This window comes from Quercus suber, unplaced genomic scaffold (assembly GCF_002906115.3).
Source record: "Quercus suber isolate HL8 unplaced genomic scaffold, Cork oak 2.0 scaffold_555, whole genome shotgun sequence".
NCBI classification, from domain to species: Eukaryota; Viridiplantae; Streptophyta; class Magnoliopsida; order Fagales; family Fagaceae; genus Quercus; species Quercus suber.
Window position 1 is genome coordinate 1 of NW_027070003.1, and position 56,650 is coordinate 56,650.

At 37.5% G+C, this 56,650-nt stretch overlaps 5 protein-coding genes across 11 annotated transcripts; 3 read left to right on the forward strand and 2 right to left on the reverse strand.

Annotated features, from left to right (window-relative positions):
- Positions 1–3,205: 3,205 nt before the first annotated feature.
- Positions 3,206–18,858, reverse strand: LOC111987382 (E3 ubiquitin-protein ligase BRE1-like 2). 3 transcript variants are annotated; one of them, XM_024019096.2, is made up of 19 exons: positions 18,688–18,858; positions 16,483–16,644; positions 12,637–12,724; positions 12,282–12,512; positions 11,944–12,111; positions 11,517–11,710; positions 11,313–11,396; positions 11,073–11,192; positions 10,805–10,991; positions 10,559–10,719; positions 9,359–9,430; positions 8,564–8,640; positions 6,690–6,884; positions 5,354–5,426; positions 5,123–5,209; positions 4,858–4,995; positions 4,583–4,785; positions 3,782–3,944; positions 3,206–3,589 (listed from the first exon to the last, which is right to left on the reverse strand). In XM_024019096.2, exons 1-19 carry the CDS (start codon positions 18,808–18,810, stop codon positions 3,458–3,460), a joined length of 2,658 nt encoding a protein of 885 aa, XP_023874864.2. In that variant the 5' UTR covers positions 18,811–18,858; the 3' UTR covers positions 3,206–3,457. The 3 variants fall into 3 exon arrangements, with proteins under 3 accessions (XP_023874864.2, XP_023874866.2, XP_065620457.1); XM_024019098.2 differs by lacking the exons at positions 12,637–12,724; positions 16,483–16,644; positions 18,688–18,858 and having other exon boundaries at positions 12,264–12,370; XM_065764385.1 differs by lacking the exons at positions 12,282–12,512; positions 12,637–12,724; positions 16,483–16,644; positions 18,688–18,858 and adding an exon at positions 12,259–12,277.
- A 347-nt stretch (positions 18,859–19,205) lies between these two features.
- On the forward strand, positions 19,206–21,484 carry LOC111987380 (uncharacterized). Its single transcript, XM_024019093.2, has 2 exons — positions 19,206–20,609; positions 20,836–21,484. Exons 1-2 carry the CDS (start codon positions 19,206–19,208, stop codon positions 21,334–21,336), a joined length of 1,905 nt encoding a protein of 634 aa, XP_023874861.1. The 3' UTR covers positions 21,337–21,484.
- Positions 21,485–35,033: 13,549 nt separating this feature from the next.
- On the forward strand, positions 35,034–42,808 carry LOC111987398 (glucosidase 2 subunit beta). 3 transcript variants are annotated; one of them, XM_065764387.1, is made up of 18 exons: positions 35,034–35,337; positions 35,421–35,540; positions 36,438–36,533; positions 37,045–37,284; positions 37,807–38,039; positions 38,498–38,590; positions 38,755–38,820; positions 39,772–40,096; positions 40,223–40,327; positions 40,418–40,519; positions 40,631–40,688; positions 40,814–40,882; positions 41,211–41,465; positions 41,578–41,665; positions 41,900–41,961; positions 42,054–42,105; positions 42,203–42,300; positions 42,394–42,808. In XM_065764387.1, the coding sequence occupies exons 1-17, from the start codon at positions 35,220–35,222 to the stop codon at positions 42,263–42,265; spliced, it is 2,145 nt and encodes a 714-aa protein (XP_065620459.1). In that variant the 5' UTR covers positions 35,034–35,219; the 3' UTR covers positions 42,266–42,300; positions 42,394–42,808. The 3 variants fall into 3 exon arrangements, with proteins under 3 accessions (XP_065620459.1, XP_065620458.1, XP_065620460.1); XM_065764386.1 differs by having other exon boundaries at positions 42,203–42,808; XM_065764388.1 differs by lacking the exon at positions 41,211–41,465 and having other exon boundaries at positions 35,038–35,337; positions 42,203–42,808.
- A 3,120-nt stretch (positions 42,809–45,928) lies between these two features.
- LOC111987387 (pyruvate kinase, cytosolic isozyme) lies at positions 45,929–49,968 on the forward strand. The gene is made up of 3 exons (XM_024019106.2): positions 45,929–46,386; positions 48,097–48,558; positions 48,872–49,968. Exons 1-3 carry the CDS (start codon positions 46,168–46,170, stop codon positions 49,682–49,684), a joined length of 1,494 nt encoding a protein of 497 aa, XP_023874874.1. The 5' UTR covers positions 45,929–46,167; the 3' UTR covers positions 49,685–49,968.
- Positions 49,969–52,768: 2,800 nt separating this feature from the next.
- Positions 52,769–55,438, reverse strand: LOC112015357 (E3 ubiquitin-protein ligase SIRP1). 3 transcript variants are annotated; one of them, XM_065764389.1, is made up of 2 exons: positions 55,146–55,438; positions 52,769–54,180 (listed from the first exon to the last, which is right to left on the reverse strand). In XM_065764389.1, the coding sequence occupies exon 2, from the start codon at positions 54,132–54,134 to the stop codon at positions 52,983–52,985; it is 1,152 nt and encodes a 383-aa protein (XP_065620461.1). In that variant the 5' UTR covers positions 54,135–54,180; positions 55,146–55,438; the 3' UTR covers positions 52,769–52,982. The 3 variants fall into 3 exon arrangements, with proteins under 3 accessions (XP_065620461.1, XP_023903523.1, XP_023903524.1); XM_024047755.2 differs by having other exon boundaries at positions 55,136–55,438; XM_024047756.2 differs by lacking the exon at positions 55,146–55,438 and adding an exon at positions 54,654–54,860.
- Positions 55,439–56,650: the final 1,212 nt, after the last annotated feature.

Here is a 56,650-nt window from a genome sequence, read left to right on the forward strand (position 1 = left end):
TGCTGTTCGCATACTAATGAAGTTTGGGAATCATTTAAGTGATGGTTCTTTGGATTTATTGAAATGTAATTATTCTAAAGTTGCCATTATTTCTGAGATGCTCCACTCTCGAAAAAGGCTACATTCAGGTAATGGATTGCTACCTCATTTGGATAATCATAATAGCAGTTCAACTTTCGTATTGACTCCCAAACAGTGTTGCTTAGCAATATTTTTTCTTTTCTTCACCCTGTAATTTGGTTTACTTAAAATCTTGATTTTTTATACTTTTCCTATCACCTTGAGCCACTGATGCTTAACAGCCAACATTACCAGATGAAAACTAGCTGTTACAGAAACAATTTAATGACTAGCTTTTCAAATTTCTCAGGGAAATCCTTATGAACTTTAAAATATTTTTGCCAAAATTAGGCATAGGCTGACAGGAATCACAGGACAAAATTTGTTAAAATCTTACAGGATAACATGTTTTTATAATATTTATGTATTACCATTGTAATCCATGCCTAAAATTTCAGAAATAGAGAATTAACAATTAATTCATCTAGGTATTTCTTCTCATTAGTCTGGCTGTTAACTAGAGGTTGGGCCTTGGTATGATAGCAAGAGCCTTCCACCAAAAGCGAGTTTGGGAATCAGCCTCTCAAAAAACAAAAAGGGGAGTAAGGTTACCTACCATGATCTCTCCCAAACCTCACAAAAGTGGGAGCATTGTGCACCGGGTACAACCTTTTTAGTCTTGATTTTAATTGTTTAATAAAAAGCTTTAAAATGCAGGAACTTCACCTTCAATATATCATCATCTGGGCCCTGAAAGCAAAAGCTTCCACTCTGCTATGCCTAATTGGCTAAGTTGGGGCAATATATTTCAACTTTTTTTCCTTGGGAATATTGAAACAAATTCAAATATGAATTATAATTTTATATTTTCTCTTCCCAGATTTCTCAGCAACCAAACACAGTGTAAGGAAGATGTTTAACTTTCATTCATTTGGGTAACATACGTATTAACCATCAAAGGAAAGCAAGTATAGTCAAATCCACAAACCTGGTTTCCCTTGTATGTTCTCCAGCCACTGAGAGAACCCAAAATCACCAGATTCACCAGCTCCACCATCACCATTTTCCAATTCTAAATGAAACGACAACACAATAAAATAAAATAAATTAAAAAGCTTTACATGGAAAGACAACATCTTTACATTGAAAAACCCAGAAAAAGAAGCAAATAAGTGAACCCCATTATCAAGCAATAGTGTATATTTATATTAGAAGTAAACCTGAGACAAGTGGGTTAGATTGAGATCCAGCCAAGCCAGCCTTCAAGAGGGCATAGAAGATGCATAGCCTACCAGCCCACAAAACAGGAGCTTCAAGCAGAGAAGCATGAGTAGTGAGAGTGAAAGCTCTCTTACTGTGTGATCTTCTTTTACTACTCAAACAAAGTAACCTTTTGAAGACATTTGTGGGTACTTGAGTTTGAAAGTCTGGAAAGAAGGAGTTGGGCAACAGCAAAGTCGTGGGATTGAGATTGCTGGTATAGTTTTTGGATTCAAAAGGTGATGTGAAGCTGCTGCTGTGTACAAGAGAGAGAAGCATTTCTTTCTTTCTTTCTTTTTTTCTTATTGCCTTGACACTCAAAAAGTCAGGAAATGATCTCTTGAGAGTGAGAGAGAAATATGAGAAGGTGTCGGTTTGGGCACAATGATTTTATCTTCCAAAGTGAGAAACGGCGTCGTGCTGACTTGTGATCATAATAATCATGTTAATAAATCATATTAAAAAAAGTTTTAACAAAATTATTATGAAAAATATAAAATGAAAAAATTTTATTTTCTTTATTATTTTCTCATAAAATATTTTTGAAAATAGTTTATAAACTAATGATTTTGTTTACATTTTCCATATTATGTATATAGTTATATACTATATTTTGATAATACACAGGCAAATGATGAAATTTAATTGTTTGTCAGGTTTATCCAATCTCATTTCTTTGAATATATTTCGGACCAAAAAAATTTAAGGAAAAAAATCCCTCAAATCTTTAATTTTCAATAAAAATTTATTAAATTAAGAATATTCTTGGAATCTGCTTATTTTACTAAAATTGAAAATTTTTTGCTAAAAATATTGTAGATAAATATAAAAATTAGGTGAAACAATACAGTTGGACCAATAAATAATATCAAAAAGTACAGTAAAACTTATAAATAATAGCAAAAATAAACTGAATAGAAAAATAAGTTAGTAAAAATAATCTTCGAACACTTAAGTGTGCGTTTTTTTAGCAACACGTCTGCATTGAAGTTGGCGTCTGCATTTTTTGGCTAGTCCCATGACACTATTCATGGATCAGTCAAAACACAAAAACGCGTGAACAATAGCAAGTGAACAATATTTTATCTTTTAAAAAATATTTTATTACAGTGTTTTCAATAATTAGTTTTCAAATTTTAAACAAATAAACGATATCTAAACATACCCTAACTATAACTTCCTTAAATTTCTAATTTCGATCCTCAATTCTATATTTGGATGGAGGAGTATTTGAGAGGGCTTAAAAAATGCAATAATAGAAGCAGAAAATAAATAAATAGATATATGAATTGGATTGGAAAGGAATTCAAAGCTTGGCTGCTAGCTGCTTATAATATTGGTTTAGATTGCAGACGAATGGGATGGTGATGGAGACTGAAGGAGCATGGGCCCTACAATCAAGTATAAAATATCTTTATCCAGTAATAACAAAAGAACAAAGCCAGGCCACGTGGATGTGGATGATTTTCATGTCACTGTCACCTTATCCATAAAGATGGCCAACAGGAATTAAATTCTCCTTCTCCGCTTACTGTTGTAGCATCTGCGCGTTGAGACTAGTCTGAGTATCTAATTATTTTCATAGGTATATGCAATCTTCCGTATCACTAGCACCAAATTATTACAAGAAAAAATCTTATAGGAGTTGCCCCTATATTCTAGCTAAAGATTTCAAATTCAAAATTTCATAAATATCATGAAGCTCAGGAACTACTAAACCAAACTCATAGGGTTAATGTATACTAATTTTCCATTCAATGAATTCCATGTAGAGTTTAAAGAGAGAGATTAATAGCTTAAAATTCAATTCGAAGCTTTCCATTTTTTTTGGGTTGTGTAGGTAATTATTTAATATGAAATAAAAATAAATAAATAAAAGTCCATGTAGAAAAAGGATGAGCACTTATATGATTGAAAATTGAAATCCAGCTATCAGGTTCAAGTCTCCTAAGTGCCAATGCACATGGGACATGGCATTCGGGTGGGCAGGGAGGCATGTATATTTTCCTGTCTATTTTTATTTTGATTTAAATTTAAAATCCCTTTCTATTACGAAAGAACCAACAGCTACAAAGGGGTTGGGGCTTCGTAGATGCTAAGTTGCTAACTACAACTACAGAATTACGTTGAAGCTCTTCTATATCTTTACAAACCGAACGTCATTTTGACCAAATGCATTTCCACATGCGGGACACTTCCGATGGCGAATCTCTAGGTTTTTTTGGATGCATGGATTGCAGAAAAGATGATAGCACTTCACGATTACAACCTGTCAGGATATAAATCACACCCACATCCATCAGTGTAACAGAATATACACACACTGAAACAAAATAATAATAATAATAAACTAATTTAAAGGATTTCACAAGGTCAATGAACTTAAATCTTGTAAACATATAGCTAGAAATGAAAAGACAGATCGCAGGGGTGTAAGCTTGCATGCAATGAGCACACTTACCTCCTTTGGCCGATCAGAACACACGCTGCACTTTAGAATAGACTTGCAACTCTTGATTTCATCTTGGAGTTTCTGTATTGCAGCCTCTCCAGTTTCAGAACTCATCTCGGCAACCTTGATATTCAATTCCCTAAGGTCGTCCTCAAGCTTCTTCCTTGAGCTTCTGCTCAACACAATTCCATCTAATTAGATGCAAATTTAGCTTGAAACATAAACAATTTATAGGTGCTTAAATAGCTATGATCCATTTCTGTAATAACCAAAGAGCTACTAACTCTACATAAAGAAATCCCCCAACTTCGATAATCTGATTATGAAATAGCATCAAATTGTAACAACGGATTTGTAGCTTAGTATGACATGCTTTCTTGACAAGCATATACTATATCTGCATCTGCCTACCCCCTACACAAGCCCAAAAAAAAAAGTGATAGCCCTTCACCCATAGATCCACATGCCAAAAGTCAATTTCAAAGAAGCTTCACAGCCATCAATTAACAGATTGAAGTAAAATGGTTCCAATATCACATTCACTTCAGTGAAATACTAGATCGGTATTGCCATGTTATATCAATGGAAAACCAACCTTCTGAATTAGAAGCAGGTCAGAAATGGCATCATGCACACACACACACACACAAAAAACACTGTACCAAGTGACAAATTACCTACTCCTTCTATGTTCTAAACTATAAATTTGTGGTAGAGGTAGTTGTGTGATGCATACACAAAATCAGAAGTTCCTCAATAGACTATTATAATTTAAATGAACTCAACTCCCGAACGAGGAAAAAAAAACACCTTTCATTCTCTAAATCCATTTGGATATCATCCATATCCTGCTGGATTTGCTCATATTCCTTCTCAGAGGAAGCAGTAGCAGATTTAAGCCACTTCAACTCCTTCTCAGCATCAGTCAATTCCCACTTGGCTGTTTCCAGGTTGACTGCAAGATGTCTTTCTTCGTGAGTACATTTAATGGCTTCTGTCAGACAAGGCTCCATCTGCATTATTTAACTTTGGGTTGATAAAGGACCTAAGTAGCAAACTTCCTTTTGAGTACGGGGAATCCTTACCTGCTCTTCACTGTGAGAAATCCTCATTTTTAAGGATTCTATTGATGCATTAATTTGCTGAAGTTGCTTTTCCAATGCATGCTTCTCAGAGAGTAAAGCGCTCTGTGCCTGCTTTGTCTTCACACTCTCGGAAACAAGCTGCATTGAGGATCTCATGAAAAAATTAGGAATGACCAGCCCATGCATTGGACTGCAGAACTGCCGGAAAACAAAGAAGGCAGAGCATAACAAAACTAGCATCAATGCAGATAATAACAAGACAAACCTTGAGATTATAATCGTCCCTCTCAGTCACCTGCTGCAACAGATGTTGGTTCTGTGTCTGCATATCTTCATATGCTTGACCAATGGTCTGCAGGAAAATAATAAATCAATCGACAAGAAAACAATAAGGCAGAAAAAAGGGGAGATGTAGTGCAAGATATTAAGGAACCAAATTTGAAGCTGATTGTGAGACTCAAAATCAAAAAGAAAAATTTTAAAAACCCTGGGGTACCTCAATTTCTGCTATGTATGCCTCTGCTTCTGCGTCTTTATTTCTAATAGCCTCGGTAAGCTCCAAAACATCCCTGTACAAAAATTGAAAGCATAGACCACAAAGGTTTTAATTGTCAAATTTTTTCTCTAGTTGCAAGCTTGAAGAACAATCCGCAGTATCAATGATAAATATCTTCGTAGCAAGCAAAGCAAGAAGAGTGTATATATACATCTATTTGCAATAGAATAAAATTCCAAAACTCCCAACTAAAAAGTAGAGAGATTATTGATCTTTAAAAAATAATACTAAAAAGATAAAGACAGATCGAATCTGCAAAATCGTAAAACCAGCAAAACTTACGCATACAGCATAATTCCACGATACTTATTCTCCTAGTTGAGCCCTGTTTACAGCCAACTCCACTTCATTCTAAAAGCCATATATTGGAACTGCCATCCCTCTCATTCAGAACCTCACATGGCATGAATATGCGTTCCAACTGAGAACCAAACTGAGTTTCCAGACACACGGTGTCATCAAAATGCCCCAACTCAACGAATTCTTTAGAAGTATATCCTTTATGATAAACCCATATCATTTATACTTTCATACATGATTCAACCAACAGAACTAAGTATCTATTTCAACACCTTACATCCTCTCCTAGAAAGAAGAGGACACTACAGAGAATTAAAGAAATCAACCACGTCTACTGCATCATGACCAAAATAAAAAATTAAAACCATTTCTACATATCACTTGTTATTTTAAAAAATAAAAAAAGTAATACCCTGTGCGCAGAAGTAATACACAAGATAGCATAATAACTACAAGCAAATGAAAGGTCCTAAGGAAAGATGTCTTCTGTTGCATCTCCAAAGCTTCCACATCTTCAAAAGAGTGATAATTACACTCCATTTACCATATCCACATCAAGCATAAGGGGGGCTAAATTCTAAACAGTGGAAGAGTGTTTACCAAACCAACTCCTTTGACCAGCCAGTAGGTCAATCACTCTATTTGGCATCACCCACTGAACACCCCCACCCCTCTCTCTCAAAAAAAAAAAGACACAAACACATTAAAAAAAAAAAACTACATAAAGCATATGCAAGATCACAATGAAGAATACGAAAAAGAAAAAGCAAAACATCACTCTCATCCTTTAACCTTCCCCCATGCCCCTTAAGAAAAAGGAAAAAAAAAAAACATTTCCTTAAGTTTGTCATAGGAAGAAATCCAATTGAAACACGCACACACACATATTGTCATCCAACTACAGATTTTCAAAACCAAAAAACCCCTTCAATGTGGATACAATTTTAGATGAAGAAAAAAAAAAAAGAGAAGCAACCTCTCAGAAGCATCCAATTTAACCCTTAAATCGGCTATTTCAGCTTCAGCAGCAGAAAGCCTTTGTTGGCAAGCAGCCTCAGCTTCATTGGCAGCTTTCACTCTCAACTCTAGACTATGTTCATCTAAAGCATTTCTCAAGACTTCAGCTTGTGAGTGAGCTCTGCGTTCTGATTCTTTGATTTCCATCAAATCTCTGCAATTCAAAATTAAAGGGTTAAATGTATGAATATGAGATGCATTTACCACCCATTAAGAAGGAGGGAAAGCAGTGTGAAATAAGGGGCAAAATTTGTAAATTAGCCAGTGTCATTAAAAGTGCACTTAGGTGCGCTTAAAGCCCCAAGGTCTGAGCGCTTCACTTGGCCAAAAAAGAGCTCATTTAATAAAGCGCACTTTAGGCACGCTTTTTTGAAGCTTCTTGAAGAAGAAGCACAAAGTAGGTCAAGGCACGCTTTTTTATTTTATCGTTAAAAAAAAAATATATGAATCATCAAAATTAATTGCTTGATCTTGAAAGAAATGACATGGACCAATGATTTACTATACAACCACTATTCTTAAGGTGTTGTATTACACAATTTTTTTTATTTACATGTCAAAAGATACGAACAATAATTTACTATTCTTGTGCTTTTTGGTCTCTGATTTCTAGATGTATGTTGATTGAACCATATACATCATTCGATCATAACTATCATGGTTATGTATTTTTATAAAGCACAAGAGAAAAAAATTTTATGTTTAAACTTTCTACTTATGATATTGTCCATTGATAATTGTTTTCAATTAAGTATATATAAATTTTAAGAATTGAAATAACTTAAGCAAAGTTTAAATACAAACATTATACAATTGCACTTTACCTAATTAGTAAAATATACAAATTTTGAGTTTATATATATATATATATATTTATATGTTACGAATATTTCTATTAAAGGTTATTAGATATTATATTTGAAAAATGTGCGTTTTACTTCAATGAGGCACACACTTGTGCTTTGCTCCTAGGCTCCAAGAGGCCTATGTGCACTTTGACACTTTTACCAACACTGAAATTAGCATATATACCAAAATGTTTACCTAGAGAGCTAAATCTGTCATTATATCCTAACAAGTTGTATACCAAAATCATTTAAATCACATACGCATCTGATTCTCATCCTTCTATCTATGCAGAGACAAAAAAAACTCTTCTAAAACAAAATGCATAGTACTTATGAGTTGTTACCCTTGAACATAATGGAATATCCATTGAACCGCTGTCATAACTGAAAGAAGTGGCAAGAGTACTATGTCTGTTCAAAGATACAACCATTCTGCTGATTGATACTCAATCCATCATTTGGACAGATATCTCTCACGCATAAAAGGATTTTATAGATTCAGACTTGTGACTTTCTTTTATATTAGCACAACTACAATGATTACCACCTTTACTCATAGCTAATCTTCCTCTCAAACATAATAGTTACATATACATCCCAAGCATGAGTAATGAAATGTTGAAAAAGGAAAGAAAACATTAAGAGTGACATTTACAGAAGGAGATGCTGAAAATTCTTGATATGTCCTCTTACTATTCATTTTTTATATAGGAATCAATGGTTCCAATAAGATAAGAAATATTTGTGAATGGGACAGCTGGTAGGGACACATCAGCACTAGAAAATTCCAAACCCTTCTAGAAAGGTACTACCCATACAACATGAGTACAACCCAAAATATCATTATTTTTCTATTTCTCAAAAAGAAACAATTACAACAAATAATACCAAGATATCAGCTTTTACTTTTTAAGTATGAAACATATTGATACCATCACTTTCATATTTAACAACATAAACCATTAGATAAGGATCCTCAATTTACCTATTGTCATGACTTTCCTGTCCATACAAGTCCAAAAAGATTTGCAGTTCCAGTTTTTCCTTCTGCAACTTATCAATCTGCAATATGTTTGTCCTTATCATTTTCTATATAAGCTCAGTTATAGAACAGTCCGGAAAATCTTAAAAATCATAATTCATATACTTCAAAAGAAATGATCACTTAATCCAAAGCTTAAGCACATATATCTCCATGTGCTTTTTTTTTTTTTGGTGTGTTTCATTCTCTTCTTTTCCTTGTTCTTGTCTAGGCAACAACTTCAAATATTTTCATCTCATATATTCATGATTCGTACCAAATTTCACTGGAAAACATTTTCCAACATTCTATTTGACTGAAAACCATCATCAGAATGTAATCCTGTTTCCATAATCATGCAAGTCAGTTGTGACCTATAACCACAAAATGCAGATATAGCACATGATAAACCAAATTCACGAATTTTTCAATAGGGAAATCAGAAACGAAACTGGGGGAAAAAATGCATTTAATATCTAATTTGACTGAGCAGGAAATATTCTAGAGGGACAGATATGACGAGGATGCTTCAGTAAAATTGATTCTTTAAAAATAAAATGGGGGGTATCAGACAGCAAGGACAGAAATTCAAAGAATCTGTGTAATATAGGGTTGCATGAAAAATCAATACATAAGAAAAATATAATAACATCAATGCCAAAAGGATCCCACCAAATAGTTGAGGAAAAATCATACAACTAAGAACTAACAAGAAGTAGTGTTGAAGCATGTGATCATAACTAGAATTGAGAATCTTACCAGTTCCTTAAGAGACTTGATCTCCATCATCTGTTCAGCACATTTGTCTGCTAAGCTCTGCATTTCATTACTCTACACAAAAAACACAGGAAAAGGTAAATTTCAGAAAAGAGTCTTCTCATAAGAGAAAATGATGACAACATAGATATAGTATGAATAAAAGGAAAATCTTTAAGATGGAAAATTTAATAGTTTCAATTAGGGAGCAGATATTTGAGCCCTGAACATTTCCATTAGAAACACAAGGTGGTGCCCATAGAGCTAAAAGGCTCTTAGCCAAAGCTTAAAGAAATCTATGGATAGTATTTACTTATTCAATTTTTTTCATTTTTTGGTTTGGGGTAGTGGTGAGGGGAGTACAACTCTCCCTATATTGTGGTCACTTTCCTATCTCTACAATCACATTCTTGAAAGATCAATCTCAAAAATAGGTAGCCAAATATGATGTGGGTAGTAAAATAACAAACCTTTTGTATTTGTTTGGGGGTCAAGGGAGGGTACTCAACAATTCTGCCTATTTTGTGCCCAGTGCCCTTAGTCCACCCTACACCCCAACAGCATTACGTTGTCGCAGATTAATTGCCAACAAATATTTTCAATCTCAATTTTTAAAGGTGTATTCCAAAAAGAGAAATAGCCATAACATGGCTAGAGGCAATGAGAAAGGACATGATTGCTATTTTTTTAATGGTAATTACAAGAACCCAGAGGGTATGGAACCCACCACCTCACCATCCGTCTTGTTCTTACAAGGAGAGGAGATGAAATTTGAGCTAAAGCACATTGGCACCTAATTACTAAAATTTGTGGAGAATATGGCTCTAGGCATGGCTACAAATTACTAAGGAATTATCAAAAGTTGAGATCACTTTTTTTTTTTTGGTTGAAAAGTAAGAAATTTTTTAGATGGTGCTTTAAAAAACATCACAGCCAGGTACACGCAAATAGTACTTGAGTTACTACAAGACATGATCTAAAGTTACAAAAGTCCAGAAAGTCCAGCAAATCAGAAAAAGAAAGAACACTTAATGCAGCAATCCAATCATACATAGAGCTTGAGAATTTCATTTTTAACTCCAATGGCGAGTGATCATTCCCTTCAAATTTGAGGGTGTTCTGTTCACTCCAAATAGTCCACATGATGCATAAGAATAATTTGACTAACAAGAGAAGAAACAAAATAGGTAAATGAGACAAAACCTTCCTATCTAGTTGAGCTTTTAGAGACTGGGCTTCCTCACTTAAGGACAGTGCTTCATGGGCTGCCTCCTTCCATCGCTTCAATTGAGTTTCCATCATTCCCATTTCTTTAGACAAAGCCGAAGCCATTACACGAAACTCTGATTTAATATCCTTTCTCCCTGCAGTAAGTAACACCCTTAAAAACCAGAAGCTCCAGAAAATTGCCCCCATAAAAATAAATTAAAATCAAATGTGTAATTTGACCTGCATCCTGCACAGCTTCTTCCATCTTAATCTCCAGCTCATTTTTTTCATCGATACGTTTCTGTAGCTGAAGCTCCAGCTCTCCAATCCTAGATTCAGCATTATCAATGGCATTCCTCAAAGCATCTGCTGATTCTAGTTTTACACTCACCTCCTTCTCCCTTCTCATGATAAGAGGCCTTTCAGCCTGAAATTATAATTTTAAAAAAGACCCATATAGAACAAGCAAAAAAAGCAAGTGCCAACACGTAAGACAAGACAGTTCAACCTGCAGAGACTCTGTCAATACTTTGTACTGCTCCACTTCAGCATTCCAATGTTGGAGTTGATCATTTCGCAAAGAGTACAATCGGGATAAGCGAATATATTTTTCATCCTTCAGTTCATTCTGTACGAGTACAATATCAAAAGTGAGATTCATGCATATAATTAAAGTGAATATAAAATGAGGCCCTGAGATAAAAGGAATATCAACTATTGAAGATGAAAAGAATTCAATCTCAGAGACCTGAAGATCTTGCAATTGTTTTGACAAGCTTAGATTTTCTCCCTGTGCATCTTGAACCTCAGAAAGACGATCTTCTGCCAGTATCTACATTATTTGTTTAAACACATGCCTGGTTAGAGAGGGATTTTTTTTTGGGGGGGGGAGGGGGGGGGGGTGGGGGTGGGGTGGGGCGTTGTGGTAAGCAACTCATTTATATTGTGATACCTTTGATTCCTCAATAGAGTCCTTCAATTCCCGCAAACCCATTGTCCTATCTACAGGCTTTTCCGGTGACAAGTCTCCATTGGCTGTACCATGAGTGGGGGTATGCATCCCAGATGCTACATCCTTTTGCATTTTCAGATTGACTAGTTTTCTTCTACTCTCTTCAAGTTCAGCAACACACTCGTCCAGCTCACCTTTCAACAAAAACAGAAGATATACACATCAATATACAATCTAGAGGTCTCGTGTGATGGATACACAACTAGTAAATTGTGGTACTGTAGAATTATCTGCCTGCACGCTTCTTGAATCTGGGATGCATACCCCCACTCATGGTAATCTTGATACTTATACATTTACAAGTAAGAGAATAAATTTGTGCCGCAATAATGTAAATTATATGTTCAGAAAGAACTATCTTAGAGACCTGCAAGGCGCTTAATCTCAGATTCATGAATTGAATGGCTGCTAATGTAAGTTTGAATCTTCTCAATGTATTCTTTATGCTTCAAATGGAGAATATCAATCACTTTACCCAGCTTGATAGCCTCCTCTTTCATAATATCATCAATCTTTGACAATTGGATGATGGCATCTGAGAACCCCAAAAGTGTTATAATGACATAATCAATACAAATCTCATGAAAAAGACACTACTGCAAAGATTAACCAAAAAAAAAAAAAAACAGACCAACCTAAACATAAAAAACAGATATGAAGAATGATGAATTAACAATTGGACCTCACATCAAGATTTCTTCTGACCTTCTGAAGATAGTTTTCCATGCAAAGCACGGGCAATGCTCTCAGTCCTCACCCTTTGATCATCAATTGAATCTTGCAGGATTTTCAACAACTCCCTAGTAGATGAATGACGCAAAGCAAGGGCATCTTCAACATATCTAATGATCTCATCACTACCATTGGCTTCAATAGAATCCCTTTGTAGCAGTCTACAAAGAAATATTTCCTCAGCAGGACATGATGGGATTGAACCTAGAATGTATCTCAAGTCAATCAACCTTATATGACATGAAAAATCTTGGAAGTCCAATTAAGCTGTCATGGGAAATACAACAGAGTACATATGTTTATTGAAAAAATTAGAGAAAAAAAATACCTCGAGAGTGATGAGCAAGGTCCAGAAATTCCAAAGCAACCTGGCCTGCCCCAGCTCGCACCCCAAGAAGGATTAAGTCATCAACCAACTATACAGCAAAACAATGAAATTTTTTATTGGGAACTTCAGTCATTATGGACTAGAAAATGTAAGCATGAACAGAAAGTGCATATCTATACTGTCTAAAAAAACGGTCACTTTAGAATTTAATTCCACCCTTCTGCCATTGTGCCACGTAGGATCCCACCGCTCACTTTTTCTATTATTTTTTCTTCTTCTTCTTCAATAAGTCTTAATTATTAATGCTTAAACAATTTTCAGTTTTCCTCTTTAACCCTCCTCCATTTGGCTCTTCCTCTTTCCATCAAACACCTCCAATTGCCCATGACATTAATCTCTTTCCTTATTTACCTGCTCCCTTGTTATTCACATTTAATTAATTTTTTTCCCATCTTCCCCACTCTTGTTATTTCTTATTTAATAGTGATTAATTGATGCTTGATATGCTTTCACAATTTTTGACTTCCTTCTTTAACATCTCCTATTAATTCTTCTCCCCAATTTAGCTCTTCCTCTCCATCAAACCCCTTTGTTGCCCCATGACATATTTCTTTTCCTTGTGGACAGAATTTACCTCCAAATCAGTTTAAAGGAAAATTTCTCCAATCCACTACGTGGCAATTGAAATGACCATCAACATGCACTTATAGACATTGACCTATTTAATGAGTAATGTGATTTAATAGACCTGGATGATTTTAATGAACCACCACATAACAGGTTGGAAGAAATTACTTGAAATTGATTTGGAGGAAAACTTTATCTTTTACTTTTTATCTGCTCCTTCATTGTTCACACTTTTTTTTTCCTACTTTTTTTCATAAGAAAAGAATTTGTAGAAAGGCTAAAAACAAATTAATTAAAATTGTTAAAATAAAATAAGACTATATTAAAATCCCCTGCTTTTTTATTGTTTCTTCTTTTCTCTCCAATAATCTCTTAGTTGCCCCATGACGTTAATTTATTTCCCTTAAGGATAGAGTTTACCTCCAAATTGATTATACCATTTTGGAGGAAAATCCCTCCATCCCACTACACTGTGATTGAAACAAACACTCGAATGTACTATTAGTCAAGGACCTATTTAATGAAAGACAAAATTTAGCTACAAAATTGGTTGTAGCCTTAAGTTACAATCTTTCTTAATATCTTTTTATTACAGATGAATTTTGACAAATCCACCATTGGATTACATATTCTTCTTATATCCTCTACGCTTGCAAAAATTTAATTTCTAGAAAATTAAAAATCAATAACTAAGTTATCAATAAATTATTTAAATTGCAAGTTTTTATAACTCAAAATTATGCATAAAATATAAGTTTATAGATTATATGATAAATAGTATCTAATTGACACAAAATTTGATATGTGTATTAAGAGCGTAAAAAACATACAATTTAACGGTTAGATTTACAAAATATGTGGTAATGTTCATTTTATTGAGTAAGATTATAACCTTAGGCTACAACCAATTTTATAGCTAAACTTTGTCTTTTAATAAATCTTGTGACTTATTTAAAAATTTAAAATGTAATTTGATTTAATACACGTTGATGGTTTTATGATTATGAATCTCCACATGATGGATTGGCAAAGATTCCTTCAAACCATTTTGTAGAAAAACTCTGTCCTTTCATTATTTACTGGCTCCTTCATTATTCACATTTAATTATTTTTTATTTTTTATTTTTCCTACTTCCTTGCCCTTTAATTATTTCTTATTTTCTCCACAAATCTCTCATTTCTCTTTATTTTCCTCTTAAGTCCCTTTGATTTTACTAATTTACCATTCTTATTATTGTTTTTTATGACAAGGAACCTCTTCAAGGCAAGGCAACTTTGTGTACCCACCCTTGTCAAGTAAACCTTGGATACACGACCCCGTCTATATGATACACATGCAAGAACCGTGTACCGGGTAATTTAAGGACTTGAATCAGAGACCTCATGGGGGGTTCCCATGAGGCCAACCAATTGAGCTAACCCATGCGGCCCCAATTTACCATTAAATTGATGCTTTATTTGTTTCAAAACTCTTTCCTAATCTAATGGTTGAATGCCTCCACAAATTTTTGCTTCCCTATTACGCCTTCAACTCTCCTTCCCACAACCCAACCCAACCCCTTCAACTCTTCCTCCCTCCATCAAACCCAATAAACTTTTCAAACCCCTCTAGTTGCCCAAGAAATTAATTTTTTTCTTAAATTATTACATTTACTCCTTCAGCCCCTTATATTCTAGCATTTAAAGTTCATTCCTCTCTTTCTCCTTCTTCACCCTAGATTCCCCATAAACAAAAATATGATAGTAATGGGTTTCAAAACATTTCCAATGTGAATTTTTTTTTCAATACTATATTTTTAGATTTGCATATGCTCTCTCTCTCTCTCTCTCTAACCTTATTTATTTTCATGCTTTTTTGTTCACAGATTTCTTTCTTATTTTTTATTGACTGAGGATAGACTATAGAGGTTCACAGAATGGGGCGATGGTATTTCCTTGCCAAAGGAGGAAAACAAAGGACCTAAAACAGAGAAATTAGACAATAAGTATAGATTTTCTGATCAACAACAAGAAGAAAGCCTTAGCCCCAAAATTTGGGGTTAGCTATAGATCCTCAACAGATTAGATTGGGTTAGTCACATGAATAACTGGGTTAAATACTTTGTTAACAAATACGTTATGGAGTTTTACATGCTTAAGTTTTGTTAGTAACTTCACCTTCTAGTCTGTTACTACTCTTTATAATTCATGCTAACCCACTAGCGATCTTCCAAAATTGCCAACATTTTATCCTTTTTGGGCCTTGCTAATTGGTTTGTATTAAATTTAGTGCTAAGGTTCCCTTTCTCATAACTCATAGCACAAGGTGTATTGTTGCAATGACTAAAGCTCTTCCATTTGGATACTAATATGTTGTTTTTGTGGTTATTTTATTGGAAGATTGATTAAGGGATACATTGTGATCACAACATTTGATATAATACAGTATTTTTAGACTTAAATTAAATTTGGAAATTTCTTTGTGTTTTGCTTCATGCATTGTTTTTTTTTTTTTTTTTTTTTGTAATTACAGTATCTTCCCATTAAAAAATTGTTTTTTTTAAATAAATAAATGATCGTATTCTGAAAGAACTACCCCATGAACAGTACAAAGCATAAGATAGTCCCAGAAATTGTATCCAAAGAATTACAATTAAAGGATATTGAATTAGCAAACTCGGTGATAGTACCACTGTCCCTTAAACCCAAGACAGTTAGACCATTCACTAAGTAACCAAAGAAAGAAAGCCTCAACTGCACTTCTGACACTTCCACACCTTCAAAAGTACAGGAATTCCACACTTGCCACAGCACATACAAAGGAGCTAAATTCCACGCAGCGGACAAGCAATTGTTGAACCAATTCAACCAACCAACCAATGCATCAACTATTATGCATAGCATCACCCAAACAACTCCAAGGAGACTAAATGCATAGGCAAACTCACAATGAAGTAACAAATGCACAGTATTTACCTAGCCAATTCCTCTTAAAACATTATATGATTTGATTATTCACATTTTTACAAAATTTGTCACCATTCATGAATCTGGCCATATATTCCAAAAAAATTTGAATTAGGTAAGATTTTATGTGATGCTTTCTCCATTTAGCTATAGTGTTTGAATGGTGAGTCTTGAGAAAATTTTGGATTACATGCAATAATAGATGACTATACCATTGTTTTGAATGAATCCCATGCATCACACGGGCTTGTGACTATTAAACATAAGACTCACCTGATTCCAGAGTTGGTTCACTACAATTAATATATCATCATACGAACTTTGCTTGTCTTTTAATTCTTTAATCCTCGCCTCAATATCATGCAACTCTTGTTTTTGTATGTCTATCTGCTGAAGAAGTTTCTGATTCTGGTACTGGAGCACTGTAGCATCAACCTGCACAAATATGTATAACCATTTAGCAAAACATTTCTATCAATATGCCAGAACCATTCTCTGCAATATCTGTAAGATCATGCATAACAAGTCACACACAATGGGAAATACATAAACAAAGAAATTTCACTCTGAAACTACTTATTTTTATAAGGAAGGAAATAGATATAGTAAAAGCAACTAAAATGTTGTACAATCTGATGTCCAACCAATAAATATAATGGGCTAAGAACTCAGCAGTCTAAATGCTTCACTTTGAATTGAAAGATAGTTAATAAGAAGGATTGCTTGTGCTTGAGCAACACATGTAATTGTTTATATGATTAATCAAGAAATGTTCCAAACATTAATAGTGAGGATTGTTGTACAGTATGCTCTACAACGTGCAACTAATCTAAGTGAAGTTCTCCTACATCATCAAAAAAAAAAAAAAAATGTTCCAAAGATAAAGTCCATGTAGATGTAGGGGGCTCTAATGCCTAGATTGGATGCATAATTTTGTAGGGTAAAGAGATATATCTTTAGGCTTTGTTGATTTTTTCACAAAATGATCCCCTTCTTCTTTTTTTTCTATTTTTTTTTCTATTGGTAATTACACACACACCTGTTGGGTCTCGAACCCACGGCCTCACCCTTCACTTGCTCTTACAATGAGAAAATAATTATGTATTTCGCTCAAGAGTAGTCTGTAAATATACATCGTTCAACACTTGTGCTCTGTTCCATGTAACATAACAATCTTAATGCTCTCTTTGCTTACCCAGAAAATTAAGATTATATCACACCCAATAAAAAAATTAAAAAATTGAGATCGGTTTTCTCTTTTGATTTCCAATAATACATGTCACCCCAGCTGACTTTAAATTTGTACATCGCACATTTGAGGACCAGTCTTTATTTTCTCAAGACCCCAAACAGCGAATTCTTGGTTTTGTTTGGTTACGAGGATTTGATGAAAAATGCTGCGGCTTGATATGTATTTAATCGGACTAAGTGATCTGAGCTTTGTGGATTTTTCTCAAACAAAAACGCTTATAATGTTATTGATTTGAAATGACACTTTACATCTACCTGATTTCAAATCTACATATTAATAAACCTCAAATCCATCCATACATTTCATCAACAGGGAGGAAAAATGCCCTGTCATACTTTATTCAAGTCATTTAAACTAAAAATTCAAATCAAACCCCTCCTAAAAACTTCTATCAAAATGAACCATTTGTATTCATATTTTTTCAAGTTTCTTCGGTCTTACGTTTTTTTAGCAACCAGACTCAACTTAAGCTCAAAGGCAACCAACAAAATTCCTTATAAGCATATTTTTGGTTCCAACTTGATTGAGGATACATCCACTTCAGCTCAATTGCACCCAAACACTTCTTAGCCTATTAAACACGATATATAAAAATCTTTCTCAGCAACCAAACAGAAACAGCACTACAACTTCACCTGAATTGCACCTAATAGCTCTGATTTGACAATCAAGTCCAACTGAAATTAATACACTTCTTTTTTCTCATGAATTATGCTAAGGACACAAATTTTGGTACAATTTTGTGCCACAACTCGCCATATGGCGAGTTGTGATTGGTAAGGGTATGTCAGTGGGCCATGTGTCCCTAGCATAATTCTTTTCTCATTCCTCAACTCAAACAGTTATTTTAGACTAAAAATTAAAAAAATTCAAACTAGTTTCTTAAAGAAGCATAATTCATGGTCCCACTTCAATGAGGAGTGAAACAAATTCAACTTGATTCCACTAAATTTGACATAGTTTCTGCTCCCCCAGCCTCATATACTTGAAAACCCTAAAGAATTAACAATTTCAACCCTATAATTTCACAGAAATCAAAATAACAACAACTCTATGCCTAATTTGACAACGATCGCACACAAAAGCTGCAAGTAACGTCACATGCAAAATTGAATTCACACATTATTTTCATTCTACCGCTTCTACTATATCAGGAAAAAAAAAAAATTAAAGCTAATTTACCGGGGAACCAAACAGAAAGATTACAAGAGAGAGGATTTGCTTACGGTTTTGTTGGTTGATGGGGAAGTGGCGGCGGCGGTGGCGGAATTGCGAGGCGAGGCGGAGGAGACAGGGCTAAGGTGAGGACGCTTCGTCTCGGGCTCATCGTAGTCTGCTTCGTTCTCCATATTTTTTTTTTTTTTGGATTCACGCTTTTCTGCTTCTGACTCTGGAAACCGCCACACCAATACACTACCGTTACTACTTTTGGTTTTATATAACTGTGTGTTAACTTAACCTCTGGTTAAACCACATTTATTTGCTGTTTTGGTTTTTAAGTAAAAAAAATTAAATTAAATGAGGTGGCACTTTTTAGACCGTAGATATTTTTTTTAAACAGATCCTAACCCTTAACTGAAAAATTGGGTCTCATATCATATCTATTACAAAACGTCGTCGGATTAGATAAAGTCACCTAGTTGGTTAGTGCAAACATTATATATACATACACATAACCAAAACCCTATCTTTTAACCAAAACCCTATCTTTCTCTCTCAGTTTCTCTAGCTAGGTTTTGTTTCCATGGATGAAGAATACGAACAACGCATAGAGTCTGCAGTTGAAATAGCTCGCCGCGAGCGCGACGAAAGACGCAAAAGATTGAAAAGAGAGCAAAACCCAGATGATCACAGACCAGTTGTTGCATATAATGATAAAACCAGAACTATTACTATTCCGTCCGGTTGGTTGGAATGCCCTGCAGTTGGTGAAGAAATATGCGGTTTCATAGTTCCTTCCAAGGTTCCGCTTTGCGAATCCTTCGAAGTTCCTCCAGGAAAAAGATACTCGTTGAAGCAACTGATTCATCAGCAGAGAGTTTTGGGAAGAAAGATTGGTTTGGTAATTGATTTGACGAATACTGCTCGGTACTATGCGGTGTCGGATTTGAAGAACGAGGGCATCAAGCATGTTAAGATTCAGTGTAAGGGTCGGGATGCTGTACCCGATAATGTATCTGTGAACAAGTTTGTTCACGAGGTCTCGCAATTCATCTCTCGTCAGAAAAGTATCAAGTATCACGTTCTTGTTCATTGTACTCATGGCCATAATCGCACCGGGTTTATGATTGTTCATTATATTATGCGCTCGCTTTTTCCTGCTTCTGTCAGTGTCACCCAGGCGATCAACGTGTTTGCCGAAGCTCGGCCTCCGGGAATTTACAAACCGGAATATATTGATGCGTTGTACGCATTTTATCATGAAAAGAAGCCTCGGGATGTTGTTGTTTGCCCTCCAACTCCGGAGTGGAAAAGATGTTCTGATGATTATGGAGGCGGCTCGGCTGCTGATCCATTGCATGAGACTCGTGATGAGGAGAGAGATGTAGTGATAATGAGCAATGATGATGTGTTAGGAGATGAGATACCTTGGGACCAGCAAGATGCAATGCGTAGTTTCTGCTATCAAACACTTAGGCTGAGTGTTGGGGCAAGAGGGAACACACAGTTTCCAGGGTCACACCCAGTTTCCCTTAACAAGGACAATCTTCAGCTGTTGAGGCAACACTATTATTATACCACGTGGAAAGCCGATGGAACGCGATATATGATGCTGATAACCGTGGATGGATGTTACTTGATTGATCGGAATTTCAATTTTCGACGAGTCCAGATGAGGTTTCCTTGTAGAGACCTGCAGACTCATCACTATACGTTACTTGATGGGGAGATGGTAATTGATTCTATTAAGAAAACAGATAAGAAAGAGAGAAGATATCTTATCTATGATATGATGGCAATTAATCAAGTTTCTGTAATAGAGTTGCCTTTCTATGAACGCTGGAAGATGCTTGAGAAAGAAGTGATTGAACCTCGGAATTATGAACGGGCAAATGTTCTCCAATGTAGGAATCCTTATTATAGATATGACCTTGAACCTTTTAGAGTGAGGAGGAAAGACTTTTGGTTGCTCTCTACTGTTAACAAGGTTTTGGAGCTAAAGCTTTCGCATGAATCAGATGGTCTTATTTTTCAGGGATGTAATAGAGTTGCCTTTCTATGAACGCTGGAAGATGCTTGAGAAAGAAGTGATTGAACCTCGGAATTATGAACGGGCAAATGTTCTCCAATGTAGGAATCCTTATTATAGATATGACCTTGAACCTTTTAGAGTGAGGAGGAAAGACTTTTGGTTGCTCTCTACTGTTAACAAGGTTTTGGAGCTAAAGCTTTCGCATGAATCAGATGGTCTTATTTTTCAGGGTTGGGATGATCCTTATGTTCCTCGCACACATGAAGGCCTCTTGAAGTGGAAATTTGCTAACATGAACTCGGTTGACTTTCTATTTGAGGTGAATGGTGATAATCGTCAGCTTCTTTTTCTGCATGAACGAGGGAGGAAGAGATTGATGGAAGGGAATTATCGGGTTGCATTCAAAGACGGAATAGATCCTTCTTCATATTCTGGAAAGATTATTGAGTGTTCATGGGATTCTGAAAAAGATGAATGGATCTTTATGCGGATCAGACTAGATAAATCAACTCCGAATGATTTCAATACATACAAGAAGGTAGTTCGGAGTATAAGAGACAATATCACTAAGGACATCTTGTTGAATGAGATTGAAGAGATCGCTCGCCTGCCCATGTATGTTGATAGGATTCAGAATGATAGCAAAGCCCGCCATCAAACAAATCTAGCACCACACGGGTGACAGCATGGAGTGATTAGGAATTGATGTTGACAATGCCTTTAAGGTTCACTATTAATGGGAGAAACACAAATAATGAAGTATGTCATTGTAAGATTTATTTGAGTTTGGTATGTACCTGCATCAGCAAATGGGTCCTTGAGATACTGTGTGTAATTAGCTACCCTTCAAGATTATCATATTTTCCTATGTTACTTTAGGATTATCTTGTATTGTGTGCTATGCTAGTGAGTTGCGCGGTCTAGTACACTTGATAACTATTATCGAAAATGCCACTATAGGCCTATAATGACAGTACAATTGTAGCGTTTACAAACACCACTATAGCAAACGCGACTATAGCCCAAATGGGCCTATAGTGGTGTTTTTAGTACCTATAGTGGCATTTCACAAACACCACTATAGGCCTAGTTTCTTGTAGTATAGTCCTTATCACCAAGCTTGAAATTAAATGAGTAGTGTTTATTACATACAAACTAATCCACACAGTTTAACACACACTCCCAAAACAACATAACTCGTCACTTAAAGTCACGGTTTTAAACTATGGAGTAGCTTGTGTACAATAACATTTACCCTACTATTATTATTATAAAATTTTACTATAACATGGATTATTTATATTATCAATAAATCATAAAATAATAAGTTGATATCATATAAATTTATTTACAAACTTACACAATTTAATCTCGAGTTTGTATTATATGAATATAATTTAAACATTTATACATATAATTATATAAACGTATAATATTATATAACACTTAAATCGAGCCCCATACTCACAATAGTGGTCATTACACTCTATGAACTTTATTGTTAGCCAATTTACTTCTTGAACTTCACACATGTGCAAAATCAATACCTCAATTAGTCTTCTTGAACTTGGGAAGACTTTCAATATTCATCCTAATTCCACATATGCCCAAGATGTGTGGTCTCTCAATTAATTCAAAGATTTTTCTTTTGGAAAAATGTGTTCAAAAGATGTTTTAGAGAAAACGGTTTTCTCTTCTTTTGATCATAAGTACGTTTTAACTACCTAGGCAGTTACTTTATTTAATAACTATTATTAAATAAACAATTGATTATCTAATTGGGCTTTTGGGCCAACTCAATTGGGTTTTAGTGTGTGGCTTGAGATAGAATCAAATGGACAAATAAGGCTCTAACTCCAACGGATTTCAAGCTTATCTATCAACTCTTGACAACCTCAAAATTACCATTAATTATATAACAAGTATTTGTACCACTGTAGAAATATAATTGCACTCTAAGCCTTATTAATAAATTATATCACAATACTCTAATTTAATGTCATTTGACCCCTCCATGAAAATCCATAGTGAACAAAGTCAAAATAAACTGTCACTTTGTAAACAACTATTTTATTCCTTAAATCCCCAGTTTAATCTTTTGGTTATTCATATATTTTATGAAATCTTATTTCAATATATATATATATATATAATATTTAGTAACTCTTTACTAAAGTGGTTGGCATTGAATAACCAATTCCCGTTAAATTTATCTTAAGAGGATATTTTATATTTCTAAGAAAGAGATTATGGATTCCATCTTAAGAATATGTGTTCCCGGAACACTATATGCGGTTACCTAACATACTAAGTGTAGGGTCTGTTTTTATTGCCCAAGCCCAAAGGATATGGGTTAAAGGCCCAACGAACCCAGAACAATGAATTTGTAGAGAGTGGATCGAAGGTTTAGGCGCTTGCCGGCGTGCATGAAGCATGAACAACTTTCCTTTTATTGAAAAATGCTAAGAACAGTTTACAACTGGAGGATGCTCCTCGGCCATGGGCCGAGGAGGTTATTTCTTTCCCTCTTCCCTTTTTTTCTCTTCTCCAAAAAAAACCCCCTTTACACTTTGCTTCTCTTCCTTATATATCTCTCACTCTCTCCCTTCCTTCTTCCTTATGTCGATCATTTATTGGCCTTCTCCCTGACCGTCTATCCCATCAAAGGTCATATCCGTGCTCAAGTGGTTCACCCTGATCGATGTTGCCCTGTCAAAGGGTTACATCCCCATTAATGCGGCCAGAAGGGTTAGGTGAGCGTATTCAATGTCGAGGTGACAGTTCGCCCAGAGCTTGCCCTTCTCCGTACCGAGGTCTCGGACACCCGAGGATAAGGTCATCTTCGGTCCCATCATGCGTCCTCGACGTGGGCCATTTGGGCTTGGGTTGAAGTGGGCCGAGGCTACTCGATTTTCTGGCCCCACAATAGCCCCTCAAAATCTTGCTGCACGCATCCTCGGGCAGGGAGGAGGATTTTGACATCCTCGGCCTTACCCCCCCCCCCCCTTAGTACTGGGGTCTATTCATCTGCCCAAGGCATGTCGCTGACGTTCCGGAGCACATAACGTGCCCATCATTAAATTTAGGCGGCTCTGTGCTCTCCACGTCTACTGAGGCGTTACCCATCCAACGGTGGAGGTTCGTTTCGCGTTTATGGGCGGAAAAACCAGCATGATTCCTCGATTTGGGGTATAAATACCCGCACAAATCGCTTCTTCCTGTTTTCCATTTGTAATCAAGAATTCTCGTGCGCCCCTCCAGAGTTCAACCACACTTTCGCTAGCACCTCCAGCACAAAAAGCCTGTCCGAGTAGCTCCTCCTCTTTCCAGTAAGTCGCTCTGTCTCTCTCTGACCTCTCTTTCTCTTTACCCTTTTTTCTACTTCGCCTGCTCTTTCTTAGTTCTTTTAGGCGTCAACTAGGATGGGTAGGTTTAAGAAATACATCAATACTGCGGAGGCGATGGAGAAATTCATCACCGACAGTAGAATTCCCGGCAATGTAGGTCTGAGATATTGTGAGGATGGGGAGTGGCGCATACACAGGCAGGTGGGCGAGGTGGTAATTCCCATAGTCGCCTTCCTGGAAGGGGGGATGACAATCCCCATGGGGCCGGTGATGAGGGATTACCTCATGCACTTCCGGTTGGCCCCCACCCAGTGTGGGATAAACGTCTTTAGGATTCTGGGCTGTGTGGATGCCCTGAACGAGAAGATTGGGCTGAGGTTGACCCACCACGACGTGAACTGGTGTTACAACCTTCAGCTTCTTAAGGGCAAGTCGTATTACCTGAAGACGAGAGACGACAGGGTGCGGCTCATTCAATGCCTCCCCGAGTCCAACAAGGGGTTCAACGAGGATTTCCTCATCGTGTCAGGGGAGTGGCACGACGGCCTTCACTGCCCAACAACAGAGGGAATACCAGGTGGGGCAGTGGGGAACAGAAAGGGTTTCAAGCTCTCGTCTTTTTTCTTCCCCTTTTTTTTTTTTTTTTACTAACGCGGTGGTGCTTGCCATTTGCAGATCCGCATGCTTTTGAGCGTCACTTCCATCTGGTCAATCGGGAGGATTTGCAGAAGGTGCTGAGGGCGTCGGTGTATATAAACGAGGATGACAATCAGGTTAGGGCTGCCCACATAATTTTGGGGTATAAACCTACCCAGAAGTCGTTCCCAGTTCCAAAGCACGTCATCCGAGCCAACAATCCTCGGCTTCAGAGGATTACTGTGACCGGGGACGGATTTTCGTTCCCCGAGGAGCCCTCTGACCAGGAAGCTGTCACACTAGCCGTCCCTTCCTCTTCCCAACCGTTCGCGCCACCGAGGAAGCTCCAGAGGGGGAAGGGACACGTTTGATGTTTTCGCTCTGCTTGATCAGTCCGAGGACCCTTCCGGGGACTTGGGTGATCCCAATTTGACCGAAGCAGACCTCCTTGCTTCAGAAGCCCCTCCTCAGCAGAGAATGGTTTACAAAAGGAAACCCACCACCAACTTGCTGGACCTGATTGAGGGCCAGTCGAGGGGGTCCCAACAGAAACCTCTCACTCCACCTCCGAAGACTAGGTCGACCTCCGCTCGACAGAAACTCCCTCATTCTCCTTCTCAGGCGCACTCGCCCTCTGGATCCGTGCCTGCTGGCCCCAAGAAGAAGAAGGATAAGGGTAAAAGGCCTGTGGAGGATAAGACGGTGTCCTCGCAGGAGGAGGACGCTGCTCTGCGGTCGTCAAAGCAGCTTAAAATAGGCGACAAGAGCCAGGAGAGGCAGGTCGTCGACACCACCTCTTCCGAGGCCGAGGCTTGGCTCCCAGCCCCGATGCTCCGTGGGGAGCCCTTGAGGGATACTGCCTCCCTCAGGGATTTCAATGAGGGCGAAGGTGCGCGCGTGGCCGACGCGCTGGAGAGGAGCCTGCTGCTCCCGGCGGACATGGCTGAGCTTAACTCTTTGACGAGCGAGGAGGTCTTCCTCAGCCTCAAGCGATATGTGGGGATGGTAAGGGCTACAACCTCGACTCTTCTCCCACTCTTTTTCTTTTATTGGGCTTATAGCACATTGGTTAATCTGGCAGGCTGTCCAAGCTATCTTTATGTTGGAGGGGGCGGCAAACGACCAGAAGGAGGCCCTCAAACGGGAGCGTGACTGGCGCTTTCAGGCTACCCGGACTCTGAAGAATTCTGAGGCTGACCTCGCCAAGGCCCAAGAGGATTTGAAGGCGGTGACCAGGGAGCGGGATAGTGCCCTGTCTGGTCTTGAGGGTGCCCAGAACCAGGCCAATGAGCAGACGAGGCGCCTGGGCGAGGCGGAGGAGCAACTGCAGACCGCGAGGGATCTGATCGCTAATCTGCAGGCTAAGGTGACAAAGGCCGAGAGGGCCTAGAGGGAGGCAGAATGGGCCCGAGACCAGGCTCGACGGGCTAAGGACGAGGCTGACCATGGCAGGGAGATGGCCGAGAGTGCCAAAGAGGAGGCTGAGACCGCAGCCTACGCTGATGAGGTAGCTGCGGTAGAGACCCTCTACAAAACTCAAGTCCCGGGGGTGTGTAGGCAATACTGTTCCTAGGTCTGGGCTGAAGCCCTCAAACAAGCTGGAGTAGAGACCACGTCCGACCTATGGAAGGCAGAGAGCGTGTATTACCCCTCCCCCCCGCTATCCGTGAGGCCGCCCCTAAGGACCCTAAGGTTGGGGAGATTGTTGAAGAGGTGGGGGTAGCTGAACTGGGGAAGCATTCGAGCGAGGGAGTGCCCCAAGAGATAGTGGAGATTCCTTCCGATGATCCAACCCCCACCACCGAGGATGCAGCTGTTCTCGCCGTACCCTTGCAGGCCGTCCCCTCAGGCCAGGGCTCGGAGGGGTCAGAGGTTGCCCTTGTCCAGCCTGAGCAAAAAGGGTAGACTCCCCGACGTCTCTGCTCATCCTACTTTCACGCCGTTTCGTTTTATTTTGTTGTGCTACTCCTCTATGTACTGTGGCTCTTGCCATGCGATTTTTACGAACTCATTGTTGTAATGTGAATTTAATTTCTCTTCATATTTATTTGAATTGCTTATTTGTGTACAGGCTGCCTGCTTTTCTTTTTTTCCTTTGATCTGTACGGTTTTAGCTTGAATTGTATGTCGGCCAATTGCGCCAGTAACGATGATAAGGAGTGAGCGGTTAGTTTCCCTATAGGCCTGAGTTCGAGGACCATACGGTGCCTTGGTTCTGTCTAACGCTTTCATTTCTCTGTAAGTATCTAGTTTTTCCATAGGTTTAAGTATGAGGACCATGCAATACCTTGGTTCTGTCTAGTACCCAGGTATAGCAAAGCGGTTAGTTTCCCCATAGGCCTGAGTCCGAGGACCATGCAGTGCCTTGGTTCTGTCTAACGCTTTCATTTCTCTGTAAGTATCTAGTTTCCCCATAGGTTTGAGTCCGAAGACCATGCAATACCTTGGTTCTGTCTAGTACCCAGGTATAGCAGAGAGGTTAGTTTCCCCATAGGCCTGAGTCCGAGGACCATGCAGTGCCTTGGTTCTGTCTAACGCTTTCATTTCTCTGTAAGTATCTAGTTTCCCCATAGGTTTGAGTCCGAGGACCATGCAGTGCCTTGGTTCTGTCTAACGCTTTCATTTCTCTGTAAGTATCTAGTTTCCCCATAGGTTTGAGTCCGAGGACCATGCAATACCTTGGTTCTGTCTAGTACTCAGGTATAGCGGAGCGGTTAGTTTCCCCATAGGCCTGAGTTCGAGGACCATGCAGTACCTTGGTTCTATCTAACGCTTTCATTTCTCTGTAAGTATCTAGTTTTCCCATAGGTTTGAGTCCGAGGACCATGCAATACCTTGGTTCTGTCTAGTACCCAAGGATAGCGGAGCGGTTAGTTTCCCCATAGGCCTGAGTCCGAGGACCATGCAGTGCCTTGGTTCTATCTAACGCTTTCATTTCTCTGTAAGTATCTAGTTTCCCCATAGGTTTGAATCCGAGGACCATGCAATACATTGGTTCTGTCTAGTACCCAGGGATAGCGGAGCGGTTAGTTTCCCCATAGGCCTGAGTCTGAGAACCATACAGTGCCTTGGTTCTGTCTAACACTTTCATTTCTCTGTGTGGAGGGGTTCGTCCTCGGACCGCTTTATTGGAGATGACTCCTCCTTGGGTCGGCTATGATCCTATACGTGGAATTGATCTCGCCTCCAGCTCGAGTCCCCATCTTTTTCATTTACGAGGCATCCCTTGGCCGTTCGTGCTCTGCGCTTGATGTTTCGGTGTGCGAGATGCGCTTTCATTAATGCCCTCGTGAATTAATACAAATCCAGCGGTCTACGGTCCCCTTGAAATTTGGTAGCTTCATTATTAACACTGCTGATAATTCCCTTTTTGAATTCTGTGTGGATTAATTCTCACCCACCTTCATCCTTTATATAAGACTTTCCGGGGGAGATGGTTTCTCCATATTCCATGAACTTCCCAACACAAACAAAAACAAGTCCCTTCAATTCCCCCAAGCCCCTCTAATAACTCCCCCAGAATTGTGACCGGAGTTGGCAGGTATGGGGCGGCTTTGGGCAGGTGTGAGAACATCCGTGCCAAGGGCCATTGTAACCGCAGCCCCCACTGGGCTTCCGGCGCGGCAGAGTTTGGGCATAACGTTGACAGTGTCGTACGCGGTGGCCAGGAGGGGTGTCGCTGAAGTAACTAATGTCTCTCCCCGGAGCGCACCCCCGACGAAGGAGACGCGCGAACTCATGTCATGACTGGTGCCCGAGTGTTGCCGTCTCCAACGGTCCACACTCGTGAGGATTGGAGAGAATCAAGGGAACATCACGGGGGAGGGCGTCACGGAGCCCCTGCATATGCTCCTCGCTTTGTTCAAGCTCCGCCGCACTGAGAAAGGAGTTGTTGGTGGCCTTGAAACGAGCCAGCCTCAGCCCCTTTCCCCCCTCTTATTGTCAAGTTCTCCCATTCTCTTGATGCCAATAAGAGTACGGGTTAACACTTCCCTCTAGCTAGCTTTAGAACGGGTCCACCTGGGCCTCTGTTTGTAGGATTAGCTTGTAAATTTGTTTGTAAAACATGCCTGTCTGAGCCTCTGTTTGTATTCTGTACTTTTTTTTTTTTTCAATGAGATCATATCAAGCTCTCTTTCTTTGCTGTTAAATCTTCTACTTTTCTGCGATTTTTTTTTTGATACGTCGCCACCAACCTTCTGGAAAATGACCATTTAAGAACGAACGCCCATTGCGCCGGCCAGCGCACTAATCCTCTCTACAGACAGCGCCAATTGTAGGGTCTGTTTTTGTTGCCCAAGCCCAAAGGATATGGGTTAAAGGCCCAACGAACCCAGAACAATGAATTTGTAGAGAGTGGATCGAAGGTTTAGGCGTTTGCCGGCGTGCATGAAGCATGAACTACTTTCCTTTTATTGAAAAATGCTAAGAACAGTTTACAACTGGGGGATGCTCCTCGGCCCATGGCCGAGGAGATTATTTCTTTCCCTCTTCCCTTTTTTTCTCTTCTCCAAAAAAAACCCCCTTTACACTTTGCTTCTCTTCCTTATATATCTCTCACTCTCTTCCTTCCTTCTTCCTTCTGTCGATCATCTATTGGCCTTCTCCCTGACCGTCTATCCCATCAAAGGTCATACCCGTACTCAAGTGGTTCACCCTGATCGATGTTGCCCTGTCAAGGGGTTACATCCCCATTAATGCGGCCAGAAGAGTTAGGTGAGCGTATTCAATGCCGAGGTGACAGTTCGCCCAGAGCTTGCCCTTCTCCGTACCGAGGTCTCGGACGCCCAAGGATAGGGTCATCCTTGGACCCATCATACGTCCTCGGCGTGGGCCATTTGGGCCTGGGTTGAAGTGGGCCGAGACTACTCGATTTTCTGGCCCCACACTAAGGCTTTGACTGTTAAATTAGATTTCATTCCTGATATACAAAGGAACCTGCATTTCATGATCGGGTTTACAATTTTCTCAGAATTGAAAGTCTATGAAAATAGAAGTCGTGAGATATATTATTCAGGCAATATATGTTAATTGAATAATTAATTTCATAGCAGTCCAATTTAATATGTCTTATACACTTAAGGCATATCAACATATCAACTAAAAGTCTCTACTTCTTTGATCAAGACAAATCATCTTAGTTGATATGTTATAATCTTCACAGATAAAATGCCCAATTTTATCACTGACTACGAATTGAAATTTTGAATTTACAAATAACTTGTGATTTATATCTTCTGTCACTAAACCATATAAATTACATACTATGTATCTCAAGAACTATATGATAATGACAAAATATTCATGTTACCATTATTTTAAATTTAAAAAAAAAAAAAAAAAACTTAATTATTTATAACATAATGTCATACATAGCATCATACAATGAGATTTTAGGGCACTAATCCTAACAAGTCTACCATTAATTTACTAGCAAAAATGCGCTTAAGGATAAAAATACCAAAATCAATCATCTTAAGTGATGATGCCGAAAATATCACCAGTGAGTCACACGATGTTTGCACACTCGAAACGACACTTGCACAACAAAAAAAGAGAAGACCTTACAGGGAGCACCGGTGTGGTGCCGTTAATCTGACTTGTTATTACCTGAGAATCGCAATGTACGACCATGTTTTCAACACCTGCTGCCTTTGTGAGGTCTAATCCTACCACCAACGCTTCATACTCGGCCTCGTTGTTGGTCGTTGGGAAGTCCAGCCGAATTATGCATTCAATTTTATCTCCGCCAGGGGGTTTGGATTACCATACCGGCACCTCTAGCTTGCCTGTTTAAAGACCCGTCCATGTGGATGCTCCATTGTCTGAGGGCGTCTGCCCCATTATCTTCCAATTGAGTGTATTCGGCGATAAAGTCTGCCACTGCTTACCCCTTTGTTGCAGTTCGCGGACAGTACTGTATGTCAAACTCGCTCAGCTTTATTGCCCACAGAGCCATTCGTCTGGCAACTTCAGGGCTGTTCATGACTCTTTTTAGGGGCTGATCCGTTAAGACTATGATGGTATGGGCCTGGAAGTATGGCTTGAGTTTTCAGGTTGCAATACCAGTGCGAAGGCCAACTTTTCCATTAGGGGGTACCTTTCTTCTGCCCCTTGGAAACCCCTACTTATGAAATAAACGGGTCGTTTAGATCCTTCCTCTTCTCTTACTAAGGTCGCGCTTACCGCCGCTTGCGAAACTGCTAGGTACAGGTAGAGTTCTTCCCCCGATTTAGATAGGCTGAGCAATGGTGGAGAGGCAAGGCATTTCTTCAGGTCTTCAAATGCCTTCTGACACTCGTCCGTCCACTCAAATGATTTCTTCAAGGTGCGAAAGAATGATAGACATTTGTCCGTTGCTCTAGAAACGAACCTGTTCAAGGCTGCAATTTTGCCATTCAAGTTTTGCACCTCTTTCACCATCCTCGGTGGTTCTAACTCCATGATAGCCCGTATCTTTTCTGGGATGACCTCGATACCTCTTTGGGATATCATGAATCCCAAGAATTTCCTCGCCGTTACTCCAAACACGCACTTGCTTGGATTCAGCTTCATGTTGTATGACCGAAGGGTGTCGAATGTCTCTTGGAGGTCATTTAGGTGGTCATTTTCGCACAAGCTCTTGACCAACATGTCATCAACTTAGACTTGTACATTCCTCCCAATCTGGTGCGCGAACATTTTATTCATTAATCTCTGGTACGTCACCCCCGCGTTCTTGAGTCCGAATGGCATCACCTTGTAGCAAAAAAGTCCTTGGTTGGTGACAAAAGAAGTTTTCTCTTGATCAGCTTTCTTCATCTTGATTTGATTGTAGCCAAAAAAGGCGTCCATAATGCTTAAGAGTTGGTGTCTGGCCATTGAGTCGACTAGAGTATCTATCCGCGGGAGGGGGTAACTATCCTTTGGGCATGCCCTGTTGAGGTCCGTGAAATCGACGCACATTCACCACTTTCCGTTATCCTTCTTGACCATGACTACATTCGCCAATAAGTCTGGGTAATATACTTCCCGAATGAAATCCGCTTCTAGTAGTTTTCTGACCTCTTTCACTATCGCTCTGTCTCGTTCCTGAGCGAACACTCGCTTTTTCTGTCGGATGGGTGAGGATGCAGGGTTCATGTTAAGCTTGTGAACCATGATTGAGGGATCAATCCTGGGCATGTCCTCGTGGTTCCACGCGAATACGACTTGGTTCCTTCTGAGGAATGCTGTGAGGGCTTGACGTACTAGCTGGCTGGCTAATGTCCCCATCCTAGTCGTCCGCTCAGACTTTGATTCATTGAGTGCTATCTCTTCCAATTCCTCAACCGGCTCTGCTATGATTCTTTGCTCTTCTATACACATGGTCTGCTGGTGATCTTCCATTTCTAGCATGGCAATGTAGCATTCCTGGGCGGCCACCTGGTCTCCTCGCAACTCCCCAATCCCATAATCCATAGGGAACTTGATCATTAGGTGGTATGTCGATGTTACTGTTTTTCACGAGTTAAGTGTGGGTCGTCCGAGAATACCATTGTAAGCAGACGAGCAGTCCACTACAAGGAATGTTACGTCCTTTGTGATCTGTCGTGGATAATCGCCCACCGTCTCCGAGAGTGTAATCGAGCCCAACGGGAACACTCTTGTTCCTCCAAAACCGACCAGCGGAGCGTTTGTTGGTATCAATCACGTTCTGTCAATCCCCATTTGCTGGAACACTGGATAGTATAGGATATCAGCTGATGGGGCTTTCCCTCCGTGCTACCTTAGGTACAGAGCCTGTTAGCTGGACGTCCTGGACCGTCCTAAGGTACATCTTTCGAGCTTTTTAGGAAGAGCCAGTAGTCGCAGTCCCCTCTATAATCATCCTTATGTCTCCAATGGGGGGGTTTAGGACACTCATTATCCCGTGGGGGGCCTGCTTTTGGTGATTGGGATCCACTCTCTCTTTGCTGATGAATTTCTGTAACTTCCCTTGTCTGATGAAGGCCTCAATTTGTTGCTTTAAATGGTAGCAATCGGCCGTGTCATGACCGTGGTCACAGTGGAAGCAGCAATACTTGTCTCTAGGTCGCTTGTTTGGATCGCTCTTCAACTTCCCTGGAAACGTTAGTGCCCCCTCGTCCTTGATCTGCATCAGGACTTGGTTTATAAGGGCGTTTAGTGGTGTGAAGTTGGTGAACCTTCCTCCTTGGGGTTTAGGGCGCCTTTCGTCCCTTCTATCTCCTGTCCTTGGTCTCTTCTGCCCTTGATCCTGTCGTGCATCTCCCTGTCGCTCTTTCTTCCTGGGTTTTTCTTCCCGAGCCAGTAACGCGTCTTTTGCATTCATGTACTTAGTGGCCCTATAGAGTACTTCTGACATGGTATTGGGATCGTTTTTGTATTGTGAGAACAAGAACTTACCCTTTCACAACCCGTTTGTGAAGGCTGCTACCAATATCTTGTCGTTGGCTTCATCGATCAAAAGTGCTTCTTTATTGAAGCGGGTTATGTAGGATCTTAACGTCTCATCCTCTCTCTGCCTCTTTGCCTGATGCTCATCAAGCATGCCGTGGATTTCTTGTACTTGTGCCTCCCTTATGAAGTGTGAAGTGAACTGTGCGCTTAACTCTTTGAAAGTGCTGACGGAGTTTAGTGTCAATCGACTGAACCATATTCTTGCGGAACCCTTTAGCGTTGTAGGGAAGGCCCTGCAAATTATTTCGTCTGGTACTCCTTGAAGATGCATCAAGGTCTTGAAGGTCTCCAGGTGATCTAGAGGATCCTTGACTCCATCGTAACTTTCTATCTGTGGCATCCGGAACTTATGCGGTAGGGGAAAGGAATTGATGGGCGCGGTGAATGGAGAATCGGTTCGATTGACTAGGTCGTTAAGATTGCTGGACACTTGTCCCTTGAGTGCATTTATCATGACCTCCATCTGTTCCTTCATTGCCTGCAGCTTCGCGAAAATAAGAGGTGGAGCCGTATCCACGAGGGATGAGAGGCTCATGTTTTGCCATTCTGGCCTGCTTGGGGCATTACTGCCTTCAGACCCCTCTTGATCTTTTTGCACAGCACTGGTACCTTCTTGGTCCTCCCTCTAGTTGTTTTGTATTGCGTTTTTCTAATGCAGCTGTTCTTCTAGGTCGTGGTTTTGGTTGGTGAGACGCTCCACGGCTGCAATGAGAGTTCGGACTTGTCTCTCGAGGGCAATTGTGGGTGGTTCCTCTCCTTGGATGACGTTGGTGGTTGCCATCGAACGAGTGAGCACCATGCAACTCTTCTGCCTCAGGGATAAAACAACAACTGATTACTCTTCTTTCCCACAGACGGCACCAACTGATGATGCCGAAAATATCACCAGTGAGTCACACGATATTTGCACACTCGAAACGACACCTGCACAACAAAAAAAGAGAAGACCTTACAGGAAGCACCGGTGTGGTGCCGGCTAAATACCCTCCGAAGGTCAAGTTAGAACTTGTTACAACCCTAGAATGCTAGAGAGGGGTTAATTACACGTACCTTGACTTGTGAGGGTATTGAGGTTTTTATAGTAGTCGAAAGTTGACCTCTTTTACTTGGAGTCGAAATCCTTTCCTTGTAGAAATAATCTTTTAGGAGTCCAAAACATGGTGGACAAGTCTTTTCCTTATAGCGAAGATCTTCATCAATATGCGTAATCTCTGGAATCCTCCTTGCATTAGGATTTTGTTTAGGATTCTTATGGTGTGTGCCGCAAGTATTCCTATCAAGAGTTTCTGGCCAGCCCAAGGCCAATCAGTCCATCTATACTCTATCCGTTCATTACGGATCCGTCTTCAACAGGTCTTGCACACAATAGGCTCGTCTATTTTTCAGCCCATAAACAATAAACAGCCCGGTCCGTTATACTAGGTTCTGTTGCCGTACATTTTTTCCTCTTTCATAAAGTGTGAATTGATGGAAAGAAGAGAGAAACATTTTGAGCATAAGTGATGATCGAGTGGAACCTCCGCAAGATCCATCCCTTTAATGCTAGAGTACTTTATTCCGATGTTGAACTTGATGTTCGTGATCCCACCGTGTCATTCAACTGTGACTTAATCTTTTGTTTTTGTTTTGAAGTGACACTATTTTTGTACTCCTCAATTTCTTCCCTTACTTTATTTTTGTTCAATTAAATTTAAATATATGGGTAGTTTGGCTTTTTGGAAAATCTAACAAAATATGATTGATGTGTCCATATAATTAAGCACTTACATGACACTTAATGATCATAATACTAAAGGGGATGGACATAATGATTATTTTGAAAGAACAAAAATGAAAATAATTCCAAACTTTTTGGGCAAAGGTGCAAATATAAAGGCAAAAGGTGCAAATATAGAAACCGAACCTTAAGTACAGTTTAAGTGTATAGAATAAAACAACGTCGTTTGGCACTCGACAAATGTGCTCAACGCTTGTGTTCAGTGTGGTTTGGTTTCCTAATTTTGACCAGTCTGTTTGTCACACCACATTCCCCATCGGCAAAGAGGTCTTCAGTTCTCTCTCTCGCTCGTTTGGAGCTAAAACAAATCACAGAGAGTAAAGAAAAGAAAAAGTGGGTGCATTGGGCAGAACTCCGAAGAAGAAGATGAAGCCAAGTTTGGGTCTCACATTTATTGCGCTTTTGATCTCGCCTTTTATATTTGGATCAGTGTCTTCATCTTCTTCTCCTCTCAAACACCCACTTCTCGGAATTGCTCCTGAAGGTGACTCCATTTCCTAAACAAGCTTTTTTCTTTTTTTGATTTAATTGGATATTGATGGTATGAAGTATTTTTTGTTAATACAGATGAGAAATACTACAAGACATCATCGGATTTGATAAAATGTAAAGATGGATCAAAGAAATTCAGCAAAACCCAGCTCAATGATGACTTCTGTGATTGCCCTGATGGCACTGACGAACCTGGTTTCTATTTCTTTTCTTTACCCTTCTATTAAATTTTCTCATTGATTCATTTATTTTGATCAAATGGGTATGTTTTAATTTCTTAGAAATCATCGAAATCATATATGTTTGGTTGTTTTTTGTACCATATTGGAAGATGGGCTGTCTTTATTTTTTATGTTTAGCTTTAAAATCATTCAGGAATAGATGTATATGGAGATTTCCTGATTCACTTTTTGATATTCTGTTCAACTTTATAAGCATGGGTAGTCTATTCAACTTTTATAAGCATAGGTAGTCTGTTCAACCTTACTTTTTGTTCAATTTGTTAGAAGGGGTCCTGCACTAAGCTCCTGGATTTGGTGTTACCTCCTAAGAAGCACATACACTCCAAAATCTCCAGCATGTCCGTGTCCGACACTTGTCCTTGTCAGACAAGCCGGCGGGGGACACTCCTGCATGCATGCCCTCATTGTGTGGAGGAAAAACATATATATATATATATTGAAAATAACTTTGAATTTAGATATATTTTTAAAATTTTTGATAATTGTTATTTATTTTCAAACTTAAAATGAACATATACATAAATTGTTGTATCCCCACCATGCTCTATCCAGAATTTTCAAGAATTGCTGTCCTGTGTCGTGGGGAGAGAGAGAGAGAGAGAGAGAGAGAGCCTCCTTTTTTGTCTATTGGGAATTACATTACATTATCATATCACACTGTGTAAATCGTTTTTTGTTTATCTATACCTGTGCGAAGTGTATGTCTTCATTGTAGATGGAATTAGGTGTCCACATTTATTTCTTTGATCATTGCACTTGAACTACAAGTCATTGTAATTCTTTTCATTATGAAAGATATTTCTGTTATTTCTCTATTACTTTAGTTCACATATTCTTTTGTGGATTTTAGGTACCTCGGCATGCCCTTTGGGAAAATTCTATTGTCGGAATTCAGGACATACCCCTCTTTTCTTATATTCTTCTAGAGTGAATGATGGTATATGTGGTAAGTGTTTTTTGCTTCATTGACTAGCCACGTCACTTTTTAGTTTTTACTTGATGAGCTTTCCTTTTGACTTTAATTACCATACAAGAAATGTTACATTTTTCATTGCTGAAGTAGCCAACCCAACTATCATTTTCCCTCTTATCCAATGCAACACTAAGAGGATTGAATGAAGCCTGATATATCATAAGAAATATAGGGTAACATCCAAGACAGTTTAGGAGACCTTACTTATAAAAATAAAAAAAATAAAAAAAGACAGTTTAGGAGACAGCAGTTAGCGCTATTTGGAACTGAATAGAAATAATTTTGTATTTAAAAGATATTGTTCAGTGTACCTTGAAGGAAAACTGTTTCCTGCCTTTGAATTTATACCTTCACTTCCATGGGCTCGCAACTAAGAAGTTTTGTCATCTTCCTTTAAACGCTGTTTGTTTCTAGATTTTCTGTTGTATCTCAATTGTTTACCTGACTCACTTGTAATTTAATCTTACCTGTCTACGATATGTAGACTGCTGTGATGGGAGTGATGAGTATGATGGTAAGGTGAAGTGCCCAAATACTTGCTGGGAGGCTGGCAAAGTGGCCAGAGACAAGTTGAAGAAAAAGATTGCTACATATCAAGAAGGTGTCACTTTACGAAAGCAGGACGTTGAACAAGCAAAAAAATCTCTGGCAAAAGATGAGGCAGAACTGTTAAAGTTGAAAGACGAAGAAAAAATACTGAAGGTGCTTGTTGAACAGCTTAAAGGTATAGTTGTGTGACTTGTGTCCATGTTGTGCCCTTTTCTTGTTGTTTATTTTCAAGTAAATATAATCGTAATCATTGTGTTTATCCCTAGGTTGTAGCCCAGCTATTCAAAGTTGAATATTTTGTTTAGAAGATTAAGTACAAGTGGTGAGCCACATTTTGAATATTCCAATTAGAAAATAGCAATTTCCTTGTTTTGAAACGCTAGGAACTACTAGAAGATGTTCTAGTTACTGCATAACTTCAACAGAATATAGTTATGGACTGATGCAGCGATGTTACATTTGAGAATAAGGGGACAAAGGTTGCTATACAGATTTGTAATGAAGAGGACTAAAAGAGACATGATGAGCCATCTGCTGTTAATCTTCTAGAAAACATAGAGTTTTTTCATTTTTCTCTAATGACCTTGGTCCTCTTTCTAGCTGATAGATATTGATGTCTTACTTGAATATCCTCTGTGGTTATTTGGTAATATGAGGTTTACCACCATGTAATTGTCGTGCATCACCTTCCATGTAGAGCGTAAGGATGAAATTGAAAAGGCAGAGGAGAAAGAACGATTACGGAAAGAGATAGAAGAGAAGGAAAGAAAAGAAGCTGAGGAGAAGGCTAACCAGGAAAAGAGCAAAACTGAGCAGGAAGCTAATCAGGGGACAAATGAAGCTGAGGAGAAAACTAACAATGAAGAAAAACCCATTGAAAGTATGCATGTTGATGACATAGGAACTGTGGAAGATTCTTCTGCAGATCAGGTTATTTTAATTATCAAATTAATATGATGCTGAATTTCAACCAACCTTTACACATATTGTGTACTGTACATAAAATTGCATATAATTTTCTCTTCATTGTAAATTATAGGGTTGACAAATGCTTATAAACTGCCCATATTGTGCACATCTTCCAATTAGTTAAGCTAAAATATGAAATGAGAATACATGATACACTATGAAACTTCTTAAACTATGGGTGATTATTCTTCCTTCAATAGCCTCATTTGAAATTTTTATGTTTACTATTGAACTTTGTCAGAAAAATGTTGTATATACCTATTGGTACCCGTGCCTGCACGCAACCACAAACTTGTGTATAATGAAGTATATACATAGGTGGCAAATTAGCTGTGCTTGGCCTGTGACAATAGTCACTTTTCCTCTGTTTTGTGAATAATTTTATATCTACTAGTTTCTCATTCACAGCCTTTTAATAGGATGTTGCAATCAACAATGATGAGTCAGAAGCTGAAGTTGAGTACAGTGATGACTCTGGGAATGAAGGATCTCTTGTTGACGGAGTAGAACAGGTAAAGTCTTCCCTAAAGTTATATTCCACCACCACCCCCCCACCCCCCAAAAAAAAAAAAAAAAAAAAAAAAAAAAAAAAAAAACCCAAATAGATATGGAGGGAAGTGAACTCCCAAAGAATGTCTTTATCTGATATCTTCTAGATTTGTTTATCTCAATACAGCATGCAGCGGAAGCAAGGGAAGAGTCTGCAGTTATCCCTGAAACTGTTCATGATTCTGAAAGCAAGGTATCTCCTCATAAATCCAGTGTTGTGATATTTTTCTCCTCAATTCTATTAATTGGAAATATAACTTTATTCATTCATGTCCTCTATTATATCTCCAAATCCAACTTACCATCCCACTTGATTGCCCGGGTTGTTTGTTAAATACCTAACTATTCAATAAAGTGTCATTCTATTTCTTTTTTTGATTGGTAAGTTACACACATACCTAGTGGGTCTTGAACCCATGATCTCACCCTCCAACCAATTATTATGGGCTCCAGTTAAGCTATAGCTTATTGGCATATTGTCTTATTATTTCTTACAAATATCATTGTGTTATGGATATGGTATGTATGTTTCATTTGCTAATAGGTAAAGATAAAGATAAATATTTGAAAGAATTGAAGACAACAAAATGAAAAAAGTTGAAGAAGTGCACCATTTGTAAATAGGATTGAGGAAGAAGATACAGTGTATAGCTGTGGGCAATTTTCACCTTTGAGATTGTGAAAATGACTAAGATTTCGTTTTAGTCTAATAAAATTCTAGTCTAGGGTGGACCAAGTCCATATTGATTGATATTTTTAATATAAAACTTCTATATACAAAATTATAGGGTGGGTGTGGATGAGGGTATGCAAATATTATGTTGACTACTTCTAGTTGGGCATTCAACTAGAAATAGTCATTTAGGACATATGAATATATCTGTGGGGAACGGTTTTTGCGAGGTGTTGGAGTTTGTGTGTGTTACATTCTCAAGTTTTACAATGTGTAGTAGCTTTGACTGAATTTAAGTATAAATGATATGTGAGTGTGTGTGTGTGTATGTGTGTGTGTGTGAGAGAGAGAGAGAATTAGGATATGTTTTCCATCATCAGCCTTCTCTTTTTCCAAAGAGGAGAGGGGCATTTTCCAAAGTTTCTAAATTTTCTTGGAATCTTAAATTACAACATCCCTTGGTATCTTTAGGGGAATGATGCATCTGAAAATACTGAGGGGTTATCAAAAGAAGAGTTGGGTCGCCTTGTTGCTTCTCGCTGGACAGGAGAGAATACTGAGAAACAAACTGAAGAAGTTGATGCTTCAAAAGATAAAGATCATGGAGGCCATGAGGAGACACCTGAGGCCACACATGATGAGGAAGATGATGGCTATGCTTCGGAAACAGATGATGACAACCAAAGATATGAGGATGAAGATATGGAAGATGAGGTAGATGAAGATTTTAGGGAGGAGGATCATTATGATTCTGGTTCATACAAATCTGACTCAGACACTGAACCAGACTTGTCAGGTTTGCAACAGTTTGTTCGTGGTGAATTTGTTGTTTGTGCTTTCTTTAAAAAAATAAATAAATTAGATCAAGTTGTTTTTTATAATGATACACTCCTAATTTTTTACTAACCAAATTATCTTTTAGATATAACAACCCCAAGTAACCCATCTTTGTTGGAGAAGATACAAAAAACTGTACACAACATTCTACGTGCTGTTAATTTATTCCAGACTCCAGTAAACCAGACAGGTATAACCAAAGTTTTATGCTATATTCAGTTACTAAAACTGGAAATAAGTGCAAGGAAATGGCTTATCTGTTTCATTTTGGCTTCTTTAGAGGCTGCTAGTGTACGCAAAGAATATGATGATTCCAGTGCCAAGTTATCTAAACTTCAGTCAAGAATATCAAGTTTGTCGCAGAAGCTTAAACAAGATTTTGGTTAGTACATAATTAACTGTGTCTGTATTTATGCTGTAGCTTTTGTCTTCATTGTGAGAAAGTTGGTTGTTAGCTTGCTTCCATATGCTAAGCTCAGATTTATTATTGCAGGGCCAGAGAAGGAGTTTTATTCATTCTATGATCGTTGCTTTGAGAGCAAGCAGAACAAGTTACAAATTTTGTCTTAGTCTAATAGTTTATTGTCTTCATGATATAATGGGTTTTTAAGTACATTGCAATACTGTTTATTTTCAATTTTTTTAACATTTGGGCAATAAAAAAATCTTGGTTCAGGTATGTTTACAAAGTCTGCCCATACAAACAAGCTTCCCAGGAGGAGAGTCATACTACAACTCGTTTGGGGTTGGTATCTCTTACATATATTCTCCCTTACATTTCTAGGTTCCCTGTTTCTTTTTGTGTGAATATATTTTGAGGTGATATTTTAGGTAAACTGGAAGAAGGATCTAAACAATATTATCTAGGTATCATTTGTTGTTTATTTCTCGGTGTGTCAGCAATATTTTTTAATTTATTATTGTTAGTTCTTCCGCCCGGGAGATCTTTGTCAGAGACTTTGAATGCATCTTAGCTGTTGAACCAATCAGTTTAATTCTAGATTGATATCCATGCATCAAGAAGAATGCAACATTGAACAATAAACTTATGACATAATTGTGCCGTTTCTCAGTTGGTTACATCTCCTGGAATGGAGCACAAATAAATGGAACCATTCTAATGCATGCAGACCACCTTATCTTGTTGGTTTGCTCTCAGCAGAGTCATGGCCAGTTGTCGGTGCTTCTGATATTCTGTTATTTTTGTTCTGGCACTTACTTTTGGAAATATTCAAGGATATGGATTTGTCATATTTGTATCTGATATACATTGTGTACACGTGTGCGCACACAAACACGCACATGGACGCAATGTCCCTCTACTTGCTGTGACATCTCTCTCTCTCTCTCTCTCTCTCTCTCTCTCTCTCTCATGTTTTTATTCTATACTCAATCGGCTTACTTGCTATTTCTTTTTCTCCATTTCTTTTTGCGTCATAGGCGCTGGGACAAATTTGAGGATTCATACCGAGTCATGATGTTTTCAAATGGTGACAAATGCTGGAATGGGCCTGATAGAAGTTTGAAGGTACTTATTCTCATGCAATTAAGTTGGGTCATGTTTTTGTTTTCTTGGTGTAAAATGCCCTTTTTCAAAGGGTTAGTGAGGTTGTGGCTTTTAGTGGTTGCTTTAGCTGGCAGACCATGCTTATAAGAAAAGGTTGTTACTGTAGGCCACCAAGTTTTACTAGAAGTGCCGCTGAAAAGAACTAAATGCCCTTTTTCTTGATATCTCCCTGCAATTCTCTGTGTTGATTTACAGGTCAGGCTAAGATGTGGACTGAAAAATGAGGTTGCTGATGTAGATGAACCAAGTCGTTGCGAGTAAGAATTGCTATCTTCTACGAGAGAGAGAGAGAGAGAGAGAGAGAGAGAGAGAGAGAGAGAGAGAGAGATTGTTAATTTTGTCATGGCAGATATGTGGCATTGTTATCTACCCCAGCTCTTTGCCTTGAAGAAAAGCTTAAGGTATTTTTTTCTCAATCCTAAATAATTTGCAGTGTTTGTCGCTTCTCTGCTGCACTAAATCCTAACGGGGGAATGGGTAAACAATGAAATGTGACAGGAACTGCAACATAAACTAGAGTTGATGAATAAAGAACAACCACAAAGCCACGATGAACTTTGAACTTTCTGGATGGATTCACCCTCGAATGGATTGGAGTAAGCTGACTGGTTAAAGTAATCATTTGATCATGGGAAACTAATCTATTCAATGTCCAAGGTTAAGAGATGTATAATGCGGCTTTTGGGCAGGTAGTTTGCAAAATATTAAATGCAACGTTTGAAGTGGACTCCTGAAATTTTTCTGTTCTGGAGCACACTTGATGTGGCAGTTGTTTTTTGTGGGGGAGATGGATTGAGGTTGAGGTTGAGCCTTGGGACTTGGGAGCCCTCATTTCAAGTTGGGCTTAGCTAGACTCGTCTTGATATTCATCCTGAATTATATTCTTGAATTGAGGTTAATTTAAGTAATAGTACTAAGTAATACTAAAGTCAAGTATGATTGTTGCACAAAATGATACATCTAGTGCACAAAACTTCACCAGCAAGCAGTCTCATCCTGAATTTTTTTGGCTTGGTTGATTCCGAGACATTATATTTCCTTGGTATTATTAGTGATGATAATCAGTGGAAAGCACTTTCATTAGTTGAATCTTCGTTTTTTCAAGTGTAACTGAGTTCAAATATTTTTAAAAAAAAATATCATTGTGGGGGATCAAGATTCAGAAGTGGTATTAGATTTAGGAAAATGTTAACTGGCACCGTGTAATACCCTTTAAAGATGAGTTATTGTGAGGTTCAGTTAATAATTAATCTTTAATCGAGGGTAAAGTTTAGTTACAAATTTGATTGTAGTTTAAAGCTACAATCTTACTCATTATCTCTTTATTGGATATGGATTTTGACAAATTTACCATTAGATTATATCTTCTTCTTATATCTTTTATGCTTGCAAAATTTAGAAAATTAAAAATCAATAGTTATGTCATCAATAAATTGTTTAAATTGTAAGTTTTTGTAGTTTAAAATTATACATAAAATATAATCTTATGGAACATATAGTAAATAATATCTAATTGTCACAAAATTTGACATATATATTAAGAGTGCAAAGAACATACAATTCAATAGTTAGATTTTTAAAATATATAGTAATGTTAATGATATTGAGTAAAGTTGTAGTTTTAACCTACAATTAATTTTGTAGTTAAATTTTGTTTATTAGGCTGCGTTTGTTTTGGTGGTAAACTTTTAGGAAATCATTTTCCACCTGATCCGTGTGTTTGGCAGTTACAGAAAATAGAATTTTCTGAAAAATCATTTCCTATTTTCCCTTTGACCACGAAAATGGTTTTCAGTTCTTATTTTCACTTCAAAGCATTTCCGGAGAGAGAGAGAGAGAGAGAGAGAGAGCCCATATTGCAAAGAGAGAGGAAGAAGAGACTTCGCTAGTGAACCATGAGCTCCAGTCCAATGTCCACAGACCGCGCTGATCGTCGATCGCAGCACCACGCCGATCATCGATTGCACCGCGCCGCTCGATCTTGCCTCCACTCAATCTTGTCGTTACCCATGACCGATCTCGTCACTCATGACCTATGACCGATCTCTCCCTTTCCCTCCATTCTTGATCACTCTCTCTTCCTCGATCTCTCAGTTTCGTTTTTTTAAGTTTGATTTTTGTTGTTGTTATGGTGGTGTGGTGGTGGTGTTTTGGTGGCTGTGGCTTTTGATTGCCGGAGTTTGCAGCCATGGGTTGAATTGGAGTTTCGGTGGTGTGTGGCGTTAGGATTTGACTGTGATTTTGAAATTTTTTGTAATAAAATTTGTTTGAATGCTGATAAAATAGCTGAAAAATGTGAAAATTTTGTAGGAAAATAGCATTTTCATTATAGAACCAAACACATGAAAATATTTTCTACAATAATTTTCATAATGCAACAAAACACTTGAAAATATTTTTCTTTTTCGAAAATAACATTTCCGAAAAATAAGCTATTTTTCAAAAAATATTTTACGGAACCAAACACAACCTTAATTGACATGAATTGATGAGAGGGGCTGAAAATATGAGTAAAGGAATAAGTGAAACTAAAAAAGTTAGTTCCATTGGTTCCACACTGTATAAAACCAGCAATTTCTTAAATGGCACCTTGCCTGTTGATACGACCTATTTAGATTTAAACATACTCCCGTGATTGCCTGCCGACTATCTTTTTAATATTGAAATTGACAGCTAAACACACAGAAACTGTGATGACAAATGAGAGACAACCAACCCAACTGCAAAAGTGCTTGGACTTCGCAGTTTGCACCAGTTAAAAGGCAATATAGCCCAAGGTTTTACTAAACTTTGTGAGCCTGTGGTTTGGGAAAGGTTTGGTCCTGGAATTTCATTATGAGCAATCGATGGCCTTGTGCTATGGGCTGTGGGCATGAAACGTCACTAGCACCCATTCAAAACATTGGGCTGCTTTATTATGAGCCCCTTTGAGCCATAGAATAAGAGAAAATAAGTACTCTTCTTCTAGTAATTTGAAAAGTCAGAGATACCAAGATGTAATTTTGACCATAATAGAGTAAAAATTGGTCAATGTTGAAGACATTTCCTTATGTGTTTTGGGTTTAGGGAACCTTATATAAGAATATGCGGAAAAAATACAAAGACAAGGGGACCCAATTCATTTTTCACACCTGTTCAAACTTCAAAGGCCAATTTTCTTGAAAGAAAACATTTGGCGTTCAATTCACTATTGAAGTGTTGACGTTGATAGCAGCCCTTTGGTTTTCCTCTTGAAACGCTCTAATCCTAAAACCAACGGCAACCGCCAACAACTCTGAACCGTTTCTCGTTTTCCAATAAAGCCAATTCTTTAGGCTTTTTCACCTTATTCTGAGTTGGTTTTACTTTTTACACACTTTGAAAATATTCTTCTTCTTTTCTACTATTTACTTTTTTGATAAATCTTTTGTAAAGTATTTAAAGCAATTAAGTAATTTGCATAACATATCCAAATAGACCAGTACAAAAAAAAGAAATTATAAGATTTACATAGTAGATAAGTAATGTGGTTTATTACTCTACTATCTCTACTAAAAAATTGTCATTTGTTTAAAATTGTTAGTTAGAAATTTTTTTTAAATAGAAATTAATTACTGACTCAATAATTTTAAACAAGTGAAAGTTTTTTAATGGAATCGTGGACAAATGATGTGGTCCACACTAGAAAATTCTATAATTTTTTGTTAAAAAAAAGTCGGTATTCTTAAAAAAAAAAATAAAAAAAAAAAACTTTCCATCTCACTTTAATAAGCAATAAAAAAAAAAAGCATATTCTCTTTTTTATGATAAACACAAAACGCATATTACTGTCAGTGCTATGTGCCTATGTCAAGATATTTTTATAAATTTTCACACGCAAAATCTTAAGTGTCAGTTTTTTTTTTTTTTAATATAAGATAAAAATTTTATACTTAAGTTTTGGCTTTTACTCTTATATTTCACAAGTATTTATATTTGTGACGTGATCATTACACTAAAAATACATAATAATAAGTATTAGTTTGTTAAGTGACAACTGGTTTAATTTAAAATTAGTATCAACTTACCATAATTTATTGTGAAAATATTGTAGGAAAAATATTTTTCATTATAATAACACTTTTCTTTTTGAAGTAGGACACCTTGTGCACCAAGAAAATGTTTATAATTTTTTAATTTTTTTAAATTTTTTTTTTTGGTTGGGTCAAAAGAACACTCCTAAACCTATATAAAAAAAACCTATTACATTGTTCAAAGTAGTGGGCATTGAGCCATTGACAAACACGCTGCCTTCCACTTTTCAAGTGTCTCTCTCTCTCTCAAGTCTCAATCTCATCTTTTCTCTCCTTATATTTAGATTTACAATCACAAAACACATCAAACACTTTTGACTCTTCTTCTTCATTTTTCATCTGAGATTTACTCTGTCTTTTCAATCTTCATCATCGTCGTCTTCTTCTTCTTCTTCGTATCTGTTAAGAAAAATGGAAATGGAGCAGAAACCAAAGACCAAGATCGTGTGCACCTTGGGACCCGCGTCCAGGTCGGTTCCAATGCTAGAAAAGCTTCTCAGAGCAGGCATGAACGTCGCTCGCTTCAACTTTTCTCATGGATCTCACGACTACCACCAGGAAACCCTCGACAACCTCAAAACCGCCATGGAAAACACCGGTATTCTCTGCGCTGTCATGCTTGACACCAAGGTAAACCACCTCTCCAGACCTTTTCTCCATCTGGGTATTCGTTTTTTTTTCCCTCTTATTCGATCGGTTTCTTTGTTTGCTTTTCGTGGTCCACTTTTTTGGCTTTGTTTGTTTCTGTGCTTTTTGGGTGACCTTTCGGTAATTTCCCATATGGGGTTTTGCCTTTTATATTCTGTTCCGTTCTGTTAGTCTCTTCATTTGCATGATTTCCCATTCGTATAGGCATATAGTTTGTTGGATCAAAGTCAAACAAATACGATTTGAACTCTCTTTGCACAATCTGTGGTGTTTGATTTTTCTCCAAGTGTTCACCATGAGTCCTGCTATTCGTTTCTTGTGCAAGGGACCACAATCCCACTATCTATGTTTTTTAACACATTTAAAACTGTCTATTATCTTTTTGACAATAAAAATTATGACTTGCATTAAGAAGAATCTCAAATATACTTGCACAAACTCCTGCTATTTTTCGGGGTGTGGGAGAGGTGATTGGTAGGAAGCCTTGGTACTAATTTTTTGGTAGAGGTTGATTTTTTGGTAGAGGTTGATTCTTGGACTTGAACTCGTGACCTATTGCTTTGGTGCAAGACACTTGCATCGCATCAAGGCCCACATAATCTGCTGCACTTGGCCGTGTAATGGATTGTTCAATATAGGCAGCGTATATTCTTTAAAAATGTGATTAAAGTCTATATTAAACATTCCCATTTCCTGCTTTTTTATTTGAGATTTCTAATAACGTTTGTAGTTATTTTTAGTGATATGTGTCTTGGATTTATATTCCGCCAAAAGTAGGGCTAAGATTGTGTATTGGCTATTACCTAAATAACCATGATTAGAACAACCCTATATTGTAAACAGGAAATGGGAGAGGGTCACTTGGGTCATTAATGGCAGGTGAAGTTGTAGTGATGTTTTGGACCCTCTAGCTGTGATATGAATCATTTATGTTTTTTGGTCAACTTTTTCTTAGTTGGGGTGGGGAGTAGAAGATGTGTTTTGGGGAGTGGATTTGATGTTTTATACAAGCCAATGAGCTATGCTCAACTGACACTTATTTCTAATGGGTTGACGGATGACGTCTTGGGGTTCAAGACCTACTGGGCTTGGGTAGTTTACCAACAAAAAACAAATGTACTAATAAAAACTGTCGTTTAGATATATGGAGGATTATGCACCACTGCTTGATGTGGTGTATATGGTGGGAATGGTATGCTAGAAGCTTTGAGGGATGCAAACGATCCAATCTCGAGTTTAAGTCTTTTGTCTTTTTTACTCTTCTCAGATGGTGTTTAGTTTTACTTTTTTTTTCTTTTCTTTTTTTTCTCTTCCTGTTTTGCTTGATCATTGTAACTTGGTTTCTTGATGTTTTTGCCTCTTTAGTACATTTCCTATGTGCTGGGCTGTGTTATTTTTTTAATAAAATCTTTATGTTACTTATCAAAAACAAAAACTGTTGTCTAGACACACCAATGTTGTAAATTTGCCTTAGTAAGGCATTTTGAATGGCCTTGAAATTATGGTGATGACTTTTCTTTTTCCATTTATTTTGTCACCTTTTTCATTTGCGAATGTTGTTATTGTTCTTCTTCATTTTATCTAAATCTCATGTTAGCCATTCCTAGTGGCTAGTGGCAAGCTTTTAAAGTTTCTAGATCAAGTTACTAATAAAAATATAGAAAAAGAGTTAATTCCTAATTGATGTAACAGGGTCCAGAGATTCGAACTGGATTTCTCAAAGATAGCAAACCCATCCAGCTGAAACTGGGTCAAGAAATCACCATATCTACCGACTATAGCATAAAGGGTGATGAGAATATGATTTGCATGAGCTACAAGAAGTTGGCTGTGGATGTACAGCCAGGAATGGTGATACTTTGTGCAGATGGCACTATCTCATTTAAAGTTTTAGCTTGTGACAAAAAATTGGGTTTGGTTCGATGTCGCTGTGAGAACTCTTCAGTTCTTGGCGAGAGAAAGAATGTTAATCTTCCAGGGGTTGTAGTGGATCTCCCAACTTTAACAGAGAAAGACAAGGAGGACATCATGAAGTGGGGAATTCCCAATAAAATAGACATGATTGCTTTGTCTTTTGTTCGAAAAGGTTCAGACCTTGTGGAGGTTCGGAAGCTGCTTGGGAAACATGCTAAGAACATACTTCTCATGTCAAAGGTATGTTGATGTCTGTGGAAACTTTAAATTATCTTGAAATGTGGTTTCACCAATGCTGCTTATGGTGGAAGTCAAAACCAAACTTTGGAAATTGCCTTGGCCTCAATTAAAAAGGATAACAGGCAGTTTTTGCTACTTTGGGTATTTTATTGGTAATACATCATGAACTCATTTGGAATTATATGGAAGTTTTTTCTGGATATTTTCTGATATCTATGAGATTGTTAGCAGTACTGCATTGTCTACACTTCCCACGTCAGTTTTGACTATTTGATTCTGATACTTGTGTTTTATTTTGAAATTTGTGTGGTAGGTTGAAAATCAAGAAGGGGTTGCAAATTTTGATGACATCCTTGCAAATTCAGATGCATTTATGGTGGCTCGAGGTGACCTTGGAATGGAAATCCCAATTGAAAAGATATTTCTTGCACAGAAAGTGATGATTTACAAGTGTAACATCCAAGGAAAACCTGTTGTGACTGCAACGCAGATGTTGGAGTCAATGATCAAATCTCCCCGGCCAACTAGAGCTGAAGCTACTGATGTTGCCAATGCAGTTCTTGATGGCACTGACTGCGTGATGCTGAGTGGTGAAACAGCTGCTGGAGCTTATCCAGAACTTGCAGTTCGGACAATGGCCAGAATTTGTGTAGAAGCAGAAAACACCCTTGATTATGGAGATGTCTTCAAAAGAATTATGCAACACTCGCCAGTGCCCATGAGCCCATTAGAGAGCCTGGCTTCTTCTGCTGTCAAAACTGCTAACTCAGCAAAAGCAACTCTTATTTTGGTCCTAACCAGAGGAGGAAGTTCTGCAAAATTGGTGGCCAAGTATAGGCCAGGCATGCCCATCTTGTCTGTGGTTGTCCCAGAGATTAAGACTGACTTGTTTAACTGGTCCTGCAGCGATGAAGCTCCAGCAAGGCATAGCCTAATTTTCCGTGGATTGATTCCAGTTTTAAGCGCAGGATCTGCCAGGGCTTCTGATGCAGAGACAACAGAAGAAGCATTGGAGTTTGCCATTCACTTTGCCAAGGAAAAGGGTCTCTGCAAGAATGGAGATTCTGTTGTGGCATTGCATAAGCTTGATAATGCATCTATTATCAAGATCTTGACCATCAAGTGATGAACATTTCCAATCTTTTCCCTACGGCCCATTTCTCTTTTTGTTTCCCTTTTTCCTCTTTTGCCTCTTGTCAGGGAGTGGCTAGTCTCAAGATGAGCGAATGATGCCTCTGATTTTGCAACCTTGCTTTTGTTTCTGGGTACAGAAACCTTTATTACTATTAAATGTGTTTTGATGAGAAAAATGCATTGAGATTTAGATCTCCAAATGTCTGATCATATAACTTTGACACAATGGTTCCTTTGGATAAAGATATTTTAAAAAGATTTGGGTTTCAAATGTTAGTTTAAATGACTTAAATAGAGTATGAGAAATGCAATTTTATTTATTTATTTATTTTCATATCGTTGAAATTTATTGATGGATTTGAGCATTAGAAATTATTAGATTTAGATGTAAAATGTTAATTTAAATCTATTATATAAAAAAATGTTTTTGTTTAAGCACAATCTTTAGAGCATGATCTCTAAAGCTCAATTCATTATTTGTTGTTAAGTCTATATGAAACAACTTATCCTGGCAATTGTTTTTTAAATCCTTTAGATCCAAATGCAAACTATGAGAACTCGTTTAATTGTTGGTAGGGTACCAATCAGGATTGGCTGTAAAGCATTAAATCCACACTACAACCTAGATGTGAGGAAGGTTGCCTAACCATATTGAAAGATAGGAATTTTGTTCACGTTATTGAAATTCAGATTTCTTCAAAACATTTGGAAATTAGTTCTGAAAAAGGTTATTGGAAAAAGTCCATCTAAGACTTGAAATTTTTCGTTTTAGTAGGAAGGAATTATATATGTCTCACCCCCCAGCCCCTGTGCCTTGCCCCCTCTTTTTTTTTAATCTTTTTACACATATCCTATTATTAACCTCTCTCTCTCTCTCTCTCTCTCTCTCAAAAATTGGTGCCATCTCATTAAAGGATAAAATGTATGTCTCAACTTGTTTCATGTCCACTTCACACAAATTTTTCCCATATGAAAATGAAAGGGGATGGGGGTATCAATTATACAGTCATCCCTATATTTAAGAGCACATTGCGTGCTTTGCCTAAATGCATAATTTATAAGCATATGCTAAATGTCAGCTTCATAGCTTTTTTCTTTCCCCCAAAGATATGATAAGAATTGAATCTATGTTGTTTGTTTTATTGTGATTGCTTGTTATCATGAGTCCAATACGCCAATTAATTTTTTGTGTAAGCAAAATTCAAACTTAAATCCCTTATTTAAGGGCAAGAGACTTAACCGATTAAACTATTTAAAACCCACATTAATTCCATGAAATATGATGAATACAAATTTCCTATTTTATTTTATAAGAATTAAGATGAAAAAATCCATGATTAACATAATATATTTAAAAAATAATGATAATAATTATAAAGAGGAGAAGAAGAAGAAAAAAAAATCCATTGCCACGAATGGGAATTTCAGAAAAAAATTTAATGATCATGGCAAAAGGGTACATGATTTTATTATTATTATTATTATTTAATGAGAGATTTGGCAAAAGGTTATAACCTCTTTTATTTTCGTCAGTAAATTACGCCAAATGCCAGTGAACTCCTTGCTAAGAATGGACAAGGTGAAGCCGTGAATAGCACCTTACAGCTTATATTTTCTGATCTTATGAAGTATACATTTGCTTCGCTATTTAATGTTTAGGACAAATTGGGAAATTTTACTTTTTTTTGAAAGATACTTATTAGGGACCAAGAAACCCCAAAAAAATTTAATTGGTCCACCGCAAATTTTGACCTACGTATTGCATAACTTACCATTATTCTCTACCTTCCAAAGTACATTTGCAATTCAATTAAGTATGACAAAAGCTGTGTGAAATGTAGGAAAAGTTTCTAGATTCATCCTTAAAACAAAGTACAAAAGAAAATTTATCTATACATTTCATCAGTTAAATGAAAAATATAATTCCTCAATCTCAGCACTAGTTTCGCATTTGGTTCGGCAAAAAAGGTTTAAAAGTGGTCACCCCCTAGAAAAAAAAAAATTATTGCATACAGTGAAAGTTGTCAAGAGTTTGCTACGCAAAGAGGAACATGACCAATAGATCAAAATATTCTCCATCTTGGTTTCAGACTTCAAGGATATATCAGAAACAATATTCTAGCATTCTAGAACAAGAATATAATGAAGGTTGAAATATATGTAAGACCAAAATTGGTTGAATATATGCCCACAACAAAACTGATAGATTTCAAAACGAAAAAAAAAAAATCAAGAGTCAAAAACCCATCATGCCAAAACAATATTCTCCATTTCATTTTCAGATTATCAGGATTTCATAGATCAGAAACAATATTCTAGCATCCAAAAACAAATACAATTGCATGATTCAAACCCTTTTTTTTTTACTGATAAGTTACGATGTATGGATTATGAATCTGATAAGTTACAATATATGGATTATGAATCTCCGCCCTCATCTTTTATCTTTTGTTATTATTTTTTTGGTCGGTAAGTTATACATATACCCAATGGGTCTAAAATCAATGACTTTATCCTCCATCCAATTATTATGAAAGAAAAAAGTGCCAATTGAGCTAAAACTCATAGCCCTCTATTATATTATCATGGAGAGATGTCAATTGACCTATAGCTCGATGGTGCAATTCAAAACGAAAAAACCAAGACACCTTTTTAGACCATTCACATGGTTTCAGCGTATAATTGAAGTGATGAACTGGCAACTTTTTGTCAGCCGGACCAATCAGGTCGTGTCATCTGTCCCCATATTTTATGACCAAGCACAATCGGCTATGGGAAAAGCATTGTTAAAAGAAGATAGTAGTATTAAACAATTCTCAAATCACAGACCCAAAGTATAAAATTATTGAACAGAGTTTCGTATATCCAACATCTAGCAATTAGTGCATAGAAAGAATCAGATAACCACATGGGTGCATTTCTTAAAAGTCTTATCTATAATGGAGTTTGGTCCAAATCAAACGGCTCCACCTCCTGTTATCAATATACCAATTCAAACAAGCAGACAATCCATACACGAAATTACAATCATATTGAAACTTACAAAGCACCTAAAACACACAAAAAATAAAAGAAATGAATGAAAAAGAAATTTATACAATATAACAGTAGGCAAATTAAGAACAACAGAAATTCTCTTAAGAGGGTAGAAAGTGATTTACAAGATTGAAAACACAAATCGTTCTTGCAAGATTCGGATGCAGTAAGATACTATATACATAACGGGATGTTTTGAACATTCTGGCAATATATTGAGCATTAAACTCATATAATGACTGAGGAAAATATATTCAATTCTCATCTGTTTGAGATGCATTCCCACTTCCAGTTGCATTAGCCGACGAAGATGACGGTGTTGAGGAAGAATTACCTCCACCAGATTGAGATCCTGAAGATGAAAAAAAACTAGCAAATGGCCATGAAAATGAAAACCTTCTTGTATTTCCACTTCTCCCATCTCCATCTCCTTCTTCGCCACTAACTTGACCGCTCTCACTACTCTCTCTTGGGGTATTAGTACTGTTTCTAGACCCATCATCTGAATCACGCTTTGTCTCATCAGCAGGCAGCTGGAACCTACATACTGGACAAGAACTATGAAGCTCAAGCCAAGGCAGAATACACCCATTATGAAATTTATGCTTACAAGGCATCTGCTTTGCTTCAGCACCCATCTCAAAATCATCTAAACACACTGAACACTGCAAATTATCCTTAATTGTCACAGTAGGCAATGCTTCAATGGCCTCTTTTTGTGCCGGTGGTGTCCCATATCTATTGGGGTCATTCTCAGCCAAATGCTGCAGCAATAAATCTATACCAGGACCAATGAAGTAATCACCTAGTGACCCAATGGGGCTCTGATTCTCGCCTTGACCCCGGTTTGAATCAAAAGAACCTTGAACAATCACAGTTTGATTAAAAGGGTTGATCAAAATTACGCGATCTCTTTCTCTTTCCCTCTCTCTATCCCTATCCCTATTATCCCTATCACCCTCCGAATTCTCAGACATTTCAGATTGCATTCCAGCTCGAATGCCTTGGAGCAATTGTAATATAGTTGCTGAGCTTCTTCTCCTCCTCCTAATAATGGATTCAAGTTGACGCTCCACATCAGCCTCACCCCCATGGCGTGACTCACCATTATCATCATTGTTATCCTCCTCCTCCTCCTCCTCCTCCTCCACCTCCTCAAAATCAAGCCGTCTAGTCCGCCGGCGGCGAGGATTGCCCATCATGCCGAGCAAGATGGGGGCCCATAAAGAGAGGGCACGGTCAGATCCAAATTCGGTTTCAGGGTCTTGGTTATCCCCAGCAGTGCTACTCATTTCTTCAATAAAACCACTTTGGCAAGAGGGACATTTGATATCAGCTTCCATAACAGGATTCACCATTTGTGAACACCTGTGACACCAATACCTTGCTGCCATAGTTTCCTCCATTTTTTTCTTCTCTCTTCTTTCCCCACCACCACCACTACCTTTGACTCTGTCACAATCAAAAATTTAAATTAAAAAAAAAAAATTTAACACAGTAATTCAATGGATAATAGACATCAATCATCCCCAACACAAAAACCCTCATAGTCAAACATTCATTCACAGGCAAAGAATCAAACAGTTTACAAGTCTTTCACAGATCTAAATCATCATCAACCTTTTCAACCACAACACCCACCAAAAAAAAAAAAAAAAAAAAAAAAACCCCACAAAATTCCCAGGTTAAAAAAAATGCCAGAAACACTGTTTGAGATTATAGAATAAAGGTCACAGATTTGTATACCCATTAACCCAAAAAAAGCAAAAGTCAAACCCCAAAAAGCAAAAGAACCTGGTTAAAATTGAGAACCAAGATAATCTAGTAAGCCAAAAAAAGCGTTTTTGAAATTCGTATTATAACAAAAATTGTTGGATCCGCAAATAAAGAAAAATAAATGAGATTGAGAGAAATTTTGCACTTACCAAAGACCCAGAAGAGGAACAACAGAAGAGACCAGGTCCAAAACCAAAATTTTCAAAAAAAAAAAAATTTGAGAAAATATGGCTTTTGGGTATTGGATATCAGAGAAAATAAGGAGGGTTTAGACTTAGCAATTTATGTTTTTTTTAATAAAAATATAGAAATAAAGAAGGTTAGGTGAGGGACATAGAAACCCTTTAAATCTGTCATTGAAAAAAGAGGAGAGAAGGATCTGGAAGACCGGAACCATCTAATATTTCTTAATTTCATATTTTTATTTTATTTTTATTTTTAGAAAATTTTCATTCAGAATCACAAAAAAAAAAAAAAACAATTATGATATTAGATAAAATTACAACCAGACAAGCAAAGGAAAGGAAATAACATCATCATTGAGTTTGACAAACAAACATTTAAATTAAAAGGAAACATAAATAACTTAAAAAGATATATATAGTCAAAAAAGAGTCTTGAAAATCTTTACCTTAACCCACCTCACAACACATCATCACAAATGCTGTGTTTTTGCGCTTTTTTTTTTTTTTTCTCTCTGGCCTTCTGTTTTTTTTTTTTTTTAATTATTGTGTTAGTAAGAGAGGAAAGAGGGAATGAAATGAAAAGGGGAGAGAGAGATAGAGAGGGAGAGGTAAAAAGAAAATGGCAATCAATTGAATGGAAAGATTCTATTGATTGCGAACAAGGACAACCCAACCGCGTTTTCCCCTCTCTTTCTCTTCCTCTCTCTCCTTCCTCTATTTCCTTTTTCTTTTATTTGTTTTCTTCTCTCTTCCCATCATTTGTTTTTTTTTTTACCCTCATCTTATTAAGTTTGCCATTTTTAAAATGTAATTTTTAATTAATTTGTATTTTTCACTCTTTTCTAAGTTTGAGATTGTTCCAATTTTCGTACTTTCTGATTAAAATTTTTATTTTTAGTCTTGGTGTTTTTAAATTGTGAATTTTAATTAATTTAACTAGTAAGGTCTTTTATAATTATATAAAAGATTTTATATTCAATTTCTATCTATACTAAAAATTGATTGATGTCATAATCTGATAATAAAAATCTACCATAAAAAACAGACACCGCAAGAAAATTTAGAAAGTGAGAAAAGCAAATCAAATGAATGGAAATTAATAAGCAATCCATCCAGAAAAGAGTGAGCATGTCATAAGAGGAGATGGATGGACTTGGGAAACTTCTTTCTGACAAAGGAGAGGAAACTATGGTAGCAAAAGTGAGGGATGTCCACATCAGCCATCTCACATGCTTAGAGGACCATCATGCCTTTTGTGATTGGATAGAATTTTGCTCTAAACTAATTTAAAAGAATCTTCTTTAATTATGTGACGATTTAAAGAATTATTTATGTGTATTATTTAAACAAGTTATATGACTTGTTAAAAAAATAATGTAACTAAAATTACACATATATGATCTCTACAAATAAAACTTTATTATTTATAGTACTTTAAGAGTATATAATAAAAGTTTGTTTCTTTCTCTCACATGAATTTAATTAACGAAACATAATATTATGTGAGATGAGAGAGCATGTAATTAGTGTTTCTGTAGCACTAAATAATTGCTCACAAATAAATTAGAATTGGCATCTTTTTTTAAATATGCGCGTGAGTATCATAATTATTTTATATGATAGACTGTGATTAGTTGTTTGTTACTTTTTCATAAATTCATCACTTTTTATCTATTATTTATAGTATGCCACGTAGACATTTGGGTAAGAGTTTTTTTTTTTTTGGAGTAAACATTAATATTTATTAGAACACATACGAAAATAATAATAGTGTTTTAAATCGAATTTATAATACATTACATAATCAAAATACAACTAAAAAAGAACTCAACATTTGTAGTTGTAGATTGGGTTTTTTTTTTAATAATGAATTTCTTACTATGATAAAGGCAAATGTAATGGCTTTTGCTTAAGTTAATAAACTTTCTTTTTAAAGAACAGTCTTCATCCATTTATTTAAA

What these genes read in the sequence shown, in the direction of transcription:
- LOC111987398 (XM_065764386.1), top strand. Translation starts at nt 35,220, where the DNA reads ATGAAGCCAAGTTTGGGTCTCACATTTATTGCGCTTTTGATCTCGCCT. An exon ending in TGATGGCACTGACGAACCTG is followed by an intron (nt 35,541 to 36,437) that starts GTTTCTATTTCT and finishes TGTGGATTTTAG; the next exon opens with GTACCTCGGCATGCCCTTTG. An exon ending in GATGAACCAAGTCGTTGCGA is followed by an intron (nt 41,962 to 42,053) that starts GTAAGAATTGCT and finishes TTGTCATGGCAG; the next exon opens with ATATGTGGCATTGTTATCTA.
- LOC111987382 (XM_024019096.2), bottom strand. Translation starts at nt 18,810, where the DNA reads ATGGAGAACGAAGCAGACTACGATGAGCCCGAGACGAAGCGTCCTCAC. An exon ending in ACTCTATTGAGGAATCAAAG is followed by an intron (nt 11,397 to 11,516) that starts GTATCACAATAT and finishes CAAATAATGTAG; the next exon opens with ATACTGGCAGAAGATCGTCT. An exon ending in AGAAGCTGTGCAGGATGCAG is followed by an intron (nt 10,720 to 10,804) that starts GTCAAATTACAC and finishes TACTTACTGCAG; the next exon opens with GGAGAAAGGATATTAAATCA.
- LOC112015357 (XM_065764389.1), bottom strand. Translation starts at nt 54,134, where the DNA reads ATGGAGGAAACTATGGCAGCAAGGTATTGGTGTCACAGGTGTTCACAA.
- LOC111987380 (XM_024019093.2), top strand. Translation starts at nt 19,206, where the DNA reads ATGGATGAAGAATACGAACAACGCATAGAGTCTGCAGTTGAAATAGCT. An exon ending in TGCTCTCTACTGTTAACAAG is followed by an intron (nt 20,610 to 20,835) that starts GTTTTGGAGCTA and finishes ACTGTTAACAAG; the next exon opens with GTTTTGGAGCTAAAGCTTTC.
- LOC111987387 (XM_024019106.2), top strand. Translation starts at nt 46,168, where the DNA reads ATGGAAATGGAGCAGAAACCAAAGACCAAGATCGTGTGCACCTTGGGA. An exon ending in CTGTCATGCTTGACACCAAG is followed by an intron (nt 46,387 to 48,096) that starts GTAAACCACCTC and finishes TTGATGTAACAG; the next exon opens with GGTCCAGAGATTCGAACTGG. An exon ending in ACATACTTCTCATGTCAAAG is followed by an intron (nt 48,559 to 48,871) that starts GTATGTTGATGT and finishes TTTGTGTGGTAG; the next exon opens with GTTGAAAATCAAGAAGGGGT.